Below are 72,089 nucleotides of genomic sequence, written 5' to 3'. Positions count from 1 at the left end.
GGTCTTTTTCAAAGTTTTTTTGCTGAGTTCGATTACAGCTCTTTCGAGGGATCCTTGTAGTTTACGCCGCGTGACGTATTAAGTCCGCATTTTCGAAAGTCTATTTTTGCTTTATTCGCAAGTTTCCTTTGAAATTGTCCTCGAAGTAGTTTCTGACTCATATAAACGGAACGCTTAATCTATCCATATTAAAAAAAAATTAGTTAGTTAACATCAGCTTCACTTAAAATCAAAAAATAAATAAAAATTTTAACAAAAAGAAAAACCGACTTCAAACAAAACACTATTTTAAAACAAATGAATATGCACGAAAAAGTAATAAAAATAATTGCGTATTCAACATATTTTTTAGAGTCTTCCTAAGTTAAATGAAATGAAAAATATTAGACTACTTAAAAGTCGATTAACGATTATATCATGTAGTTATAATTATTGTTATATTTGGAGTCGGTGTCAGCCAATAAAACCCTACATAACCCTACGTATATCTATCAAAAAACAATACGAGAATACTTTAACAAATATGTTTTTTACAAATTACCTTTTACACAATAATATACTGGATCAATCAAGGGGCTCGTATCGCTTCTTTCTTTTGATTGTTGGGGCAAGGGCACCGTGGCTGACACCGGCTCCAAATATACCAATAACTATAACTACATGATATAATCGTTAATCGACTTTTAAGTAGTCTAATATTTTTCATTTCATTTAACTTAGGAAGACTCTAAAAAATATGTTGAATACGCAATTATTTTTATTACTTTTTCGTGCATATTCATTTGTTTTAAAATAGTGTTTTGTTTGAAGTCGGTTTTTCTTTTTGTTAAAATTTTTATTTATACTGTAATGTGTATAATGTGTTTTTAATATGCTATTATTTGAATAACTGGCTAAGATTTTGAGTAATCGTTTATTTTTACATGAGATTTTTAATCCTTTGCCTAACCATACATTTGGTTTTTGTGTTTTTAATTTTATAGTTTTTAGAGGCATACAACGATTTATACTATTTTTTAATATTATAGTAAATAAAGTGTAATTTTTGTTTACATATGCATCTAATTTAATTATGTTTTCCCATTGTACGTTTTTTAATTCTAATTTAAATTTATTTATATTTTTGTCATTGTATATTCTTTTTTTTACTTCATATAATTTTTTCGTTTTGTTTTTATTTATGTAATTTAATTTTAAAATCACACTCTTATGGTCTGAGAAACCGAAATCATGTTCTAATGATTCAAATTTAGGATTTTTAAAGTTTGTAAATATTAAGTCTAAGCACGTAGAACTGTGATTAGTTATTTTTGTTGTTTCGTGAATGTTTTGAAGAAAGTTATATTCTAACATAAGGTCTAACAATTGTTTTGAACGGTAGTTTTTATCCAATAAATTTAAATTGAAATCTCCACCTATTACTATTTTCTTTGTGTTTTCTTTTTTGGTTAGATATTCTAAAAGTTCAGATAATTTGTGATAGAAACAATCGGCCTCTCTACCATTCCAATAAATAGTAATAATAATACATATATACAGGTATTTCTATGGCACATATTTCAATTACGTATTCTACTGACAAGTCCATAATGTCTTTTCGTTCAATATATTTAATTTCTGACCGCACTATTATACAAACGCCGCCACCGGAGTAGTTTCTTCGACAATAACATGTTGCGAGTTTATAATTACTGAAGAAAATAAGTTCTGATTTTGCTAGCGATAACCATGTTTCCGATACTGCTATGCTACGTGGAAAAAGTCTGATTGTTCATGTAAAAATGCTTCAATGATGTGACGTTTATTATAAATACTTTGCATGTTTTGGAAAAGAACATTAAAAGTTTCCTTATTTTTTACGAAATAAACTTTCATCGAGTTGTTCTGAACAGATAGTGTTTCGTTGCGTCGCGTTGACTTGTGAATGTTCGAGTGAGTTTGTAGTTCTTATTGATAGATTATTATGTTCTTCATACGGTGGACTAACAACTTTTCCGTCAGCAAATAGTTTATTGTTCTTTATTATGGCATGCTGACCACTTTGTCTTGCTATGCGTAGCATTTCATAAATTCGTTCGTTCGTTCGTTCTTTCAAAGTTTCTTTCGGTAAGTATTCAGATATTTGTGTATTTCTGAAGTAAGACGCATTTTCAAGAATATACTTGACCATTCTTTTTGACAATAATTCTATCACTATCGGTCTTCGGGAATTTTTTCTTCGTATTCTATGAACGTCTTCAATTTGATTATGTATATCTATATTTAGGATGTCATAAAATATATTTGAGATTTTACTACTTAATTCATATTCCGTTTCTTGATAGTATTCGTTAAGGTTATTGATTTGTTTTTATCCTGGGCTATTGGTGTATAAGTTTCTGATATATTTTTGTGTTGTCTTTGTAATGTTATTATATCATCTGCTAATTTTTTTTGTTCTCTTTCTAATTTTTCAATTTTTTTGTCGATAGACGTTTTATCACTTTTTTGTTTGTTTTGGCGATCATGTAATATATTTATATCTTTTTTATTTCTTATGTAAAAGTGATAATGGCTTTGTTGATTTCTACGTGAATTAAATCTTTAAGTTCAGAAAACAATGATTGATTGTTTTGATTAAGTTTTTGATCTAGTAGTGTACTCACATTTTCTATTATAATATCTTCATTTATAGTTAAAGACGGTTCTTTAATGTTAGTCGGGCTCTGTACGGTAGGGTAGTGGATTGGGTCGTCTATAGACATGATTGTGTCATTAATAGAGGATACATATTGAGATCTTACCGGTGTATTATCGTTTCTTTTACGTCTCATTATATTTTCACACGAAGGGCATTTCCATGTTTTGTCCAAATTATGTTTTTGATTTTTATATTGGTCGTTAGGTATGTTTATGCATGCATAGTGATAGATTTGTTTGCAATTAGTGCAAGTCATTATTTCATTTTTATTCACTTGTGTGTTGCAAGCTCCACAAACCATTTTAGGTCTTATGTATTATAACATTAAAGTTTATAGTAAATTTATTGTCTTTGCCTATATCCGTTGTTATCCAATCCTGGCGCTCGACGCTATTGCCGATAGTGTGGTAGGGGTCGGGTCAACGACCGTCCTTTACAATTTATGCACAGCTGATGTGTTCAAATAACTTTTTCTAAACGGTTTAATTTTATTTCTTTATTTTTTTAGATAAATACACTACTTATTTTAATTTATTTTTAGTCACTTATATTGTTTGCACAGTTAACTTTCCACTGGCACTATTCTAATTTTGCTATATTCAATTTAAATTATTTGAAACACATTCCAAACTATTACTTTTTAATGTTTTATTGCACTGCTCAATATAAGCAGTGGTCTGGTCAACCAAACAATTGGTTGGTTTGGTAAAAATATAATAATATAGCAGATTTGCTATTTGTCTTTTATAGAAATTTGATAGGTTATACCTCAACAACAACAGCCTGTAGATTCCCACTGCTGGGCTAAAGGCCTCCTCTCCCTTTAAGGAGAAGGTTTTTTTGAAACATATTCCACACACATGTGGCAGAATTTTTATGAAATTTGTCACATGCAGGATTTCTCACGATGTTTTCCTTCACCGCTGAGCACGAGATGAATTATAAAGACAAATTAAGCACATGAATCAGCGGTGCTTGCCTGGGTTTGAACCCGCAATCATCGGTTAAGATGCACGCGTTCTAACCACTGGGCCATCTCGACTCACAAATACATGATTTAAATTTCAATATATTATTTATGTCAATTAAATTAATTTTACAATTATTGTTTTCAATTTTTACATAATTAGTATGACACATTGTATACAATGAAATAATTAATTTATATCTAATAGTATTTTCCTGTGGCAATTGGTTTATATAAGGAAATGTAAAAAGTATTAACATAGTATTAATAAAAATACATCAAAAAAACGTAACTCTAATTACGATTATCTACTACATTTTTAATTAATTGTTTAAAATAATTTAGTGAGGTTACAAACAAGTCAACATTAGAAAAGTATTTGTTATAGTTCCTACAAGATTATATTTCTATAAGACTAATTGAGCTTTTTGATCTAAACGCTCCTCTTAGACCTATTAGACTGAAACATCTTCCTGCACCCTGGCTAACCGAGGAGATTAAAGTGGTCGTGAGAAAGCGAAATAACGTTAAATATATATATATATATATAAATCCACACCAACCGAGCATAGTCTCAGTAGATACAAGCGACTCCGTAATCAATGTAACAAGATGTGCAGAGATGCTCAAAAGAGATTTATTTATTTATTTTATTTATTTGGCAACATCAACAAGTAGTACAACAAAAATACACATTAAACAAAAGTCATAATACGTACATGGGTAATTGCCTACTTTTTTACAGGTGTTCTTAGTTTACTTTGAAATTATAATATAATTTAACATAGTAAAAAGTTAAGTGATAAAATAAAACATTATAGAATTAATAAAAATAAAGAGACAATCGGATACAGTCTTAATACAGTTTCATGTCAAATTTTAAAAATAAATTCAATTAATTAAATTAAGCAAAATTATTAATTGTGAGTTTAAATACATAGTAAGAGATTGTAAAATGTCATAATCAAAATAGAAAGTTTGAATTATACATAGGAATATTAATTTTCAGTTTGTATGTAACGTCTTAAAACTAGGATAACCGATTGGAGTTACTGAATTATTATAGTCTATAAATCATAATTTATGTACACTATTGTTTTTTTCTTAAAGCAAAGTATATTATCATTAAAAATGTCAATGTCTGGATAAACCGTTGGATTATTTTCGTTCTTTTTATTATTATGTAAGGAAGTTGCTATTTTATATATGCTATTGTATTTAATAATTAATCTGTTTATTGGGGATAGACGACCACAACGTGAGTGAGCAAAACTTTCGACAAAAGGTCTGTAAGTAGATGCTCTGAAGGATCTAGAAGGAGAGCGAAACATTATTTTCGACAACAGATAAGGTAATTCAATTGAACCATTAACCAATTTGAACATAAATGAGTTGTCTAAAACGCGTCTACGGTTTTGAAGCGAAATTAGTTTGAAAAATGATAACCTCTCTTCATAGCTTTGTAGTTTTTCAACCGACTTCAAAAAGGAGGAGGTTATCAATTCGTCTGTATTTTTTTTTTTTTTTTTTATGTTTGTTACCTCATAACTTTTTACTGGGTGGACCGATTTTGATAATTTTTTGTTTGAAAGGTAGTGCTTCCCGTGGGGTCCCATTTTTTTTTTATTTTTTTCCGCTAATGGTATCCGTATGAAAACGACATAAGTCTTAAATTTGCATTATGTATATGCGCGACAAATATGTGAATAACTCAAAATTGGTTTGCACCATTTTGATGATTCTTTTTTTATTATAAAGAATATACTTTAAGGGTAGTTTGGTGAAAGTTTGGTAAGGTTCTGAGCATAGGATCAATGACAAATTTAGGGAACGGGAGGGAACGGAACAATTCTGAGGAGCACGTTAGCAATACTCGGTCGAATCTTTTATTTATGGGTTACTTGGATATTTGAATCACCTTCCGGAACATGGTTATGTCCATGTAATTGTCATAATCGAATATTATAATCAACTAGCGACCTGCCCCGACTTCTCACGGGTGCAATACTGATACTAAATATACTAAAGAATTTGTTTATTTACGACATCACATTGCAAACTTCTAAAATTGTCAGTGTTTCTTTACTATATTGTTCATTTATTATATACACAAACCTTCCCCTTGAATTACACTATCTATTAAAAAAAACCGCATCAAAATCCGTTGCGTAGTTTTAAAGATATAGGGACAGAGAAAGCGACTTTGTTTTATACTATGTATTGACGGAACTCCTAAACGGCTTACAGTTAGGGTGCGATTTGGGGCAGAATTTCTTACTGTCTTTAATCAAATTTTGTGTATATGATGTGATGTCATATGATGTACGACATAGCATACGAATAACTCTTTTGCAAAGTTTTTTTACTGAGTTCGATTACAGCTCTTTCGATGGTGGTACCTTGTAGTTTATGCCGCATGACGTATTAAAGCCGCATTTTCGAAAGTCTATTTTTGCTTTATTCGAAAGTTTCTTTTGAAATTATTCCCGAAGTAGTTTCTGATTCATATAAACGGCAAGCTTAATCTATCCATATTAAGAAAAATTAGTAAGTCTACATCAGCTTCACTTAAAATCAAAAAATAAATAAAATTTTAACAAAAAGAAAAACCGACTTTCGGTTGACGGTTTTTCTTTTTGTTAAAATTTTATTTATTAGCTAAATTGAGACTGTAGGTTAAATGCCCGAGAAATCTTTTTTGTACATTTTCTAATCTATTTTTTTATATATCAAAGTAAGGGTTCCAAACTATACTCCCATACTCCAAAATGCTACGAACCAATACAGTAAAGAGCGATATTTTCGTCTCAGCGTTTTTGAAACTCTTACAGTTGCGCAATACAAATCCCAAGATCTTAAAAGACCTACTTACTATGTCATCAATATGTAAATTAAATCTCAATTTAGTATCCAATATGACACCTAGATCTCGAATCTGTATTCGAAATTCTATATTCTCCAAATACTTGGCATGTGATTCCTTTAATAATCTATCACAACGTTTTTTTAAAAGGCCATAATATCGCGAGGGTTACAGTATTTACGTATTTTCATTCTGCATTTATATTTTTCCTTAATGCAATTAATTAGACTTCTACTGAACCAGAATGGGTATTTGCTTTTTTTTGGTTTGGATAAGGGTACATATTTGCGAATAAGAATATGCATCTGATCATAAAATATAGCCACCATACCATTAACAGAACCATACTTACCGAGAAGGTCATCCCAGGGAGTGGTTTTTAACTCTTGTTGAATTTTCACGTAATCTGCTTTACCAAAACAGTATTTATTAGTGGATATATCAGGAAGCAGATCCGGCCTTTGTCCAGTTTCGAGAATAAATGTCAGAGGTGGATGTGATACGTCTACAGAAATTAAAGGGCACTCACATACATCAATTTGAGGTTTATTTGAAAGCACTAAGTCAAGAATTTTATTTTTATTGTTGACAATGAAGTTATATTGTTTTAAATCCTGAAGGGATGAAAAGTCCGACAATACGTTATGCAGTGCGCTATTGGAATTTCCTATATAGGTATGAGACGTCCTAGACCATATCATGTTGCCTGATTGCGCTCGAGCCGTCGTGTCGTGCGGTCGTGTCGGAATGATATTGTCTTATCAATGTTTCTCGGAAGTTTCTTATAATTACCCTCGCTTGTTTATTGGTTTCTGTTTTTCTGTCGCGTTATAATATTGAACTTGGCTTGTGAATGGATTTTGTTTTGCTTTGACGATTGGTTTTGTTGTTTGGTAATAGGTCTTTCATAGACCTATTTTCTCTTGTTGTTGTTGTTGTCGTTTTTGTCGTTGGTTATTGTTCCGAGTGTTGTTTTTTATTGTTTGTTGTTGGCGATGGACGTCGACACCGAATTGTCGTCCGACGCCTTAGTTGGCCGTAAACGGCCTTATAGGAGTCTCGCAATTTTTAACTCTGATTCGGAAACTGAGACAGAGACGGAGATACTGCGAAATGCACACCGGCAAGTCGTGGCAAAACGGCTTCGAGGGGTCGTGGTAGTGACCTCGCTTGGGCTAAGGCTGAGCTTAAGGCGAGGGTCGCCGAGGCCAGGGAGGAGGCTTTTGAACGCTCTTTGAGATGTAGAGCGTTCCGAAAGAATGTTTCGGAAGTTGTCTTGGGCTCCGAAGAATCCGCTTGGGATGCAAAAGAGACTCCTGCTAAGATGGGTACGGAGAAACTTCGCGCTGATGCTGGCCGCAGCGCAGCCCTCATCTTGGAGGTGGCGCAAAAATCCTCCGATCTAAAAGGAGGATACGCTAAAAAACTGAGGCATTCAGCAGCGGCACTTCAGGGAATTGTAGATGCCCTGGCATCGCGGACTGAGGCGGATGAGATGCGAAAACTCCGCGCCGATAATGGCCGGCTGCGTAAAGAGATCGATAGCCTCAAATCTGAGTTAAAGGCTCATCGCCGCGAGTTCGCGGAGATGCGGACCACGGTGGCAGTGGCAAATGAGACGTCCACCGGCTCTGCCCAGGATGCTTAGACGTTGGAGAAGTTTAAGACCTCCTTCATCTCATCGATCGGCGATATCTTCAAAGCCCAAATTACGAAATTGGAGGACCGGCTCCCGCCTGCGAAGATACAGCGCCCCCCGCTAACTGCGGATAAAAAGCGGGAGCTACTGCAGCAACACACACAATCGTCGCATGCACAGGCGGCCCATACGGCTCAGCAGCCGAAATCTGCTCCCACAGCTAAGCAGGCGCTACCACCTGCTCCAACGGCACCTATTGCTGGCCCCCTCAAGTGCTCTGATAGCGCCGGAGACGATTTCGCCACAGATGGCACAGGAGACGTCCTGGTCCACTGTGGTCAAAAAAGGGAAGAAGGGGAATAAGGCTTCCCTCTCTACTGAAAGAATCTCGACGTTTGCGTCTAAGGCACCTCAAGTGGCTAAGCCCAAGCTGGTCGCCCCACGTACAGCTGCAGTTGTGGTAACGTTGCAGCCGGAAGCGGAACATAAGGGTATCACGTATGCTCAGATCTTGGAGCGCGCCGAGCAGGGCGTGAAACTTCAGGATCTCGGGATAAGTGGTGGCCTCAAAGTCCGACGCTCGGTAACAGGGGCCAAAGTGTTGGAACTACCGAGAGCACAGTCGGAACAGGCAGAGAAACTGGCCGACAAACTCCGTACGGAGTTGGATGGGGTAGCCAACGTCGTCCGTCCCATTAAAAGGGTGGATATTAAGGTGACGGGGCTCGACGACTCCGTCACGAAGGAGAAAGTCATCGCCGCAGTCGCGCGCGAGGGGAGTTGCCCCATTGAGGCAGTTAAGTGTGGAGAGGTGTTACGTAGACCCGGATACATGGGTATGGTCCGCGTAACATGTCCAATAACTGTGGCGAAGAAACTATCTAACAATGGTCGACTCTTGGTCGGGTGGAGCTCGGCCAGGGTGTAGTGCTGGAGCAGCGCCCTCTGCGCTGTTTTAAGTGCATGGACCTTGGCCACACCAAGGCGCTCTGCCCATCTAGTATTGAATGAGGCAGCCTCTGCTACCGGTGTGGTGCCGAAGGGCACAAATCGGCCGAATGCACTGGGAAGTTACGCTGTGCGGTATGCGTAGACGCTGGCAAGCCCTCTAGGCACCTGATGGAATCGAGAGAGTGCAACCCTCCCATCACGAAGGGTAAGATAGCATTAAGCACCCAGACCGCTACCAACGCTGGACGGCGCCAAGCCGAGGAGGAAGCTGCAATGTCGACATGAGCACTGAATTCAGCTTTCTCCAAACGAATCTTAACCACTGTGCCGGGGCTCAGGACCTACTGCTGCAGTCCATGGCGGAGTGGGGGATCGATCTGGCTGTGGCCTGTGAGCCCTATTATGTCCCTCCCCTACCTCACTGGGTAGGAGACGTGGACGGCACCGTGGCGGTCCTCACGAAGAGCGCAACGGGGCCTCCTCTCTCATTCATCGAGAGGGGCTCGGGCTACGTGGTGGTGGGTTGGAGAGAGTACGTAATTGTTGGCACGTATTTCTCCCCTAACCGCAGCCTGGCGGAATTTGAAAATCATCTCGACTTTCTCAGAGCTGCGGTGGCCAGTCGTTCGCCAAGACAAGTAGTGGTTCTCGGCGACTTTAATGCAAAATCGCGGACCTGGGGAAATCTTGCTACGAATCCACGAGGGAGAGCTGTCTAAGTGTGGGCCCTGCTATCCAGCCTATCCCTACTCAACAGGGGGCAGGTTCACACCTGCGTGCGTCAGCAGGGCGGATCCGTTGTGGACCTTTCGTTTGCCACTCCAGTTGCAGCGCGCAGAGTGTTGAATTGGAGAGTAGAGGAAGAGGTGGAGACTCTGTCGGATCACAGGTACATCCGATTTGAGATCTCCACCTCTGACCGTTGGGGGCAGACTGAAGAACTCCCAAGGGTGCCTACGACGCTCCCAAGGTTCGTTGGCCAGTTGGATCGTGAGCTGATCAAAGAGGCTGCCATAGTGCAGCGGTGGGGCTCCACAGGAAAAAGGGAGGGCGCTAGCATTGATGAGCTAGCGGGCCGCATGCAAAGGGCTCTAAAGAAGATATGCGATGCGTCCATGCCGAGATCCCGGCGAATGGCACCGCGTCGTCAGGTTTACTGGTGGTCGATTGAAATTGCACAACTTCGATCGACATGCAATCGGGCGCGGAGGGCCTATGTCCGCTGTCGCAGGCGAAACGGCTTTGATGCGGACTTGGAGGGACAGCTTTTGGCCTCCTATCGTCGGCTGAAAAACGAGCTGCAGCTGACGATACGCCAGGCCAAAGAGCGAGCTAGGGAGGCACTGTTGGTGGCCCTGAACCGGGATCCATGGGGGCGTACATATCGTGGTGTGCGAGAAAAGATCCATACCTACGGCGCCCCTGTGACAGAGACGCTGCCGCTAGAACTTCTCTTGCGCTTTGTTTGAGAATTATTTCCCCACCCAGGGGAGCATGTCCCTCCGCAAATGGCGTATTGCTCCATGACTGAAGAGGAAATTGTGGCTCCACCACAAATCACGGAACAAGAGATGGAAATAGCACTCGACCGACTGAGGACCAGAACGACTGCGCCGGGTCCAGACGGTGTCCCAGGACGGGTCCTGCGCACGCCTTGGTGCACCTAGGTGGAAGGCTTCGGGAACTGTTTGACGAGTGTCTGTCCAGAGGGCAATTCCCGAAGTCATGGAAGGAGGGCAACTTCGTTCTGTTACCAAAGGAGACAGGTATTTATATTGATATTTAAGCTAACCCAAATATCCTCACAATCAGATTCATATCCTTGAATTCGACAAGATTCAATATGATTCGAAACGGCTATAAGGACCCCTCCACCTTCCTTTTTAAAATGAAACCCACTGCTCATGCGATCACGTCTATAAACTGTGTACCTATTACAGTCAAATAACTCAGAGTCAAAGATGCTATTATTCAGCCATGTCTCAGTCAATATAATGGATGTCATACGAATTACATACAATATTATTAAATAATTCGGTTTTCGTCCTCAGACCTCTTACATTTTGATAGAGTACAGATAAATCATTTAAAGTGCCTTTAAGTAATAAAAAAAACGTTATTCAACTTTAGCTATTTATGATAAATTATTAATACAATCATGATTACGTATCTGAATGTATTTTGCGTTTTCAGATTTTCTCATATAAATTTTACCGTCTCGCACCCACACAAACCTGTAATTTAGCTCCTTAGAATTCTGTCGAGCGGCGGCGAGTAGCGTTTTAGTTTCAGGCGACAAATGCTCCGACATAAATATGGGTACCTTTTTTGTATTTGCAATGCCTAAGTGACCGCTGTGTAACTTCTCGTCAACGTTGCTTCTGTTAAATTTGCTTGTAGCTGAAATAAGTCGCAAATTTTTTCAACGCTACACTTATTAAAAAGATGGAAAAACTTTTTATCTATTGAAACCAAAATAACACTTGCCAATACTCTTCTTCTTCCAATTTTGGTCTACGCGGACTCCTGTTATCCTGATTTAATAGAGGACCTGATTCATAAACTTGAACGACTACAGAACCTACGCATCCGTTTTATTTTTGGACTCAAAAAATACGATCATGTATCCCAGTATCGATCTGAACTCGGATGGCTCCGATTAAAGTATCGCCGCAACTTACACGTCCTTTCGCTCCTTTATTCCACACTATTTCATCCTTGCTCCCCCTACTATTTGAAAGAACGTTTTTCCTTCCTTGGTAACCCTACTCTTCACCTTAATCTTCGCTCTCAGAGTGATAATAAATTAAGCATACCTTCTTCTAACTCCAATTCCTACATGAATTCGTTCACGGCAAAGGCGGTTATATAGTGGAATGCACTACCAACTCAAGTCCGTCAGTCTCCAACACTTCAGTTATTTAAAACCCGTGTTAAATTGCATTACCTGTCAATAAATTAAACCTCCTCTAACTCTTTCACTACTAGCAGCTAAGTATGCTCACACCTATCTGTTGTATTGCCTATCGTATTTTGTATGTATGTATATTTACTTTATATTATATATTTACTTTTAAATTGTTAATGCACTAGCCCACTATGTTTTCTCTTGTAAGTCTCTTTCAGTAGGGTTGCTTGGAAGAGATCACTACTTAGTGATAAGGCCGCCCTTTGCATACTTTTGTAGTGATTTTGATTTTAAGCTTTTTTCTTGTATTTTGTTTATTTTCTGTGTGCAATAAAGCTGTTTATTATTATTATTATTAAAAAAAGATCGGAATATAAAACTGTTTTGTGTGAATTTGGTTCTTGAAGTAGGTACATCAAATAGACACTGGTGACGAGAACTTAGTCTGGGACATTTAAAATTTATATTGTATAAATGGTGTAATGTTGGGATATGGGGAGTAAATTAATAGCACGTCTGTCACTCTCGCATGTTGCTTTAATTCTGACTTTTCGCATACATAGTCGCATACATATACACTACATGCCTATCGGCGAAAATAAAAAACAAAAAAAGAGAACGAAGTTACACTTTTTTTTTTAATACAATTTGATATAAAAGTCAAGAACAGGTGAAATAATATATTATTTTTTAAATTGACATTCTTATATTATAACAGTATTACTAACAGCATAAAAAATGTAAAACACGTAATTTTAAATCATTATTTAAATTTTAAGAGAAAAATATAATAATACTAATAATATTTGTATAGATAAAAAAAATATTCTTTTATATATTTTCTAGTGCGATTCTTATGTACTAACTTACGTTTACCTTTATAATCTATTTTAACATTCGGTTCACAATTTTCAATTACTTTAAATGGTCCTAGATAAAGAGGATCGAATTTGTTTACACATTGTTCATTCTTAAGGAGTATCATATCACCGGCATCATATTTCACTGGATTTATACAATAATCATACTTTAGCTTTCTACTTTGTTTGCTTAATATTAAATTATTTCTTGCATCATATTGCGATTTTTGAAGTCTATATTTAAGTTGTTGTGGATAATCATATGTATTATATAAAGGGTCTATATCTAAAGTTAAATTAGTTGGTAAATGGCAAAGCTTCCCAAAAACAAGTTCAAATGGAGTATACTTGGTTTGTTATTATAACCGAAACACCAAAACGGTAACCAAGAACTCCAGTTATATGGTTCATTACCTGTTTGTATTCTAAGATATGACATCAGATTTCTGTGGCTATTTTCTAAGGAACCTATGGATTGGTGATGGTATGTCGTTGACGTTACCTGTTTAATGTTGAGGATACGGCACACATCTTTCATAACATTTGAAACAAATTCTGTTCCTTGATCGGATATTATTTGTCGAGGAACACCATGTCTTAAAATAAAATTGTTGACAAAAGCCGATGACACTGAAACAGTAACCTTATTTCTAAGTGGATAAGTTTCTACATACTTACTTAAATAACATTGTAGTGTGAGTATATAAACATTACTATCGCTATCCTTACATAAGAGCCTTACTAAATTTAAACAAATTCTATCAAAAGCGGCGTATCCCGTATCGGTTATAACCGTTGGTTCTTTTATATATTTATTTAAGTGCTTATTTCGCAACACTTATCACATCGATTTACGTAATCAGTAACATCTTTCTCTAATCCTAGCCAAAAAAATCTTTTCTTTATATTATTTATCATACGCCTTATACCGGCGTGCCCGGTAGTTGGCAACAAATGATAATCGTTTAGTATTATGCGTTTTGTCTCATGATCGTCGACTTTATGGACACCGTTTAAAATTAATTATAGAATAATAACACAATAAGTATTAAACTTTATATTTAATACTTCTATACACATATCCATAATCACATATATTCACATCACTTACATCGAAATCACATACTCACTTGAACACCTTTAGGTACTTAATTTATCAACGAAACTTTAGTGTTACTCTCTCTGAAACAGAAATGATATTGATCCCGCTTACGACACTTCATTGAGATTTATACTATTATCCCCACTGATAATAATGAACACCTGTGCGACTAACTTGTTAACAAGTGTGATCCTGATGCACACTTTGGTAAACAAACTAAATCACAAACAACTTATAATTCTTTGAATGCTATAATTATAATATTCTTTATACACTACATTAATAATCGCGGTCCGGACCTATTTGGTGTCTCATTTAAAATACGAGTTAACTCTTTTATCAATATATCTTGTGCTATCTTTTCATCCATCCGCTTTCTTTGCGCTCTCGTTAGTACAGATATGATTTTTTCATTAATTTCTTTCAAATCCTCACTCGAAATTTGGATACGTGACAAAGCACCTGCAGCTGCATTGTCCGCTCCCCTTACATACTCGATAACGAACTTATATTATTCAAGCAATAATCGAAACTTCATAAGTCTACTTGATGGATTTGCCATGTTAAGTAAATATACGAAAGGCTTATGGTCTGTTTCAGTAATAAATTCAACTAAAGTTACGCTTGCACAATCTCTCCTTCTACCGATTCTTGACTATGCCGACACCTGTTATACAAACTTAAGTGAGGAGCAATTAAATAAACTTGAGCGATTACAAAACCTATGTATACGGTTCATATTTGGTTTACGCAAATATGATCATGTTTCCGAATTTCGCCAAAAACTCAAGTGGCTCCCTATTCGCCTTCGCAGGAATACTCACATTTTATCTCTTCTTTATTCTATTCTTTTTAATCCAGCGACACCCTTCTATCTTAAAGAGCGTTTCACTCTCCTTAGGGAGACTCATAAGCGTTCTCTTCGCTCGAATGAAAATTTAATTCTCTCCATTCCTTCTCATTCTTCTTCTTACTATTCTAAGTCCTTCACTGTAGAAGCTTCTCGACTTTGGAATACATTACCCTTAGCTGTAAGGCGCGCACAGTCATTAGCCGTTTTTAAAAGTATGGTTAAGGACTTTTAGTTATCGCATTAGTTATTCTAAGCAGTCGTTGTTGTTGTTAATTTCTTGTTTAGTTAATATCTCCTATTTATTATATATATTTTATGTATTTATTTATGTATGTATGTATGTATTTAATATAGTATATATTTATATTATATATATTTATTGTTATTTGAGTATTGTATACTATTCTATTAAGAATTTATACTATATATATATGTAAAAGTTATTGTACCCTTCCCATTAATATCAATATCATGATCCTTTACCCAAAGGTTGCCTGGAAGAGATCACTGCTTAGCGATAAGACCGCCTGTTGCACCTCATGCAACTTTTATGTAACTAAAATGTAATTTTTTAGTTGTAAGATTGGGTGCAATAAAGAATAAATAAATAAATAAATTCTCGTCCATATAAATAAGGTCGAAAATACTTTACAGCCCATACTATCGACAATAATTCCTTTTCGATAGTAGGATAATTTTTATCGGCTTTGTTTAATGTGCGACTAGCATATGCAACCGGGCGTCTATCTTGATCACACGCGCGCGCCGAACAAACGTCTAGGTGTTTCACTCCGTTTACAAAAAAATATTTTCGCTATGAAACTTGTAAAAATTGGTGTCTGAAATTTAAAGTTTAGAAACAAGTGATAATTTTAAAGTAAAATAAAGATCTTTAAGTTTATTTAAAAGCGTTAAAAACAATGAAAAATATATAGTGGATGTGTTGATTAACAGCAGCAAATCACTTTTACCCACTTTGTAAAGTTTTGTTAGTTATTATTTTAACGGTGTAATATGAGCCGATACTGATAATTTAACTCGATGCTCAACTACTACTGTGGTCCAACGGTTTGAGGTCCAGTCTTAAGCGCTCGATGACAAGGATCGATCCCCGAGTGAATGTGTCTTTTTACAACATTTTATAATAAACAAAATGACAAATGAATGTTCAATCTGTAAAAATACTGTGTTAGTAACACAGAAAAGAATTAAATGTAACAAATGTCAATTACTACTTCATATGGAATGTATGTCTTTGAATAATAACAGCACAATATCACGAGCAAATTGGATATTTCCATCTTGTGTACTAAACACGCGTAAAGGAGGTAGCAACATAAATACGCCAATTAATAAACAAAGCAGTTCGGACAATAATATAGTTTCATTTGTACCATCGACAACTAAAATATCTCATTCCTTAACTGGATTGCAAGGTGATGCCTCCGTTAATAATGATGACTTCTTGTTAGCGATCAGAAACAAAGTTCAAACCATAATAACTCAAACAGTAAGTGCAGAATTAAAGAAAATTAGAGAGGAATTGAGTGGACTCCAAGCTATTAAAGAGTCCATGGAATTTTTTTCGAATTTGTATGATACAATGAGACAAGAACTAGAAGAGGCAAAACAGAAATTTGTACTCTCAAGAAATCTAATAATGAATTAAGAGAAATAATTGACTCTCATAACAGTACGATTAATTTACTAGAGAAAGAAGCAAGAGCAAGAAACGTTGAATTACATTGCATACCAGAATTTAAAAATGAAAATCTACTTAAAACAGTAAAACAAATAGGCCAGACGATAAATTTACCAATTAATGAGGGATCTATAACTAAATGCACAAGATTGGCTAAATTAAATAAAAGTTCTACCCGTCCTCGAACAGTACTAGTTAAATTTTCAACGCCTATTCTACGAGATCGTTTCTTAGCAGGTGTGATAAACTTCAATAGAAGTAATTGTAATAATAAATTAAATACTTCGCATTTAGGAATATCGGGAGAAAAATTACCAGTATATATTTCTGAAAATCTTACTACTACGTCCAAAGATATATATGCTGTGTCTCGAAAATTTGCAAAAGAAAAACACTATCGTTTTGTTTGGTCCCGAAACGGAAATATATTTTTGAGGAAATCTATTGCTAGTGACGTAATAGGCGTAAAATCAAAAGACTTTTTAAAAACATTAGATTAATTTTACACTAAACTATACATACATATTATTATTATATTGTTCTGTTTTTAACTCTTTTGTTAGTTTTAAGTTTTGTTCTTTTATGGTTTGTAATTTGAAAGTTTTTTATCAGAATGTAAGAGGTATTAGGACTAAAACAAGTGAAATTTACAGTGCTTTACTGAATACGGATTTTGATGTAATAGTCTTCACAGAGACATGGTTAAATAAAACTGTATATAATAGTGAATTTATAGACGACAGATATAATGTATATAGACGAGACAGAGAATCAAGTAATACATCTAAATTGGATGGTGGGGGTGTATTAATAGCAGTCACAAAAAAAATTAATAGCTACCGCATGACCACTTGGGAAACTAAAATTGAGGATCTATGGGTTAATATATTAATAGGAAATTGTACTATATCATTATGTGCAGTATATATTCCATCGCCCCTAAAATGTGAAACTCTAGATGTTTTCATTCAAAACGTAGAAAAAGTGGTTACTAAACAAAGTTTTACACTAATAATTGGTGTTTTTAATATTCCATCCATACAGTGGGCTTGTGAAGACAATTCAAACAAATTTACAGTATTAAGAACGAATTTTACGGCTAATGCTTTAGTTAAGGATTTCATGGATTTGACAAACCTATCCCAGGTTAACGGTATTAAAAATAAGTATGGAAAATTTTTGGATTTGGTTTTCACTAACATGACGAACATTAATGTTCAAGGCAGTGATACATATATGTGTTCTATTGACAAATATCACCCTCCCTTGGAATTTATTATTGAAATTGACGATTTGACTGAAATTTTAATAACACCCAAGAACAAAATTAAATATGCTTATTTTAATGCTGACTATGAAGTCATTAAAGAAAAACTAGGTCACATAAATTGGGAAAGAATATTTATTAATTGAAACAATATCGATGATAGGATCACAATATTCTATGAGGAATTAAGAAAAATTATAGAACTTTATGTTCCAAAAAAGGTTGTCAAAAATCAAACTAAATATCCAGTGTAGTATTCGCATCAACTTATAAGGAGACTAAAAGAAAAAAAACAAATATAGGCTATTAAGCAAAAAGTATGGTAACCCACTGGATGAAATTGAATTTAAATTACTTAGGGACAGGTGTAGGGATATTATTGATAGGGACTATAAGAGATATATTGAAAACATAGAAAACAACATTAAAATAAATCCAAAGTTCTTTTACTCTTATCAAAAGAATCTTCGAAACCAAAAATGTGACTACCCAGCCTTAATGACAATGGATAATTGTAATTATAGTGATGGGAAAAGTATTTGTGACAAATTTGCCAAATATTTTTCAAGTATTTATAGTAATTACGATTCTAGGCATTGCGAAACCTCAACTTTAATAAATAATTCAATAAAATATTCACAAATAACTAAAATAGTTATTAATAAGACCGAAATATTAAATAAACTAAAATCAGTAAATGTCAATAAAGGTACAGGTCCAGATAATGTTCCTCCAATTTTTGTTAAACAATGTGCATCAGCTTTGGATCGATAGATCCACTTTCAATAATTTATCAAAATTCAATAGATGAAGGTAAATTTCCAAGTTTGTGGAAAAAGGCACGGGTAGTCCCGATTTTTAAAGGTGGGGACAGAAAAGATATAAAAATCTATAGACCCGTGTCAATTCTATCTATATTTTCCAAAATATTTGAGTCATTACTATCTCCTTTTTTAACTTGGCCAATGACGGTTTTATTGAAAACAGGTCCACAATGTCTAATTTGGCCACATTTGTTAATAGTATTTCTAAATCTATGGATAATAATTATCAGGTTGACTGTATCTATACCGATTTGGCTAAAGCATTTGATGTCGTGGATCACAATATTTTAATGAACAAACTTCACATATATGGATTTAATGGAAACCTGCTTACACTTTTGCATAATTACCTACAACAAATGGAAATGAATGTGGTCATGGGTGGATATGAATCATATACGTTTTCGGCAACCTCTGGAGTTCTCCAAGGTTCTTGTCTGGGTCCCATATTATTTGGTATTTTTATAAACGACGTGGAAAATTGTTTTCATCACAGTAAAATTCAACTTTATGAAGATGATCTGAAAATTTATAGGAATATAAATATTTTACAGGATTCGAAATTGCTACAGTTAGACTTAGACAGATTTGCAAAGTGGTGTAGGGAAAACCATATGAATTTAAATCAAAGCAAATGTTACATTTTAACGTTCAGCAGAAAAACATCCAATATTGTTTATGACTACAAGATAAATGAATCTAATTTAAATAGAGTTAACCAAATAAAAGATTTAGGTATAACTGTTGACTCCAAAATGAGCTTTATCCCACATATAGACGAAGTGGCCAGTAAATCATTAAAAATATTAGGATTCATAAAAAGAAGTACAAAAACCTTTAAAAAACCAGATTCTATAATAACATTATTTAATTCGTTTGTAAGAAGTAAATTAGAATATTGCTCCGTAGCATGGAGTCCCTTTTATCAACTTCATATAGACAGGATAGAGAGAATTCAAAAGAAATTGCTAAAATTTGTTAGATTCAAAGATAGAAACATGATTATGCTTACTAATTATGATGCTTTATTAAAACATTACAATATGATAACGCTAAAAAATCGTAGAGATATGCTGGACTTATGCTTTTTACATAAAATTATATCAGGTAACATTGATTGTCCTCAATTATTAAACGAATTTAAAATAGTAGTACCGAGACCTAATGCGAGGTATACAAATACACCATCTTTCAAATGTCGGTTTGCGAGAACAAATTTAGGAATAACGGCATCTTTAAATAGGGCTTTTAGAACTTTAAATTTTTTATCTCTACTTATTTTTCAATTTGAAGCTTAGATTGGTTTAAACTTTATTAGATAAGCATAGTGTTGTTATTTTTTTTAAATTGTTTTTATTTAGCTTAAGTGAACGTTTTATTTTTTTATTTTTGAGTATATTTTTTTTATATTTACAAATTTTAATAATGATATTTTTATACATATAATAGTTTTTACTTAATTAACTCTTTTTTTTAACAATTTGTTGAGATTACGTTGCTTTATTATATTTTTTTTAATAAGATGTTTGGTATGAAGTTATTATTATTATTATTATTTTTAATATTTGCTGTTTAAAAACTTTTTTTAAATGTTTCTATATAACGCACATAGAATAATTTAAATTTATATATTTGTAAACATGGAGTGAGAGTGTGAGAAAAGTTTTTTTTTTTGTTTTTTGTTTTTATTACAGTGCATGCTGAGTTAGCCTATAATGGTAATGTACTTTGTAGCTACATATTCTATATTGTAAAACTTTTACTGTTAAAAAAAAAAATTAGATCATTGTACGTTATGTTGGCTTCCTATGAAATAAATAAATAAATTACATAGTACTGAGCGTATAGCAAAACCAGAAGCGTCAGTTTTTAAAATAAATTTATGATTTTGGTCAAAATTTGGATACTGAAGTATAGGAGGAGTTGTTAAAGCGTTTTTGAGCATACAAGAGGATTTTTTACAATTGTCATCCCAATGAAATTTTACATTTTTACGACATACATTGTTTAAGAGTAAAGCGATTTTAGAGAAATTTGGAATAAATCTTCGATAGTAATTTGCAAACGCTACTAGTCTTTTTACATCGTTGGTATTTTGAGGAGTTGGGTAATTTTGTAATACAAATACCTTTTTCGGGGCAGGTTTAATACCTTCGGAAGAAACAACGTGGCCTAGATAAAGTAGTTCTTTCTTTAGGAAAATACATTTATTGGGGTTTAACTTTAAATTTACTTTTCTTAAGCGAGATAATATTTCTATTAAATTTTTATTATGTCTGTCCAAATTTCATCCAAAACAAACGAGGTCATCTAAATAACTAAGCGCTTTTTCGTAATTTAAACCAGCCATAGCTACTGTAATAGCACGAGAAAAGGAACTTGAACTTGTTTTTAAACCCATTGGCATTCTGGTCATCTGATATTGACCAGAGGGTGTAGTGAAAGCCGTATACTTTCTACTAGATGGATTAAGGCTTAATTGATAAAAAGCTTGATTGAGATCAAGATGATAAAATACATAGCTCCTGATAAAGAATCTAATATGTCTGTTATATTAGGTAACGGAAATTTGTCATCTACTATACGGTCATTCAATTTTCGAAAATCGATAACTAGGCGCCATCTCTTGCCCTCGTCATTTTCTGATTTTTTGGGAACAAGGAGAACAGGATTTGACCATTCACTACAGGCAGGTTCAATAATTCCGTCTTTTAACACACTTTTAACTTGTTTTTCTATTTCATTTCTCTGAGAATAAGGTAATCGATACTGTTTTACATAAACTGGGTCACTATTTGGTTTTTATTGTATATTATTTTTGTATAGATTACAAGTTGTTAATTGATCTCCTGGCAATAAAAATACGTCGGAAAATTTAGCGCAAATGTTTATAGTAGAAGTCTTTTCCTCTTTATTTAAATGTTCTAAATTTAACAATTTATGAACGCGTTTAGGATTAATAAGACTTTTATCAAAATTACAAATTGAATAATTAAATAAACTATCTGTTTCGGGCCTAAAATAACTAAGATTGACCTGATCCTCTCGTGTATTTAATATTTGTATTGGTATTTTTCCGTTATTTATTTTGACAATTCCACCAGACAGAAAAACTCCCTCACATAACTCTCTCGGAAAGACGACACAATCTTCTTTTATATTCGAGTTGATATAAAATATTTATAGTTGATATAATACTTTCGCATCTCGGAGGTATACTCAAATAACTATTACTTCCTAAAATACCCATATGCAATGGTAAAGTAATCGAATCATTCGTATTACGCAGTGTAATATTATTAAATTCAAAGTTTATGCTACAATTAATCTTACGTAAAAAATCTATACCAAGAATCCCAGCGGTTTCAGGTGGCAACTCCTTTATAACATGAAACTTATGATTAAATTCCAATCCGTTAACAGACAATGCTACATAAATATATCCCACGGTTCGTAATTTACCTCCGATTCCGTTAATGGTAATCGGCTCCTTTTGTAACGATACGTTCAGATTACTTAACGTGTCATATTTAATTGCACATACCGATGCACCGGTATCTACAAGCCATTTATATTTAATACTATCTATTTCTAATTCAACGGAATTACTATATTCGCTACCTAATATACTATTAGCCTCGAAAAAATTCCAAGTTATTTTCATTGTTATGGTAATTAGAGTTATTTTGACTATTTTGAGAAGTTTGGATGTTTTCTGTTGGAGTCATAAAATTAATTCGCTGCTTATTGTGACCACGACAAGATCCGCGACTTTGGTATGAGTACTTACCTCTATGGAAGTGATTCCCACGGTGTTGTTGCTTTCCACGCGAAAACTGCTGAGGTATCGGCTTCCTCCCGTTCAGGTTTCTTGTTTGAGTAGGCAAAGGGTATGATGTTTGATGCGATACATTATTGTATGTATACCTACCGCGTAAGTTTTTTCGCGTACTTGGACCACCTCGATTCCCGAAATAAATCGATGGTTCGGAGTATTCATTGGGTGGCATACAGGACGACTCCTCATCTTTTGCTGCTCTAATCATGTCTTTTAATGTGCTATAATTACGTGCCGACAAAATAGTACTGAGTTGACGATTTCGCAAGCCGTTTGTGAAGCTTTTAATAGCAATTTTTTCGTTTATGGGATGTAAAATGCCATAATTATCAATAGAACTGCTATTTTGTTTTATTTGCATTAATTCATTATGAATGGAAGTGCTAGATTTTTTAGCTAAAAGATGATTTCTCATATCTTTTATAAGTGCCTCGCATGACTCATATGTGTCACATAAGCGTAATTTAGCGCTTTCATTCAAACGTGTTTTTAAAACAAATTTAATTACCATAGACTTACCTTCTTCTTTAAGCGAAGAGCTATATAACTCTATCGAGTCCATCAAGTTTTTGGTGATCGATTCCTCCCCCGTCATCACTGGTAGGAGTGACACCGCTGTTTTAAAGTCGAAATTTTCCATGATTATTTCGCTTTGAATAGTACCCTCGGATGTTGATTGGGAACTATAATCCTTATTACAAAAATCTCTATTTCTAAAAATAAATCTTTAATTAAATCGCAATATGATTGTATTTCACTTAATGCCTTAGTCTTAATATGCTTACTTTTTATCTCATTACTTAAAATTATTAAACATTTATCAAATTCCTTCCGTATTTCTAACGATTCTTTAAGTTTCTCTTGTAAAATACTTTTAGTTCGCCCAGCATAACTCAATTTAACCAAATTGGTTTTTATATTTTTTAATTTTTCATATATTTTACTTAATTCACTAGACATTAAAATGTAGTTTAAAAAAAATACAAATGTTAAAAAAATAAAATAAAAAAAATGTTACATTATTCACATAGTCACATATTCACATATTTGGTGTCTCCTGGCGCTTTTCGTGGCGGCACTCGTAGCATACCCGAGGTACACGAGGTCCGGAGTCCGGTGACCGCATGAAAGACCGACGCAAATTATGCATCATCATTTCATTTCTCATCCATGTTGTGTGGCATTTCTTGTATATTTTGTATAGTCCATAAATAAGAGCCAAGCCCAAAATGGTGCAGATGATAATCAACACGACGGATATCCCAGTCAGATGACTTTTTAATTCATCTACCTGGGCGGAGTTCGAGCCTCCTGAGGCGCTTTGTGTAATGAACACTTCGTCTTTTCGTATATCGGAACGACACATGTTACTTAAATATATATTCAATTGTTTTTTAAATTTTAATTTTCACACATTTTAAACGCTGCCACGACAAATCCCAAGCAGACCGCCGATAAACTGGCAGGGTCGCCATGTAATGTTGGGATATGGGGAGTAAATTAATAGCACGTCTGTCACTCTCGCATGTTGCTTTAATTCTGACTTTTCGCATACATAGTCGCATACATATACACTACAGTACATTCTATTGAATATTGTCGCAAATTGCAAGAAGAACGAAATGCCTTATCAGATACTATGCTAAAAACAGAATAGTAGTTAATATAAAAAAAATGTCACTATATAACTTTGACTCGTAAAAGACTACAACTATAAAATAAATAACACAAACATTTCAAAGATTAATACTATAGTATTAGAGACCTAGGTATAAAAATTGATTCCAAGTTATCTATGATTGAACATATCGAATTTGCCGTAAATAGGGCATTTAAACAACTAGGCTTTATCAAGCGAGCGACTAGTTCTTTCAGTCACATCGAATGTATTAAGACACTGTACTATGTGTACGTTAGGAGTATACTGGAATATGCGGATAATATCTGGTCGCCCTTATATTCCAACCACATTAAAAGACTCGAATCCATACAGAAACAGTTCCTCAAGTACTTAGCATTTAAAGATTTTAAAAAAATTAACAGTTATGAGGATGCCTGTGTCTATTATGGAATGGAATCTCTCAAACAAAGAAGAAACTTGAGTGATATGCTTTTACTACAGGCTATTTTGACTGGTAAAACTGATTGTCCTAGCTTAGTATCGTATTTTCACTCAATGTTTCTCCGTTTAGATCACGAAATGTAAACCAACTTTCTGTGCCTAAATGTAACACAAATTACGCCTAACATTCTATTACTTTGCGTCTTGCGCGAACGTACAATAAAACACACACACACACACACACACACACACACACACACACACACACACACACGCACATACGCATGCACGAACTCACGCAAGCACACACGCACTTATTGTTTAAAATATGCTCATTTTAAATAGAAAATAAAAAAATGATTAAAAAGTAAAATGTGTATTAATAATTGATAATCGAACAACAAAACTCTGATTGCCTTCATGGACTGTCAGTCTGTATATCCTCTACATTATTTAATGCTTCCTCTTCAACTATTATGCTATCTTGCCTAAGCAGTGCAATATTATGAAGCACTGCACATGCCACAATAATTGGTGGAAAATTTTTGACATTTATTTATTTATTTATTCACTTTATTGCACAACTATTTCACAAAAAATAAATTGAGCAAAAGGCGGGCTTAAAGCTATATAGCCTTATCTACCAGCCAACCTTAGCACGTGCAGTTTGTATATCCTCTACATTATTTAATGCTTCCTCTTCAACTATTATGCTATCTTGCCTAAGCAGTGCAATATTATGAAGCACTGCACATGCCACAATAATTGGTGGAAAATTTTTGATATTTCTTTATTTATTTATTCACTTTATTGCACAACTATTTCACAAAAAATAAATTGAGCAAAAGGCGGGCTTAAAGCTATATAGCCTTATCTACCAGCCAACCTTAGCACGTGCAAGAAAGAGCGTACAGTAGATGCATAAAGCCATCCTTATATCGAATTACATTATACAAATACACACATACATACATATATATACACACACATATATATATATTTATGTAAGTGTATATATATATATATATATTACATAAATATATATTATAAATATATACATATAATATACTAATGATAAAGTAACAAAAAGTTAACAATAATACTAAATGTACAGTGTAATAATAATAGCTTAAATAAAAGGGAACGAAACCAAAAAAGGCGATAAAAGCTAAGACTTATATTTCTTTAAGAGAAATTGTTTTACCCTACTTTTGAACAAATCTCTAGAGGACGTTTCTCTGATGACGACTGGTAATTCATTCCAAAGTCGTATAGCGTTGACAGTGAAAGAATTAGATACAAAACCAGATGTGTGAGGAGGAATAGAAAGAAGAAGGTTATGAGAAGAACGAAGATGCCTAACATGAGTATCGGAAAGAAAATTAAATTTGAACTTAAGATAACAAGGAGCAAGTGGATTATAAACAAGAGAATACATAGTATTCTTAAATGCCTACGATCTTTAATAGGTAGCGAATTAAGCATTAACCGATATGAAGAAATGTGCTCAAATTTACGGAGGCCATATATAAATCGTATGCAGGTGTTATGCAATCTTTCGAGTTTACTTAAAAGTGTTACATTAAGATCGGGGTAACATGCATCACCATAATCTATAATTGGTAACAACAGACAATTTACCAGTTGGATTTTTGATTTAATAGGCAAAAAGTTTTTAAAGCGCATGATGGAGTGTAGCGTGGCATAAAACTTACGCGAAACCTCATTGACTTGGTCAGACCATTTCAACGAGTTATCGATTAAAACACCCAAATCTTTAACCTTAGATGAAATAGGTATAACAGTGTTATTAAATAATAAATCAGGTAAGGGTGGTAGGCTTTGAATTAAAGCTAACTGCCTAGGGCTCCCAATAATAATAGCTTGGCATTTTGATGGGTTAACACTAATTCCATAATTTTTTGACCAAGAGGCAATACAAGAGAGATCGTTATTAAGGGCGGAAATAGTGTCAACCAGGTGGTTTACGCTGCACTGTTTATAAAGCTGCAAGTCGTCGGCATAAAGATGGTACTGGCATGAAAGAATTGAGGAAATAGAGTTAATAAATAATGAAAATAGTAGTGGAGAAAGAAAACCGCCTTGAGGAACACCAGCAGCAACATCGCACCAGTCCGATCTATCGGTTCCAATACAAGTTGCTTGCTTGCGTCCCCGAAGATAAGAAGAAAACCACTGGAGAGCGATGTCTGAGATGTTTATGCGAGATATAAGAGAGAGTAATAAGTCATGATCGACTGCATTAAACGCGTTACTAAAATCGATGAGTATGAGAATCGTCACAGTCTTGTTTTCCATACCCTCTCTAATATCCTCGGTAACTTTAATTAGTGCAGTAGTAGTGTTATGGCAATGGCGAAAACCAGACTGAAGTGGATTTAATAGGTCACAGGACAACAGATATTCGGATAATTGAAAGTGGACAATGGATTCCAAAATTTTTGAGAGAAAAGGAAGGATGGAAATAGGACGATAATGGGAAGGCGTAGAGGGATTTGGAATCTTAGCTAGTGGTAGAACTAAGGCTTTTCGCCACAGTTCGGGAAAAGTACCAGTGCGTAAGGAAAAATTAATAATGTGGGTTATTAAAGGCAATAATGTTTCTAAAATGTGTAAAATCATCGTGCGACCTATCTCATCACATCCAATCGCTTTTGATTTAATTGCCATAATACGTTTCCGAACGTCAGCATCACTCACCATGGTGAAAGAAAATGAAGTGTCCTTACATATTGGCAGGCAATGAATCTTTGAAAGAGTATCGAGTTTAATATTGTCATCGAAAACAGGAGGAGACTGGAAGTGGCGATTAAGACTATTAATGTCAATAGAAATATTGTTGGAAGAGTTGGAATTTTTGCCGATGCCAATAGACTTCAGAAATTTTAATGTGTCTGAAGGAGACGAGTTACAAATTTTATCAGAGATGTATCGGCGTTTATAAGTTCTGCACATCTGGTTACACCTATTTCTTGCAGCCTTATAGACAGACCAGTTAAGTTATGTACGGTCAGACTTAAATTTACGAAATGCACGATCCCTTTTTGCCATGGCATTCCGGATATCACTGTTTATCCAAGGCGCAGACCCTCGGTTTTTAATTTTTACTAAACGCAAGGGAGCATGCATGTCGTATAGATTATTTATTTATTTTATTTAATACTTTATTGCACACACAATGAAAGGACATACAAATAAAGAGAATAATTACAACAAAGAAAAGAAAATAAGAGCGTGCAAAGGCGGTCTTATTGCTAAAGCAATCTCTAACAGACAACCTTTGGTGAAAGGATTTGCAAAAGCAGAAACAGGATAGTGCAAAAATAAAAATAAAATAATTTTCATGATAAACGAAAATAATGACTTATAATATACATACTAATATAAAATATATATAACCTACATACGTTACATATAAATATATGTATATACTTACATACATAGATACATAAAAATAAATATAAATACACACATATAACATTTTTATATATAATACATATTCAATAAACGTTCATACATTACTTATTGTAAGGAAAGATAGTGAGTTTTCACGCGACGTTTAAATATATAAATAGAATTAGAGCGACGGATTTCCAGGGGAAGCATATTCCATAGCTTCACAGCTTTAACAGTAAAAGATTCACTGTAAAAACGAGTATGAGCTGTTGGCATCTTTAAGCGATTGTCACTTCGTGACCGCAGATCAAGATGACAATCAGAGTCAGTGCCTAAAAAAGAGAAACGAGTTTTTAAGTAATTAGGAGATAGAGGATTATAAAGGATAGAATAGAGAAGGGAGAGTATATGCAAGTTGCGGCGATGTCTAATTGTAAGCCACTTCAGTTGGTTACGGTATTCGCTGACGTGATCGAATTTACGTAGCGCAAAAATAAATTTGATACAGACGTTTTGTAATCGTTCAAGCTTGTTTAGCTGTTCTTCTGTTAGGTCTGTATAACTACAGTCAGCGTAGTCCAGTATTGGGAGCAGTAGTGATTGAGCCAGGCAAATTTTTGTTTTAACCGGTAATAGGTGCTTCAGACGTTTGAAAGAGCTTATAGTGGCAAAAATCTTTCTACTTACTTCTGCAACTTGCACGGACCAGGAGAGGTTAGTATCTATAAGGAGACCAAGGTTTTTAACAGAGGGTTAAGGAAACATTGTCGTAAAGAATAGCGGGTAATTTACTATAATTAAGTTTGGAGAGTTGAAAGGTGCTACCAATTATAATGGCTTGGGACTTGGCAGGATTAACATAGAGTCCATACGCCTTGCACCAATTGCAGATGTTAAGCAGGTCCTGATTGAGTCTTGCGATGGCATCATCAATATCGTGTGCTGTACAAGTAACATAGACCTGCAGATCGTCGGCATAGAGATGGAAAGACGATGAAAGGATTTTTGGGATGGTATTAATGAAAATAGAAAACAGGCGAGGTGAAAGGACACTACCTTGCGGTACACAAGCTGTGAGAGGGAGATAGGAAGAAGAGAGGCTGTTAATGTGTACACTTTGCCGACGACCAAACAAGTAACTACGAAACCAGTCAGTTACGTCCGTAGCAACATTGATGGACTGGAGGACAGCCAACAGGAGCTCGAAATCAACAGTATTGAATGCATTGCTAAAGTCCAGCAATGTAAAGATTAATTAAATTAGAGCAAAGAAAGTCCAGCTTATCGTCGATCGTATCCAATTCGTATATCTGATTATTTTTTAGTAGCAGCTGTCTCTAATTTATTAAGATTAAGGTTAGAAAAATTTCTTAAGGATGCAGTTTGTACTGTAGGCTTAGGACTTTTAATGCTATAGAATAACTAAGTCGTGTTGAGAAAAAGCAGGAGCAGAAAGTTGGCCATATTTAACAACACGTTTAACGTCAGAACAGAGTATAAGATCTAAGAGAGAATCTGAAGTTAAGGTGTGATGTGTTGAAGATAGCTGTAGAATTTCAATGTTCACTGAATTAACTATGGAGCGCAATTTAGTCGCTCGAGTGTCATTCTTCATCAAACACGTGTTGAAGTCACCCATAATTAAAAGTTCATTGAAGTTGGATAAAAGATTCTCGAAAATGTCTTCTAGTGTTGAGAAATAGTCAATAGTGGGAGGGCAATATACTACACCCAGGACTATTTTCCTTCCACAAGCAATTTCCAAAAAAAGAAATTCAGGGGAAGGCTTAGAAGAAGAAGAAGACTGGCAGATGATTTTATAGCTAAATTGACTTTTTAAATAAATGGCGACACCACCTCCTCTCCTCCCAACACGATCGTTTCTTACTAATACAAAACCAGGAATGGGAAAACACGCTGAAGAAAGTGAAGGTTTTAACCATGTTTCAGAAATTAAGAGAGCATGAATACAGTTAAGATTAAAAGAACTTAATAGGTCCGTGTAATGACTAGGCACACTTTGAGCATTAATATGGCAAACATTAAATTTTTTATCTAAACCACAAAATTCGGCGGTTAGATTATCCCCTAAAGTTATTAAACTGTAATTGTTATTACTATGAGAGCTATTAAACGATTCATCCCCAGAATCAGCTGAGTAATAAGAGTCGTCGCTTGACATCATATTATGTTGTGTATTTGTATTTACTTTAAAAATATATGTATAAATAATAAATAATAAAACATTATATAACATATATTTATTTTTTTGTTTAATTTATATATATATATATATATATATATATATATATATATATATATATATATATAGCAACAAAAATATAATATAAAACTAAAACAAAGCGCAGGAATAAAATCTCTTTTTTGCACTAACTGCTGGACTTGGCACTTCAACAAAAGCATTACAGCAAAAGCATATAATCTTATACAAACTATAACTAATGAATTCTACAACTATTGTCTAAAGACAAAAAAAAAGCAAACAACACAAACGTAGTAAAATTAAAAAAAAAAAATAATAAAGCCATGCAACTAAACTATTCACAATTTACAAGTAAAAAACATTACAAAAAACAAGGAATAAAAACAGGACAATACGTGAATGGCTGTACTACAAAAATCAGAAAAATTCTAAAGATATACGTATGTATCTATTATTATGTAAGAAAAAAGGAATTTATATCTAAATATATACGTAAATATCTAATAGATAATGGTCAAAATATGTTTGAGTTGTCAGTGTTGTTACTCAAATGTAGATATATAACAAGGATGGCTCAAAAGACCAGAATCCAAGTTAAGGTTGTCATATTGACGTACGCTTGTCAAACTAATTTTAAATCAAATTGAAATATTTATCTACTAACAACAATAACAGGATTGTGAATTAATAGGTAGTTTGTAAAAAAAAAAAACATATATAGTAAAAGATATACATATAAGCATATATAAAAGTGAAACGTTAAGCATTACAAACACGCAAAATCATATAAAGTACGTAATTGGTTGTTGTAGAATCATCTACAACTAACATTAATAAGCACAATAACAAACAAAAAGGTTAACCCTTACAGCTTTTTTGCTACATTTCTACGAGTGACAATACCCGAAGTAGGACTGACCTTCTTGGAGCGTTCAGGTGGCCTATCTGATGGAGCTTTGTTGCTAGAACCACTGTCTGATGCCGTCATTTTTTTATTAACAGTTCCCTTCTCAGGAACTGATGAGTTACCACATTTAGGGAACTTTTTGATTAAATCGTCCAAGGTTTCTCTGTTAAAGAGTCGTTTCCTATCATTGTTGGGAAGTTTAACATAAACAATGCCGTTATGAGTCCAACTGCTAGAGATACCGAAGTGTTTTCTGGCTGCACTGAAAATAGCTTGACGTGACTTTGTCAAAAACTCACTAATTGACACACTAGACGATTTAAGTTTTTTCTTACTGCTCCATATTAACGACTTAGTATGAATATCACCAAATCTAACTAGAACAGGCCGCATTTTGTTTCCGGATTTCACTCCTAAGCGATGACAGTATTGGATTGATGAAGACTGAATTTCAGGGAGACCAATTGTATTATGAACAATATCTATTATGGAGGAAACAAGATTTTCACTATCGGATTCTTGAATTCCGTTAAACAATAAGGCATTCCTTCGAGTGTGGTTGTCAATATCATCAATCTGAGTAGCGAGATTCAGTGTGAGGGATTTTAATAAGTCAAGAATATTAAACACTGAAAGTTTGAAATCCCTGAACTCACTTTCTAACTTCTCTAAATTTGGTTTCACTGGCTCACTACTAGAGGAACTGGAACTCTTCAGTTGGTTCTCAAATTCTGTCATCCGTTGTCCAAGAGAATCAGCAATGCTTCTATGAACTTCCAGGATATCTTCAAGTTTCGCCATTATGTTAGAAATAATCGAGTAGTTGAAAATTAAAACAGTGTGGAGAACATCAAGTGTACAGTGCCAGCAGTAGTGCAGACGGTTTCAAACTATAGTATAAATACCATAGTTTTTGTTAAATTTTCACTATTATATTTTGCTATTTGTGAGGAATTGCACAATTAATGTAAGTTATTACTACTTTTATTATTTTAAAAATTAAAAAAAGAACAGAACAATTTGAAAACAGTGTTTACTTTTCGACATCTACCCGAAAAAAAAGGCCTAGGCCTTTACGTAAACATCTACGTTTTAGGACTCCAAAAAGCCTTTCAATAGGGTTCCTGGATGATGTTTGAGCTCTATTATATGCTTCTTCAGCAATTGTGTTTGGATTTAACAGAGGAGTAAGCAAATAATGTCGTCATGGGCAAACTGTCTCCTAAAAGCACATAATTTGCATAATCACCACCCTCAAATTGTGCACATAAAGGCGAGTCGTTAAAAATAGTACTATCATGAACAGAGCCCGGCCATCTTGCTACCACATTGCGGATGCATAATTTCGCATCACAAACTATTTGAACATTTAAAGAGAAAAACCCTTTACTGTTGCAAAAGGTTTCAGCTTGATATCCCCCTGTGAACAAAATTAAAAAATATAATGGAGTTCCCATTTATACGACATATATTACTACTTCAGGTAATAATGTAAGTAGGTATTATAGGCCTGGTGAATTGATTTTAATGTATGTACAATCAATAGCTCCTAATATCCTCGGAAATCTTGCAATGGAGTAAAAGTCGTTTGCCAATTCTAACCGTTCTTGAGATTCCGACATTTTAATGAAATTGCAACTGAGTTTTGTTATTGCAGCTGATACTTTATGTACCACACGGTGAACAGTTGCTTGTTCGACGTGGAATATGTCTCCTATAACTTTTTGTTAACAACCATTTATCCATAACAGTACTTAAATATCGTATACTATTCACAATATAACACTAATGTTAGCACGAACAAGGACTTAATTGTTAGTGTATCTAAGTCAGAATGATAAGAATAGAATGAAATTGAAACCTTATATATCTAAGAAAGCAGTAAAAGGGGAAACTAATAGGCCACCAGACAATCGGGGAATCCCTAAATTACGTATTAATTGCTATATCTACCGAAATATCGATGGCAGCAAAGTAAATACGGACATCTCAAAATCGTCATTTTACAGGAGAGCATATTTAGTTAAAAGTTATTTTAAATTTATTGTAAGTTATCATGAAATTTTCTTATATTGCAGTAAAATAACCTTCTTTTTAATTGGCGAGCAAGATTTTTTTTGAAATATGCGGTTGTATTTTTTTAGTCTGGAAAAGCTTGGACGCTAAAAAAGATATGTGCCTGTTATCAGTTTATGCGTCGTTATCAAAAACACGCTCATGACTAATAAATTAAGTGAATAACAATAATGCTTCAAATACATATTAAAGAAAATAGAATTAAAATTTAAACAGAATCTCCTCAATTTAAGAAAATCCTGCTTTTATCGAACTCCATATGTAAATTGACTCCATCTAAATTCACTGATTGTAGATCACTTAGTAGAATTCATTAATTTTCAGCATCTAAACTAAGAAACTAATGTTTGTAATAGTATAGTCTACGAAAAAAAAACGATGAATTTCTATAGAAAAACGAGAAATAATTCATTCATAGACTTGGACATATGCAAAACATACGACGTTAAAATGGACAAGTGGCAGATATCCGTGTTTAGAGGGGAAGGTCCCTTCTCCTCCAACCTCAAAATATTTTTATTAACTACACAAAAATGTAATTACTAGCACTAATATTTAAAATAACAACATTATAATAATAACATAACTGTCAACTATACGAAACCTCGTAGACTTTTTGCATTGTTTCCTTTAAGTTTGTTATATCCGAAATTTTATTAATTTCTTTTTGGACACCTTTTGAGCCATATTTATGAGTAATTTATTCCTGTAGACACTCATTGTTAAAGTATGACATATATTTTACTAATTTATGAAAGTAGAATGCGATACACAATTACATATTAATTTAAAAATTACGATAACAACGCATGTACACACAAGAACGTAATAAGATTAATAAGTGACTAAAGGCTTTGTTTACGTTTCAATAATCACTTGAACCTACGAAGTAAAAGCAGACAAATTTAAATGTCCGTTTTTATTGTGATTACTTTTAAAATTCAAGATGTTTTCATTTACGTGCCAGATTTTCCACATTATTTTGAAAATTAAAATTAAATACATTTGTAGATAAGGCTAATTCAAGCAAATTTACGAAAAAAAAACGTATTTTTGCCAAAATGCAGATGTCCGCATTTACTTTTCTGCCATCGATATGGTATCGGAATATCGGACGGGAGCTGTGATTGGTTCTCCAGTCGTTCCCTGCCTCTCACTCACACCGTCGTCCCGCTTACTTCATAAGTACAGTCGCGGTGTTACGTGTTTCGTTATTAAATTATTGTTTTTGTTTGGATTTTTTGTTGTATGATTTCGTTGAATTGTATAAGGTTTTAAAGTTAAAATTAAGGTTGATAAAAATACCTACACATAATAAAATGTTAAAAAGACAAGCACGAAAAATTATATAAAAGTGCATTCTGACCTTAAAATGTATACTGATGGATTTATTGACTCTCTAAGTCATCTCAGATTCATCCTCTGATTGGACAAACCTAACTGCCGGTGTTCCTCAAGGTGGCGTTCTCTCACCTCTGCTCTTCTCTATTTTTATTAATAATATATCGCGTGTTATTTCTTCTCCCTATCATCTGTATGCAGATGATTTACAATTGTATCGTCATTTTGAGTTGAGTGAGCTGTCTAACACTGTTAATTGCCTTAATGAAGATCTTTCGGCTGTTCAGTCCTGGGCTAAATCCTTTGGTTTATTGGTTAACCCCGACAAATCTCAGGCCATGATTGTTGGTAGCAGTAGATTAAGATGTAAAATAGACTGGTCGTCTGTACCCTGTGTCATGTATGCTGGGGTTCCAATAGCATACCATGACAAAGTAAAAAATTTGGGCCTGATCATAGACTGCAACATGTCTTGGACTGCTCACCTCAACGATATCAGTAAGCGTTTTCATTACACTTTTCACTCTCTCAAACGTCTCCAATATTTTCTGCCCTTTAATACCAAAATTATGCTCGCTCAATCACTTCTTCTCCCAATTATTGACTACGCCGATGCCTGCTTTCTAGATGTGACGGAGGAGCAACTTAATAAGTTAGAGCGCCTACAAAACCTCGCTATTCGTTTCATTTTCGGCCTACGTAAGTATGACCATGTTTCTCATCTCCGCTCTCAACTTAAATGGCTCCCTATCCGATTTCGCCGAGATATGCACATCCTTTCTGTCCTTTTCAACATACTCAATAACCCGCATACTCCTTCGTACCTTAGCTCCCGGATCAACCTCCTACCCACTCCCATACGCTCCAGGCGTTCTTGCATCACTTCGATGCTTGATGTGCCTAGGAGTAACACAAAATTTCAACTGCAATCGTTTACAGTACGAGCTCCGATACTGTGGAATAACCTGCCGAAATCCATCCAAAACAGTGGTAGTATTGAGTTATTTAGAAGCCGCTTGAAACATTATTTTCTCTCACAAGCTAACCCTTCATCTTAACCTTACTTCTCCCCATGTCTTATCTGTTTTATTTTATATACTAAATTAACATCGATCTGTAAATATGTATGTATATGTATTTATATAGTATATATAAATAATATACGTAGTATATGTATTTTGTGCACTGTATTTTTATGTATGTTTATGTATTATATTTTTATTTATGTATGTATTTATATTTTCATATTTTTCTATATATTTTCTATACTAGTCTGCACTATCTTGCCCGCTACAACACTCCGTCACTCACCTCCATAGGTTGACTGGAAGAAATCTCTTTTAGAGATAAGTCCACCTTTGCCTGTACTTATTTTACTGTACAATCATTGTATACAGATATTTTAGTGCAATAAAGAATATAATAAATAAGTCAAATAAAAAGCAAAGTTGATGGTGGCATTGCCACAAAATTAAACACTTATTTACATATTTGAGAAAAATCCATTGCATCCATTATTAGCAGCCGAATATTTTTTTTTTGATTTAATAGAACTATTATTTACTTTTCAATTAAAGCAAATTAAACATTATTTACTTGTTTTAATTTATTACATAATAAATAATATTTTATCAAGTACCAGTTATCATAAGGGTCATATCTATTGAATAAAACAAAATAATTTAATAATAAAATACTAATGATTTTTTACAGATATACCGTACTATAAAATTGAATAATTATAACTAAAATGTTTAATGATTTAGAGATAACACATGAATGCGCGATTGTACACATTTACGTGTCGGGAGTCCGGGACTTATACTAGTTTATTTTTCGGGGATTTCCAGCCAGAACGTTTATTTTTCGTCAGCCGGCGTGGGTTAAAGCCCATTATTGTCAAAGGAGCAGTGTGGCTGGCATGCTTAATGTGACACTCAAGAAAGACAGTTTTATTAAGTAATTACTTAGATATAAATAATCATTACTCTATTCACTAAGAATAGCAGAAAACAGACTTTACAATTTCTGTTACTTTGTGGAAGTGGAACTTTGAAAAACATCAAAAATTGAAAATAAAAAAAATCCACCGAGCATGTAAGTTTATGGTTATGTTATAATTACTATGATTATTGTTTTTTTTTTCTTTTTCATCGAGTTATACATTTCTAAAGAACGTCTAACTTTTTTCTGTTCAATTTATTCTCAATTCTGTAAGATCAATCTAGCAGACATCTGACTATTTATGATTATAAATCTAGCAGACATTAATTATTTTTTTATAATTAAAAAAATATACAAATACTTAAAAATAATGGATTTAAAAAAAATGCACTTAAAGATTTTAAAATTTTCTAAAGATGCATTTTTTTAAATTCATTTATTCTATCATTTATGTTTTTTTTTATTTAATTCCAAAAAATGACTAAATATCTGCTAGATTTAAAGTCATGACTATTTTGAAGTTTGCTTAAAAAATAAATTAGTACTTTATGAAGTATTTGTTTTTAAAATTGCATTCATAATTTGATAAAATTTCTACCAGTAGACTTACGTGAAAAAAATTATTTATACTAATGTATTGCTTCAAAGTGCAGTTTTAATCATTAGATCATTAAAAAGGTGATTTAGTATTCTTAAATTTTTATTATCAAATATTTATGCAATATATCTACCTAAATAGATATTATTGAACAGTAAATTAAATTAAAGTTATTAATTAAGAACTTTCTCAATTTTTTTTATATTCTAAAAACAAAATTAATTCTTAATGCATTACAGAAGCATTTATATCAGTCTATCGTGGCATTTATTTTCAATATTTCGCTTTATCTCATTATTGATGTAATTGATGATTTTTCTTTCATTGATTTTAATAATATTTGAAATTAAAAATTTTCAATTATGACTTTTTTTTAGGAAGAAATAGAAGATAACAAATTACTCCAAGCAATAGTGTAGCAGTGTTAATCCTGTATTAATCATACGAGGTAAACATAATTTATTTGAAGTATTGTATAAGTATTATTGATATTTTTTTCTCACAACAAGAGAAAAAAAATTAGTTATAGTATTGGTTTATTTTTTTTAGGCAAAAACTTACACGATTCTTTCAATTTGTATGACGTAATTATTGAAAAAATTACTATTCGTGTGAGTTCATTCCTCGAGGGAATCTTGGTATCTTTACTATGTTGCTACATTTTTGGATACGTATATCCTCCACAAATTGAAGGGACTCTGGAATCTATTCAACGGTGAGTGTAAAATAAATATCATTCATTCCACTTTTTATACAAATAATCAACAATTTTATAAAAAAATCAGAAAAATATTCTTCTTTTTAATTAAGAAGTTTTTTTTGTAATTCTTAAAAGTCACTGATTTTACAGTATTAAAATTTTAATTCTGAGAATTTCCATAAAAATAATTTTAAAATTTTAAAATTCAATTTTGCATTTATTTCAGATTATTTTTGAAAATTGATCCACAAAAAGGCAATAAGCGAGGCGGTAAAAGAAAGGCCTCTGTCCAACACCCAAAGCTGACTAAATTTATCGAAGAACTTAGCCAGCACATGTTAGAAAGTAAAAATTTTAACAAAAAGAAAAACCGACTTCAAACAAAACACTATTTTAAAAAAAATAAAAATGCACTAAAAAGTAATAAAAATAATTGCATATTTAACATATTTTTGAGAGTCCTCCTAGGTAAAATGAAATGAAAAATATTAGACTACTTAGAAGTCGATTTGCGATTATATAACGTAGTTATAATTATTGCTATATTTGGAGTCGGTGTTTCTAAATTTTATTTATTTTTTTATTTTAAGTGAAGACTTGATGGTAGGGCTTTGTGCAAACCCGTCTGGGTAGGTACCACCCACTCATCAGTTATTCTACCGCCAAATAACAGTATTTATTGTGTTCCGGTTTGAAGGGTGAGTGAGCCAGTGTAACTACAGGCACAAGGGACATGGCATCTTTCAAGGTTGGTGGCACATTGACGATGTAAGGAATAGTTAATATTTCTTACATTTCCATCAGGTGGCCCATATGCTCGTCAGCCTACCTATAACTGATGTAGACTAACTAATTTTTCTTAATATGGATAAATTAAGCGTGCCGTTTATATGAATCAGAAACTACTTCGGGGACAATTTCAAAAGAAACTTCGAATAAAGCAAAAATAGACTTTCGAAAATGCGGCTTTAATACGTCATGCGGCATAAACTACAAGGATCCCTCGAAAGAGCTGTAATCGACCTCTTAAACTTTGCAAAAGAGCTAATATCTAAATAGTTTTCAAATCGATTATGTGTTATTTCTCGAACTAAATAAACAATTAAAGTGAATCAATTAAAACGGTACATGTAAAATAAAGTGAAGTGACTGTATCTCCCAGAAAAAAAAACAAGACCTCTTCAACTTTGTTACAAATTCATTGTATATTGTCATCACAATTTTCGAATAAGTTATTAACTTGGCATTAGTCAAACGGTGCTAGGAAACGACTTCAAGACACGGATGCGACAAGTCCTGGGTTCGCGTCTCGTCGAAACCGTCATCCATAATTTATGTTTTTTCATCATTTCTTTCAATTTAAAATTATTTGATTAGAAATACCAACCAGAATAGTGTCTGAACTGCAAATACACATTTAAAACAATTCTAACAGATACTCGATTAAATGGGTGATTCAAACAAAGTACCAACAGGCAAGATTAGGTTTGAGTGTTGTAACAGTTCACAAACATCGAGTGAATTGTTAACTTGCAAATCATGTAACAAGAAATATCACGTCGCTTGTGTCATTTCGAGCAAAACGGAATATTCGGACCTTTCCAAAGAATTTAAATCATCGTGGTTTTGCCCTGCATGCAACCGTCCTCAAGCAGGAAAAGATAACTCAAACACACCGGTACGAGTTCTTTCCAATGTAAACAAACAGGAAGCAAAAATGAACGTCACTATTCGGAATAAACAGAAGTAATCTATTACTCCAGAGAATGATTCAAACGATCTGACACGGGCCGAGGTTCGCAAGGTCGTCAGAGAGGAGCTCATGAACCTACTAGACGTTTTTAAATCAAGTATTATTTCTCAGTTCGAATTTAAATTATAAGAAATATCCAACCAACTAACCGAAGTAACCACCTCAATTTCCTTTATGGAACAGCAACATGAAAAAATTAAGACTGAAATGCAAAATAAGATTAAATCTATTAATCAGCTAGAAGCGGATAACAAAATCTTGCGCACTGATCTAAATGTTCTTAATGCTAGACTTTCTCAAATAGAGCAACAATCCCGGGCAAGCAACTTAGAAATTCAGTGTCTTCCGAGCATAGAATTGAAAACTTAATCACCGTGGTTAAACAGATTTCAAATGTAATTAAATTCAACTTAGATGAATCTAATATCCATCTCTGCACCCGTATCGCTAAAATAGAAAAAACTAGCACAAGACCAAGATCTATCTTAGTAAAATTCAGTTGTCCTAGAATTCGTGACGAGTTCTTAGCGGCTACAATAAAATTTAATAAAAATGCAGTTAAAAATGATAAACTAAACTCAAGTCATGCAGGATTGGGGGGCGATCATAAGCCAATTTATGTAGTAGAACATCTCTCCCCAAACCAGAAAGCTTTACATGCCGCAGCTCGACTTAAAGCGAAGACACTTAATTACAGATTTGTTTGGGTTAAACGAGGACAAGTATTTATGCGAAAGAATGAAACCTCGGAATATAAGTTTATTAGAAATCTGGATAGTTTAAATAACTTAGATTAAATTTTACATCTAGTCATTATTTACAATTACTTATTTTGATAATTATTAATTATATATTATTATTTGCATGTCTTTTTATATTAATTTTATTAAAAATTCGATTCAATCAATTGTTACTATCAAAATGTAAGAGGATTAAGATCTAGCACGAACGAAATACGTCAACAAATTCTAAACAATGATTTTGATATTATATTTTTAACTGAGACTTGGCTTAATGATGACATTTTTAATTCAGAAATTATAGACGACAGGTATCTTGTTTACAGACGTGACCGATATTCTTCTTTACTATATAATCATAAAAAGACTGGTGGAGGCGTACTTATAGCCGTTTCGAAAAAACTTCCCTCACATCGTGAAACTGACTGGGAAAGCAACTGTGAGGATTTGTGGGTAACTATAAACATAAATACTGCAAAGTCTCTGCATTTCTGCGCTGTTTATTTGCCCTCTCCAATCAGCACTACAGTACTGGAATTTTTTATTGAAAACGCTAATAATATAATGGCCATGAATAATAACTTCACTTTAATTGTTGGCGACTTCAATCTCAGCGACATAATTTGGTCTCCTTCTGTTGGTACAGTAGGCGCAACTGCTTCTAATTATAACAATTGCGTTTTGAAAAGTTCTCTCATTGATTTTATATCGCTTAATAATTTAAAACAATTTAATTTAATCCATAATTTTAAAAACAAAATTTTAGATTTAACTCTTTGTAACAATGAAATAATAGTCAATGAATGTAATAACCCTATTAAGAAAATTGACAAATTCCATCCTCCACTAGAAATTTTAGGACCTGTCTCTAAATCAGTGAAATTTAAAAATGAATCCAAAAATAAATACAATTTCTTCAAGGCTGACTATGAATCAATAATTAGTGAGCTCGGCAAAATTCAATGGCTAGACGTATTCTCAGACTGCAATCACAATATTAATGAAATGGTAAATAAATTTTATCTCATTGTACGTGATATTATTCATAAATTTGTACCGATGAAGAGCCTTAAACATCGAAACTATCCGGCCTGGTTTTCACCACAGTTAATTTCTCTGCTTAAATTAAAGCACAAATGCCACATTAAAATTAAAAAATACCGCAATCCACTAGACATATTAGAATTTCAGTATTCACGCAAAGATAGTGAAAAATTAATTTTATATTGCTATAATAAATATATCAATGAGATCGAAAACGAAATTGGAAAAAATCCGAAATATTTCTGGACCCACCTCAAAAACACTCGAAAAAATTCAAACTCTTACCCTCCTGTGATGTTGCTTAACGATAATAAGGCTGCACAAGTGGAAACCATCTTTGAATTATTTGCGAATCACTTTTCCTCGGTGTACACTGTCGACGATAATGTATCTCAGTCTTTTAATTTCAACATAACTCATTCATCCGATAAAATTAATAATTTTGTATTTTCGCGCTAGGAAGTTTATAAAAAGTTGAAAAGACTTGATAAGTCCAAAGGCCCGGGCCCTGATAATATTCCACCAATATTTTTAGTTCAAAGTGCAGTGGCTATATCATGGCCGTTGTCGTTAATTTACAATAGATCCTTAGAAACTAGTAAATTCCCGGATATTTGGAAAGAGACACGTATCGTTCCTATCTTTAAATCTGGTAAACAAGAGCTAATTACAAATTATCGCCCCATATCAATTCTTTCGTCCATGGCCAAAGTTTTTGAATCACTCGTCTATTCGCATTTATACAACCATATCAAAAAGTACATTAACGACAACCAGCATGGTTTCATAAGTAAACGCTCTACGGTAACTAATCTATCACTGCATGTTTCCAATCTGGCTGATTGTATTGATAAAGGTCTACAGGTCGATGCCATATACACTGACTTTTCTAAAGCCTTTGACAAGGTTAACCACAGCATCCTTTTACGTAAATTGGAGTCACATGGAATTTCTGATCACCTACTTGAATGGTGCAAAACTTATCTTACTGGTGTCATCAATCAACACCATTTATAGCCTCTTCAGGTGTACCACAGTGATCTAACCTAGGGCCACTATTTTTCAATATATTTATCAATGATATTGTAACTATATTTAAAAATTCTTACGCGAGTTTATTTGCTGATGATTTAAAACTAAGTAAAACAATTACCAATGACTCTGATGTAGTGTTACTACAAGAAGATCTGCATAAACTAGTCGATTGGTGTGATAAAAATAAAATGGTCTTGAATATCAACAAATGTCATCATATAAAGTTTACCCGTAAAAAGAGCATTATACCTTCAAAATATTATATATATGGTGAGGAACTGAATGAAGTTAAAGAAATTCGGGACTTAGGGATTATATTGGACTCAAAATTAAATTTTAAGGAGCATATAGACAAAACTCTTGATCTAGCGAACAGATCTCTCGGCTTTGTTCTGAGATGCTCCAAAGACTTCAAACGTTCTACAACTGTATTAACGCTATTTAATTGTTTCGTTCGTAGCAGATTAGACTATTGTTGTTCAATCTGGTCCCCATTTACAAAATTTCAAATAAACAGAATAGAAAAAGAACAAAAAAAGTTTCTTCGTCAATTGTCATATAGGTTTAGAATAAATTTGAATACTTATAATGAAAGATGCAAATATTTCAACATCCATAGCCTGGAAAACAGTCGAAAACTCTTAGCAATGAAATTTTTATTTAATTTATTCAATAACGATATAGACTGTCCAGAACTCTTATCAAGATTTTACTTAAACGTCCCACGCAATAATTCTCGTAGTCTTACTAATTTCTTCTATACGCGACCACATAGAACGCAATTTGGTAAAAATTCTATTATTCCGAGGTTATCATTATTATATATTAGTATTTGTAAGCAAATTAAGGATTTAGACATCTGCTATGATACGCGCTCTCTGTTTATTAAAAAAAGCCACGGGCACACGCCTCAACAATCAAAAGAAAGAAGTGATACAAGCCCCTTGATTGACCCAGTATATTATCGTATAAAAGGTAATTTGTAAAAAACATATTTGTTAAAGTATTCTCGTATTGTTTTTTGATAGATATAATGTAGGGTTTTATTGGCTGACACCGACTCCAAATATAGCAATAATTATAACTACATTATATAATCGTAAATCGACTTTTAAGTAGTCTAATATTTTTCATTTCATTTTACCTAGGAGGACTCTAAAAAATATGTTAAATATGCATCATCATCATCATCATCAGCCTATTTTTGTCCACTGCTGGACATAGGCCTCTCCCAGTGCACGCCACTGTGGTCTTTCTCCGGCTACTCGCATCCAGCTCCTGCCTGCCGCCTTGCGTATATCGTCACTCCACCGTGCCTGAGGACGTCCTACACTACGTTTGCCGAGACGCGGTCTCCACTCTAGAACACGTTTTCCCCAACGGTTGTCGGTTCTACGACAAATATGACCAGCCCACTGCCACTTACTAATCCGGTGGGCTATGTCGATGACTTTGGTTCTTTGACGGATCACCTCATTTCTGATGCGATCCCTCAAAGAAACGCCGAGCATAGCCCTTTCCATAGCACGCTGAGCGACTTTAAGCTGGTGGACCAGCCTTGTCGTGAGTGTCCACGTTTCGGCTCCGTATGTCATGACGGGTAGGACGCACTGATTGAAGACTTTCGTCTTAAGGCACTGTGGGATCGACGATGTTAAGATTCGACGTAACTTCCCAAACGCTGCCCAACCCAGCTGAATTCTTCTATTCACCTCGTCCTCAAGGTTGTTTCTACCTAATCGCAGAGTCTGCCCGAGGTAGACATATTTTTGAACAACTTCGAGGACGGTACCGTGTATCGTAGTCGGTTCCGGTAGATCATGTTCATTGAACATGACCTTGGTTTTATCCAAGTTCATCCGTAGGCCGATACGCATAGAAGAATCAGCCAGCTCGTTCAGCATTTGTTGTAGGTCCTGCAGCGTTTCTGCCACGATGACGATGTCGTCTGCGAATCTCAAGTGAGAGATGTATTCGCCATTGATGTTAATGCCACGTCCTTTCCAGTTCAGCGTCTTGAACATATCCTCCATTGCATTAGTGAACAATTTGGGGGAAATAACGTCCCCTTGTCTCACTCCTCGATGCAATGGTATGGGATTTGTTTGCTGATTCTGTACTAGGACGGACATGGTGGCAGCTTCGTAGATACATCTCATCACTTGGATGTATCGCCAATCAACTTGGCAACGCTGCAGGGACTCCAGAATAGCCCAGATTTCAACCGAGTTAAAGGCCTTCTCATAGTCCACGAATGCAAGACACAGGGGCCGATTATACTCATGGGACTTCTGTATAATCTGCCGCACTGTATGGATGTGGTCTATGGTGCCGTATCCGGTCCGACCCCGGCCTGCTCCGGGGGTTGTAATTCGTCGAATCTTCGCGCAAGACGGTTCGTGATCACTCTTGAAAACAGCTTATAGACGTGGCTCAGTAGGGATATGGGACGATAGTTCTTCAGCAGGGTTTTGTCTCCCTTTTTGAAGAACAGGACAACCACACTCCTACTCCACGCCTCCGAAGTTCTCCCTTCGAAGAGGACAGAGTTAAAAAGCGTCTGAAGTTCCCCAAGTACCGGTTTACCTCCCGCTTTTAATAGCTCTGTGGTAACGCCGTCCTCTCCAGGGGCTTTTCCATTTTTAAGCTGTCCAAGAGCAGTCTCGATTTCGCCAATACTGACTTCAGGCAGGTCTTCGGAGAAATGGCGTGTTAATGTAGCTCTAGGATCCTCATTTTCGGGATCAGGTCGAGATGCATGCGATGCGTATAACCGGCCGTAGAAGTCCTCTACTTCCGAAAGTACTGCCGGCTTAGAAGAAACGACTTCTCCACTTGCTGTGGTCAACTTCGTCAGGTGGCTCCTTCCAAGAGATAGTACGAACACCTTAGACCCCCGATTCTGCTCAATAGCTCTTTCTATTGCAAGAGTATTGGAGCACCGGAGGTCGTGTCGTACGCGCCTGCTGATCTCTTGGTTTAATTGCCGTTTCTCTGACGAAGTGACAGGTGGGTTTTCACGTCGTTTCTTCATGAGCCCCAAAGTCTCTTCCGAAAGGTTGGACTTCCTGCCCTTACGCTGCATGCCACAATATCTCGTGCCTTCTTCCCTGAGAATTCGAACTACATTTTCAAGGGGCCCTCGATATGTCATCGAATAATTCTTCCACTTCATCGTCCGAGTGTGTCGAGGTCGGTGCATACGCTTGCACCACCTTGAGGCTGTACCTCTCGGTGAGCTTTATAATGAGGTACGCTACCCTGTTCGACACACTGGAGATTTCCACAACGTTGTCAATTAGGGACTTATTTACCAGAAACCCAACGCCACCTTGGGATTGTTAGTCACCCTCTGGGAAGTACATTAGGTGGCCCGATTCGAGGGTTACGGTGTCCTCTCCCTCTCTACGGACTTCACATAGCCCTAATATGTGCCACCTAATTTTCCCAAGTTCTACCTCAAGTTGCGCTAGATGCGAGTCAAGCCGTAGCGTGCGTCCGTTGTACGTCGCAAGGGTCAGTCGGTTGTGGTGGCCTCCCGTAGCCCGGTGATTCTTAGCACCCCCCGTCCCGCCGTTACCGTCGTCGCCACCATGACGAGGAATAGCGGGGCTGCCGGGAACTGGGGGCCGTGGCTTGCGTGTGTGCAGCATGTGGAGGTTATTGCCCATAATCGCCACGCTGGGCAGGCGGGTTGGCGATCGCAGGGCGTAGCTTCTCGCACCGGTGACGCTGCTGCCCGTCACCGGCCTGTGGTATTTAGCTACGCCTATTTTATTTGATGGCTATACCGCCATCAGTCGGTCGCCAGAGCCTCGTTAGCTGGTCGGCAGGATGTACCACGGGCAGGTGAGGTTGGCTTGGGGCACTAAGGTGTAGTTTGCGCCCCCTTACATCCTATATTAAATATGCAATTATTTTTATTACTTTTTATTGCGTTTTTATTTGTTTTAAAATAGTGTTTTGTTTGAAGTCGGTTTTTCTTTTTGTTAAAATTTTATTTATTTTTTGATTTTAAGTGAAGCTTATGTTGACTAACTAAGTTTTCTTAATATGGATTGATTAAGCGTGCCGTTTGTATGAATCAAAAACTACTTTGGGGACAATTTCAAAAGAAACTTTCGAATGAAGCAAAATTAGACTTTCGAAAATGCGGCTTTAATATGTCAAGCGGCATAAACTACGAGGTACCACCCTCGAAAGAGCTGTAATGGACCTCAGTAAAAAAAACTTTGCAAAAGAGCTAATATAAGTCGTACATCATATGGCATCACATCATATACACAAAATTTGACTAAAGACAGTAAGTGATACTGCCCCATAATAAATAAATAAATAAAAAGCCTTTATTAATCCAAGACATAGGTTACAGTAAAAAAAGTAAATTAAGTTAATAAATACTACAAGCTAACTATGTCATGGCCCCTTTCGGGTATAGGCCTCCTCCAGTTGCCTCCATTTTATCCTGTCGGTAGCTGTTTTCATCCAGTCTCTTCCTGCTACTTCTGGTATGTCGTCTACCCAGCGAGCTGTTGGTCTGCCCTTTTTCCTTTTTGCTCCAGGACCTCCGGGGCCCTTCCAATTGGTTGCTCGCTTGACCCATCTGTCAGCAGAGGAGCAGGCAATGTGTCCTGCCTATTTCCATTTTAAGCGTAGTGCGTGTTTCAGTGCGTCAATCACTTGGGTCTTTTGTCTAATTTTTTCGCTTTCCTGTTTATCTAAAATTTTTATACCGAGGATGCTCCTCTCCATAGCCCGCTGACACGCACGTATTTTTAACATATTTTTTTTGTTAAAGATCCAGGTTTGGGCACCGTATGTTAAGCAGGGCAGGAGGCATGAATCCATCACTTTTTTCTTTAGTTTTATCGGGAGTTTTGATTTTAATATTTCCTTGTTACTCCAATATTTTTTCCACGTCATGTTAATACGCCTTTCTATTTCATCTAGGTGTCTTGTGTTCTTACTGCCCCATATCGCACCCTAACTGTAAGTCGTTTAGGACTTCCATCACTACATAGTATAAAACAAAGTCGCTTTCTCTGTCCCTATATCTTTAAATCTACGCAACGGATTTTGATGCGGTTTTCTTTAATAGATAGTGTAATTCAAGGGGAAGGTTTGTGTATATAATACATGAACAATATAGTAAAGAAACACTGATCATTTTAGAAGTTTGCAATGTGATGTCGAAAATAAACAAATTCTATAGTATATTTAGTATCAGTATTGCACCCGTGCGAAGCCGGGATGGGTAGCTAGTTGATTATAATATTCGACTATGATAATCACATAAACATAACCACATTACGGAAGGTGACTCAAATATCCAAATAACCTATAAATAAAAGATTCGACCGAGTATCGCTAACGTGCTCCTCAGAATTGTTCCGTTCACTTCCGTTCCGTTACTTTGTCATGGATCCTATGCTGTGAACCTTACCAAACTTTTACCAAACTACCTTTGAAGTATATATTTTATAAAAAAAAAAGAATCATCAAAATTGGTTGACGTGATTTTCAGTTATTCACCTATTTGTCGCGCATATACATAATGCAAATTTAAGACTTATGTCGTTTTCATACGGATACCATCATCAGAAAAAAATAAAATTAAAATGGGACCCCACGGAAAGCACTACCTTTCAAACAAAAAAAATTATGAAAATCGGTCCACCCAGTGAAAAGTTATGAGGTAACAAACATATAAAAAAAAAATACAGACGAATTGATAACCTCCTCCTTTTTGGAGTCGGTTGAAAAGATCGTAGTATGATTAGTAATTTCACAAATTAACACTGAACTGAAATTACATGTAAAATTACAAAACAGTTTTTAGAAGTTGCTCAACTTATAGAACCTCATATGTTTGATAAAATTACAAAATAGTTGTATAAAATCGTAAAAATAGGCGGATCTCAAATGTTTTGTAAAATTATAAAACGATCTTGCAAAATTATTAAACTAAAAGAACTTCATATATTTAGTAAAATTACAAAACAATTCTACGAAATTCATAAACTGGTAGAACCTTAAATGTTTTGTAAAATTACAAAAAAGTTCTACAAAATTATTAAGCTAGTATGATCTCAAATGTTTTGTAAAATTACAAAACAGCCTTACAAAACTATTAAGCTAGTAGAACTATGTAGTTTTGTAAAATAAAATTTTAACAAAAAGAAAAACCGGCTTCAAACAAAACACTATTTTAAAACAAATAAAAATGTACTAAAAAGTAATAAAAATAATTGCATATTTTACATATTTTTGAGAGTCCTCCTAGGTTAAATGAAATGAAAAATATTGGACTACTTAAAAGTCGATTTACGATTATATAACGTAGTTATAGTTATTGTTATATTTGGAGCCAGTGTCCTCAGTAAAAAACTTTGCAAAAGAGCTATTCGTATGCTATGTCGTACATCATATGACATCTCATCATATACACAAAATTAGATTAAAGACAGTAAGAAATTCTGCCCCAAATCGCACCCTAACTGTAAGCCGTTTAGGAGTTCCGTCAATACATAGTATAAAACAAAGTCGCTTTTTCTGTCCCTATATCTTTAAAACTACGTAACGGATTTTGATGCGGTTTTTTTTAATATATAGTGTAATTCAAGGGGAATGTTTGTGTATATAATAAATGAACAATATAGTAAAGAAACACTGACAATTTTAGAAGTTTGCAATGTGATGTCGTAAATAAACAAATTCTTTAGTATATTTAGTATCAGTATTGCACCCGTGAGAAATCGGGGCGGGTCGCTAGTTGATTATAATATTCGATTATGACAATTACATGAACATAACCATGTTCCGGAAGGTGATTCAAATATCCAAGTAACCCATAAATAAAAGATTCGACCGAGTACTGCTAACGTGCTCCTCAGAATTGTCCGTTCCCTCCCGTTCCCTTAATTTGTCATGGATCCTATGCTCAGAACCTTACCAAACTTTCACCAAACTACCCTTAAAGTATATCCTTTATAATAAAAAAAGAATCATCAAAATTGTGCCAACCAATTTTGAGTTATTCACCTATTTATCGCGCACATACATACTGCAAATTTAAGACTTATGTATGATACCACCATCGGAGAAAAATAAAATTAAAATAGGACCCCACGAGAAGCACTACCTTTCAAACAAAAAAAATTATCAAAATCGGTCCACCCAGTAAAAAGTTATGAGGTAACAAACATAAAAAAAAAACATACAGACGAATTGATAACCTCCTCCTTTTTGAAGTCTGTTGATTACAAAACCGATTAACGAAATTGTGAAACTATTACAACTCATATGTTTGTAAATTTATCGTAATTCGTTGTTATAGCACTGAACATTATTCAAAAAATTGTATTGTAAATTCACAAAGCTTGCATGAAAATTTAGCACTCTCAAAGTTATCTAATTACAAAAAAATGTTTAGTAATATTGCTATATCCATTTTGTAATATTAAATAACTTGTAAGAATCAAAAATTCATTTTTACTAAGCCTCATTTGAATATCGAAAAAATGTTTTGCGTATTAGTTTCCAATGCATTTTTTTGTAATATTACCACAGAAATTTTAATTCGTTTACGTTTTGTATTACAGTTGTTTCTTTGTTACAAAATTTTTGTTTCCTAAAAGTAAAAAAAAGTTTTCATTATATTTAATTGTTAATTGTTTAGTAATTAGTTGGTAATTTGTAATTGTCTTTTCTAATTTGCATTTGATATTGTATTATTATTGGTAATATATTTTTTTCCCTCTTGTATAATAGAAGTAGAAAAAAAAGTTGTGTTGCATGAGTTATAGTGCAGTAACCCCGCACATACCGCTGACGATGGAATATAGAACACAATCAAACTGCTTACACGCACATTCCATTTTGTTTTCGTAAATAATTAATATTAGAATTTAAAATCAGTCTTGTAATAGCATTAGATAGATAAGTCAAATGTAATTTATTAATAAAATATATAATTTTGTTAATTTTAAATAAATAAATACTTTTTAAAAAGTCTTTCTCCGAACACCGTAACATAAGTGGCGCAGTCGGTAGGATAGCGGCACTATAGTCTTTTTGGAGAATAAAATCTTCTCGATAAGACTTTAGCGAACGATTCCAATCGTTAGTTACCGCTAGACAAGAAGAAGCTAGGGCTCAGTATAGTAGTCGTACTCATAATAATAATATGCCATCAACAGCTCCTAACAAGTCGAAGGTTGATCCACCTAAATCTCATGCTTTGCCTAATCACCCACAGATGCCGATGTTTAACCCTAACACTTATGTTCCCCAACGCAACAATATTTCCCCTGTGCAACGACAACAATTAGTTAATTCAGTTTTACCCTGGCGAAATAAACCTGCTTTTAACCCTAATAGGAATTCAGGCAATTTCCCAAATATTCCACAAACTAATAAACAAAATAATACCGATGTAACAATGCGTTCAGTAAATAAGCAAGCCAAACCACAATATGCTTTTGAAGAGTTGTTTTATACACCTCATGTTAGTACACACCCATATATTTATCCATGTTATCCTATGCCATATTACTATCCCATGTCCCAGGACCAGGTAAGTAATTACGATGCTACAGAAGAACCTATTGATAGTGATAATGAAGAGGTAAGTCAACAACAGGATTTTCAGTTAGAAGAGATCCAAGAAGAAAAGAAATAGTGAAGCTGAATCATCAGGACAAAGATCACCTTCCGTACATAGAGCTTCCGGAATTTAAAGGTAAGTTTCTTATCGATACAGGTGCATCTCGATCTATGATATCCCCTGAAGTTATTTTCAATTCGGGTTTTCAAAATTTTGTGGAGTATGAACCGTTCGAAGTTAAGACAGCTCATGCAATTACACAACATAATCATGTAGTATATTTACCTCTTCCTCCTGCATTTAATACTAACATTATCCATAAATTTCTCATTTTCGATTTTGACCCTAAGTATAAAGGATTAATTGGATTAGATTTATTAAAAGTGCTTTCAAGTAATATAGATTTAAAAAATAAAACTTTATATACAGCTACGGCAGAACTTCCTATTTACTTTGATTTCCCTATAAAAAAAATTAGCATTGATCCTAAATATGAAAAGTTAATTACAGTAAGAACCAATTATACGGATGGACAATACATTTATGATGACTACTTATGGTCAAGCGGTCTTAAATCACCTGCTGCTATTGTTAATGTTATAGATGGTAAATTTAAAATGTCTATTATTAATTTTAATTCACATAAGAAAATCATATCTAATATTGCACCATTTCGCTTACAGCCTTATATAGTAAACTCTAAAACTAATGAAAGTTTCGAACTTAACTCAGTACAAGTAAATAGTATAGATGTAGACAAAGACCTTAGGGAAAACTTAAAGAAAATTCGTACTGACCATATGAATGAAGAAGAGAAAAGAGAAATCAATAGACTCTGCTTTCAGTACCGTGACTTATTTTATTCAGAAAATATACCTCTGACTTTTATTCATGCTGTTAAACACCAGTTAAGACTGACTACGATACCCCTATTTACGTTAGAAGCTACAGACACGCACCCCAACAACGCGAGGAAATCAAAAAACAGGTTGACAATTTATTAAGTCAAGGAATAATTAGGCATAGTGTAAAAACATGTAAATTTCTTAAGACATAAGTTGACTGACGAAGGACTGAAACCCAATAAGGATAAAATTAAAGCAGTTTTAAATTTTCCACTTCCTAAATCACAAAAAGACATAAAAGCTTTCTTAGGTCTAGTCGGGTATTATAGAAAATTTATAAAGGACTTCGCGAAACTGACGAAGCCAATGACAGTTTGCTTAAAAAAGAATGCTAAAGTTATTCATTCACCTCAATTTTTAGATTGCTTTAGTAAATGTAAAGAAATATTAACGAACGATCCAATCTTACAGTTTCCTGACTTTGACAAACCATTTATTCTGACAACAGATGCTTCAGACGTAGCTCTAGGTGCAGTTCTGTCACAAGGACGAGTAGGTTCTGACAAACCAGTAGCATATGCTTCTAGGACACTTTCAGATACTGAAACAAAATATTCGACCATAGAAAAGGAACTGTTAGCTATTGTATGGGCAGTTAAATACTTTCGACCTTATCTTTATGGAAGACGCTTCACCATTTACACCGACCATCGACCGTTAACTTGGCTAATGTCATTAAAAGATCCAAACTCAAAATTAACTAGATGGAAACTTAAGTTAGCTGAATATGACTATGATATAGTTTATAAAAAAGGAAAACAGAACTCTAATGCTGACGCCCTTTCTCGAGCTAAAATATTCCATAATAGCATAGAATAGAATCCCTTATGGTTAACTTTGATGATAATGAAAACATTCATTGATGACATTATTAACGACATCTTTGAAAATGTTCGAATTAATAACGCGAGAAACGTTGACGCAGACACTGACCAAATTGACGCAGACACCGACCACATTGACGATAACAATTATCAACAGACAGAGAAACCTATGAGTACCAACCCATCTAATTTAGATAACGAGGACGACTTAGCTCCTACTACACATACTCAGTTAGATAATGAAAATAGAGGAATCCCAATATTGTCAGACGCTATAGACCGACAGCTTAAACAATTTCACATTAGATCCACACCAGGGTCAACATACCGAGTAGAAAATAGATCGACTAATTCCAAAACTGTTATTAACCCTTATCGTGGCAAAAAAATTTTTTTAAAGAAAAGCAAAAACAAATTATTTCGGTAGTTTCTTTGGGTTATAAAAAACATCAAAAAAATAAATAAAAAAATCATGATATGGAAATTTTGGAAAAACAATATGTATACTATAATATACATTGCTACGTTTACTGTAATTAGCGCCTTTTTGGGACTGTATATTATACTATACATTGCTTCATTTAGGCAGGGTTTGAATTAAACTGCTTTTAACGTTTACAAAAAAATAAACGGCATAATTTTAAATAAAAATACAAATATTACTGATAATAAAAATATTTAATCAAAAAGAAATATTTTTTGAATAAAACTTTACCTAATTAAAACCCTAAAAAATGTTTTTATTATAAAAACAGGGTCTATGTTTGGCTTTATTGCTCGTGGTGACTGTAAAAAACAATTTAGTTTTTTCACATAACAAAGGTGAACCTTACACACCCCTTCAATTGCCTATAATGATAATAAACGCCAAAAAATCTAGTATTTCTTCTCTTGTAACTTTTATGGATCTTCCACTTCCTTGTATGCTATTTAAATTAGTGTGAGTTATAATGATATCTACTAAGTCTTCTGTAAAAAATCTATAAAATTTAACTAAAGGAGACCAATTAGATGGAATATTTTCCAGAAACATAGGTTTTGCTATTTTTGCATTGTTTTTGAACTGTGCTTTTGGCGAACTAAAGGTAAATTGATTTTTCTAGTAGAGGTTAGAAAGAGGGTAAGGATGAAATTGAAGATACTGCGTCATAATTACTCTCTGATGGATTACGAAACACCTGAGTAAGAATGAGGAACTTTAGTTGTTTCGGCATAAATGTCATCTGTATGCGTTCCGTCGTCATCAGAACTCTGTAGGAGGTTTAACCTTTCGTAGTTGGAAATTATCGAGGCTGCTTCGGAACTTTCTGCCGGTCCAATCATTCCAGCTTCATCACCGCTATTTGCCCCATCACTTGAGTCAGAGTTTGCATTCTGTTCAGGCACTAAGGATAAAATCCGCCTAGCTTTTTCACTCATAGCAGTCTAAAACCAAAGCAAAAGAAACATGCAAAACAACCATCCCAACCATTATGTTAGTAAAGCAATAGTGTGTTATAAGTAGGTAAATACTTTGTTATTGGTCCCATAATGAAGAAAATTATTCATGCAGTATTAATAAATAATAGATAAAACAAAATAAAAATATAAGTAACAGTATTTTTATGGGAATCGAGCCCACAACCTCGTGAGTGTCTCAGCAGACGATTTCTAAAAACACCTGGGTAGTAGATTCTCTTTAAATTATAATAAAATTGATTCAGTAGTTCAAATAGAAAAGAAGATTGGAAGTATCTTAATTTTTTTTAAAGTTTAATTGGTTTAGAGTAAAACAATATTGATCCCATGAAGTTAGCAATGTATATTATTCTATACACATCAAATGAAAGGTAAATTACTCCTATTGTGGCATTGTATAGTATAATATACGTTAGTAAAAAATACGACAAAATCATGCTAATTCGTGTAGTGAAAACAGCAATTTTATAAAAATATGTAAGTACAGACATTAGAGAATGTTTATTTTATAAAATACATACACATTAAGGCGCTTAATAATAAAAATAAAATAAAACTTACCTTGGATAAAAAGTAACGGTTCATCTTGACAGTTATTTTTCAAATTTGATTTAACATTACTACAGATATAATAATATTTTTATTTTTTAAGTGTAAATAAACGTCTAGAAATGCCAATGGTTCAATAAAACTATGTTAAAATATATTTGTTGTAATTGTATATTTTTGTGAAGTTATACGTATAGTATACTATACAAAATAAAGATAAGGGTTAAGGACGTATTTATACCAATTAACAATACCGAACAAGAAATAATTAAATTCTTAAAAGAGCATACGATAGCCGATCGTGTTTTCCATTGTTATTTTTATAACGATGAACTTTATCCCGCTTTTTCTAGAGTTTACACAACTGTTTTCATAATAGAGGCCCCAAGCTTTTTAAATGTACTTCTCGTGTAACCTTAGTTGAAAACAAATCAGAACAGCAGGAACTTATAAAGAAATATCATGAAGGTAAGACGACTCACCGAGGTATACAGGAAACTTATAAACAGTTACACCGCAATTACCATTGGCCTAATATGCTGCCAGTTATCCAAAAATATATCAACCAATGCGATACTTGTATTAAGGCCAAATATGAAAGGAACCCTTTGCGACCCCTTTAGCACTTACTGAAACACCAACAAAACCAATGCAACATCTTTTTATGGACTTATACTCAACTGGAGGTACCACCTTTTTGACATTAATAGACGATTTCTCTAAATTCGCACAAGCTATTCCCTTGACCGCAACGAGTTGTATTCATATTGCAGAGGCTCTACTTCAAGTATTTTCAGTTTTAGGATTACCACATAAAATAACTACAGACTCTGACAGTAAATTTGACAATGACGTAATAAAAGAAATCTTTGCATCCCATAACATCGAAATTCATTTCACCACACCTTACAACCCTAACTTAAACTCACCAGTGGAACGACTTCATTCTACTTTAGGTGAAATTATAAGAATTAATAGAATGACAAATAAAGATGACCCAATGCAACTTCTAATGCGATATGCTATCATAGCTTATAACAATTCAATTCACTCTACAACAGGATATACACCTTACGAACTACTGTACGGACATACGACGGCTAGGAATCCTCTAGAACTACATTATCCTAGGGAATTTTATCAGGAGTATGTTATAAAACATAGGCGTAATGCAGAAGCTATACAAGAATGTGTAGCAGCATTAACATCGAAGAATAAAGAACAGGTAATAGCTAAAAGAAATCAAGCAGCAGAAGACATCGCATTCAAGGTAGGTGAAGAAGTATATAAACGGGTAGCCAAAACAGCTAGGAATGACAAGACGAAACCGGTATTTAAAGGACCCTATAAAATAATCCATTTGCACCCAAATAACATAGCCGAAATAATAGGCAACCATCCTAATTCTAAGTCTATTAGAGTCCACTTTAAGTTATTACGAAGACCTCACCTTGTTCCAGGGTCATCATCGCAGGAGCCTTCGTGCTCTACACAACAGCCACAATAAATATAAATCCAGTTGATAATAACAATGGTATCCTGTTACTAAAACAAGGACGGATCTTAAGACAAATCGATTTCATTAGACTAGTTAGTGTTTATAACATAACTGAACTAAAATCAGCATCCATTAAATTAATACCGTTATATAACAGCGCTAAGGAAGCAGAAGAACATTCAGAATCTGGTCATTTGCATGCAACATATAAAGATCAAATAAGTTATAATTTAGATTTAATAAATAAGAAACTAACATTTATTGCACCTCGAATAAGAGCCAAACGTGGTCTTATCGACGGGTTAGGATCAGTAGTTAAGGCCGTTACTGGTAATTTAGATAATAATGATGCAATTAAATTCGAACAACAAATAACAGAATTAAAGAATCGTATGAACTATGTTCAGAATTCACAAAAAATCTTCCCTTATTTTAGCAAAAAACGCAATTGAAGATTTCAGTAATCAAGTAAAAAAAATTAACAATAATCAATTAAAAATTTCTAAATTTCTACTCAATGTTACCAGTAACTCTAATTTAGTTAAAAATCAATTAAACTTTTTAGAAATTTATATAGAAATAGACACAGTATACAAATATTATAAGTTAGATTAATGTTTTTAGAAGATGCTATTACATTTGCTCAATTGGGAATTATGCACCCCACTATTTTAAGCCCTCAACATTTAATATTAGAAATTATAGAAATAAAAAATCATATTCCTTTTAATGCCGTAGCACCGATAAGTTTAAGTTACATACACGAAATTGTAAGATCTATCGAAGTTAAAGCTTACAGCACAGAGCATACTTTGAATTTTATTCTAGAAATTCCCTCTGTTGAACCCAATATATATGATTTGATCCATCTATATTCCATTCCTGATATCCACAACTTCACTATTATTCCAACGTCCAATCTCCTAGCACTTGGAAGTGAAGACTACTCTTACATAGAAGAAGACTGTAGAACAATTACAGAAGAACAACATCTCTGTAGGCAGTTGGATACTAAGCCGATAGCATCGTCTGACCACTGTATCATCTCTATCATCTCGCCACGAGAAGGCAAACTGCACGCTAGCCAGAACAAATATGAAGGAAAGCAAGATCCAGAGAGTTAATGATAACACTTGGTTACTTATCACAAACAGAGAAGAAGTTGTCCGCTCAATGTGTAATGGGAGAACAACATACAAGAAAATAGACGGAGTTCAGTTGGTCACCATCGAAGAAGGCTGCAAACTACAGTTCCTGAACAGGACTTTGCAAACTAACAGTCAAATAGTTTTGCTGAATGAAATCATCCCATTACCAAAGGAAAAGAACATCCATACTGAAAACATTAAGTATGAAGTAGAACTTCAAGATGTATCTCTAGATAATATTCATCAACTTCTTAATAAGATAGAGAATATTGCCGAAGATAACACGTCATATGATTGGTCTCTCGATATGGCGATTCCTAGTTGGACTACAATCCTGTTATACATAATCGGAAGCGCGATTCTGGTATGGAAGATATATAAATGCAGAAGTAAAAAACATACTCATCCAGAAGATACCCAGCCGGAGAACAGTGAAAGCCTTGAGATGCCAGGCTTCCATCTAAAGAGGGGAGGAGTTATAGTGCAGTAGGAGTTATAGTATATGTGCGGGGTGCACATACCGCTGACGATGGAATATAGAACACAATCAAACTGCTTACACGCACATTCCATATTGTTTTCGTAAATAATTAATATTAGAATTTAAAATCAGTCTTGTAATAGCATTAGATAGATAAGTCAAATGTAATTAATTAATAAAATATATAATTTTGTTAATTTTAAATAAATAAATACTTTTTAAAAAGTCTTTCTCCGAACACCGTAACATAAGTCATGCCGTGATAAATTTTTAATTGAAACAACACTTAGCTAAAAATTACCTTTATTTTAAAACCTATTGTTCGGTCTATTTATGTTAAAAATGTATTGTAAAGAATTAGTCGTAATAAAGCAGTGCAGAAGTACGTGTGTGTTTTAGTTGATCTAATATTTTAAAAATAAATACAGTCCATTTTAAGCTTTATAACTATCATAGTATGGTCCTTCGAGCCGGATAGTGCGGTGCATCATTTCTCTCGGAAGCCGGCCGGCGAGCGATAAGGATTGGCGTAAACAACTTTTTTCATATGGACTTCGATGCATTAGCAAAAAACACTTTGAACCGAAGAAGTTTTTTTATATAGACTTGTGTGCATCGGTGACTAGCAATAGTTATTCAACGAGGATCATAAATCAACTAAAATTTTAATACTACATATTTCCTACGATGGCTTTGGTGGAAAATATAATTGCAACGACGGAAAATTTATACGAATTATTGGAAAAAGCTGGAATTAATCATAAGAAAAGTCCTAAAGCAAGACTGACCGGTGGATATTTACAAACGAGAATTAAGTGCATAGAAGAATATTGGGATTCTTTTCAAGAAGCTCATAAAGAGTTGGTAAAGAATACGAATAAAGATCAACGATCAAAGTTGTTATATTTCACGGAAGATAAACACAGCCAGTTTGAATACCTATATTTGGAGTTAAGGGGCGAGTTGTTAGATATGTTGTAGTCCGGTCAATCCGCAAGCAGTTCCAGCAAGACTGATCACGTGGCATCGGAGATGGCGTCATCGGGGTCGATGAACGCAGAAGTTCATCTACCATATGGGTGCATATGAGGAGTGACAGTCGTTTGAGGATGTGTTTGTGTCGCTTATCCATAATAACAAAAGGCTTAGTGATGTGCAAAATTTGCATTATTAGAAGTCGTGTGTGGTTGGTGAAGCGAAAAATACCATTAAAATCTTTCAAGTGATCGAGAAGAATTACAGTGTAGCTTATGAGACTTTAAGAAATAGATATTCACATAAAAGAATTATTGTCGATGCTATTTTGAAACAAATATTTGATATTAAAAAAATAAATACTAAATCTGCAAATCATTTAAAATATTTAGTTGATAGCATACAAGAATGTTTAAGTGGTTTACAAAATTTAAATACATCTATTATTAATTGGGATCCGATATTAATATTTTTAATCGCACAGAAATTAGATTTGGAGACGCACAAAGAATGGGAAAAATTTGTAAGTACTGAATACCAGGGGAGCATGGGGTCGTACGTTGTTCCGCTCTGCTTTAGCAGACTGGAACTTCGCCCCATTATACGTAACCTTAATCCTAAGGTCTAGCGTGCCGAGAGGATGAATGGCCGGAGGTATCCGGTCGCTAGCGCTAAACAAGGCAATATGGAAAGTACTTCAAAAGGTGTAACTCCTCAGGTGGTCAACGGCGATAGTCGTCAATTCCATCCGGAGCAGGTCTCCGGCAAGCACCCTGACTCGAAATCTGGGGGGGGGGTGCTCACATATCGCCTATCCACACGCTGAGAGCGTCAAGAGTCGAGGAGGCTCCACTCGTTTTTGCAACCTGGAGTCGATGGCTGTGAGAACCGACAACGTCAAGGCGAGGCCCGATGGCCGAAAACGCCTGTATGTCAGAAAGGAGGAAGGATCGCAGGGGTCAGAGTCGACCAGTGACGTCCTGCCACCCCCGAAGGTGCCTAAGGCACGGTCGAGGACAGGTAAGTCGCGGGCCGACAGGGCCAGACCGGCAATCAGGAACCAATTGAGGGATAGGAAAGCATCGGCAAGAGACAGACGTGGGCGATTTTCCCGCCCGGACACGCCTGTCTCCAACGCTGCCGGCGCTGGGAAGGAGAGAAGCGGCTGCGACTCGGAAATGAGCTGTTCGAGTCTCAACCTCTCCTCTTGTGCTGGGCCTAGTAAGGCCACCGACGGGGACACCGGGGACGAGCGTCCAAACCCCCACGCGGCTCCTGCTGCCGCCAGAGTTGGGGAAAGCATCCCTGAACCGAACCCGAGGTACTGCGGGCGGAGATGCAGGCACGTCCCCCGGATGAGCTGGGCGCCTGCATTTTCAACAGCTTAACAGCCATTGAAAAGGTCGCAGATCGCTCCCGTAAGATGAAAGGGAGCCTCGTCTGCGAACTACGCGAGGCCACGCGCAATTTGGCGGCGGCTGTCACTGAGCTCCTGCGGCGTCACTCCGAGTGCGCCGACGTGGAGAGGCTCGAAAAGGAGAATTCTTAGCTTCGAGCCGATCTTGGGACCGTCACTCAGCGGTTGGAGCAGCTGACGGCACAGTTTAACGTCTTCCAGGCGAAACAGGATCTTACTGTGTCGTCGGCTCCTTCCAGCGCTGTGGCGAAATCTAAGGGCACGGCGCCGACAGCAACTACTGTTGCGGCGCCTGCAGCGCTAGGCCCTGTCGCGTCCAGGAAGCGTAACCCTGCCGCTCAGGCTGGCCGCGCTCATACGGGGGCTACGGCAACTCAGAGGGCTTCTGTTGCTCCACGCGCTCCTGCTTCTCTAGTGAGCAGGTAAACTTGCCGCCTTCAGGGCGGAGCTCTTCCCCGATAGGGCGTATAGGCCCGCGTTGGCAGGGAGAACTGCGCCGATCCGGCCATTGGAGGCCCCCTCGCCAGAGCCTCCTCCGTCCGAAAAACGGAAAAACAGGGGGAGGAAGAGGAGGGCGGGACCGGCTCCTCCGCCGGTCACCGTTTTACCACCGGTGCTAGCCCCCTCTCCCCCCTCCTCTCGTCCGATGGCTTCAGCCGCGAATTGGGCGACGGTGGCGGCCAGGAAAGCGCAACCTGGATCGCGGCTGAAGGCACCTTCCCAGCCTGTGGCCAAGAAGGCGCCTAAGAGGGGACTTCCAAAGGTGCCGACGACTGCGGCAGTCGCCATAACGGTCGTCGAAGGTGCGACGATGACCTATACTGAGGTCATGTGTGCTGCTCGTACACATACTCAGCTCCGTGACCTCGGTATCGAGACGGTCGAGTTTAAAAAGGCCATCACTGGCGGGGTACTGTTGAAACTCAGCGACCCCGACAGTGGTGAGAAAGCCGACTGTCTCGCGGCGCAGATGCGTGAGGTCCTCAGGAACCTCGCCCGTGGCTCGCCCAATAAAAATGGGCGAGTTACGGGTGCTCGACTTGGAAGACGTTGTACCTGAACGGACTGGCGGACTACGTTCGCAGATGCCTACCCCGTCCGCTGATCGTCCTAGGGGACTTCAATACCCATGCCAGGGTTTGGGGTTACTCAAGAGACGATCCGAGGGGAGTGACGCTTCTCGACTGGGCTGCTGGTTTGGACCTCCGAATCGTAAACGTTGGGTCGGAGAGCACATGCGTGCGGTGACAGGGTGAGTCGGTCGTGGACCTTACATGGGCGACTCCTCCTGCTACTCGCATGCTTTCGGGATGGCGTGTCGCTGAGGAGATGGTCACGCTATCTGATCACCGCCACATCGCTTTCAATGTAGCTATCCGCCGTCCCGACCGCTCCAGCCGTCATCAGGGGGACGATGGGACACCCCGTCGCGACGATGGGCCCTCAAGCGGCTGAATCGAGATTATCTCGAAGCCACCGCCATCGTCGCGGCTTGCCCACAAATCGCTGAGGAGGTTTTGCCCGACCCCGAGGGTGAGACGGTCTGGTTCAGGGACACGATGACGTCGATCTGCGACGTATCGATGCCCCGGGCAGGCCGCTTGGCGCAAGCGCCGGGCGATGCCCTTGTGGTCGATGGAGATCGCGCAGCTGCGAACCGCATGCTTGCGTGCCAACCGTCCAGCAGAACCCGGAGGAGAAGGCGAGCAACTCCAGAGGAGAAAGACGAAGCCTATAGGGCGTTCCAGGCGACCAAGCAGGCGTTGCGAGATGCTATCTCGGACGCCAGCGCTCGGTCCTGGGACGAGCTCCTCGAGGGACTTGTGCCGTATATGCACATTGGTATTAAAGTATACAGTTAGTAAAGTTACATATTCTATGACTAAAATATTTAAAATCTGTGTATCTCATATTCTTTGGCATATATCATGTATAAAAGTCGAAACATTGCATATGTAAAACAGAGTGTCTATCAAGTGCGTCATAGTCCGTATAATTGTACCGTCTCGTTGATATATCGTGAACCAATTAGTGACTTTCATTATCCTCAACATCATCCAGCAACAATTGATGACCCCGACATCTAAATAAATACTAGAAAATGAAACGCACGCAACGCACGACTAAACAATGAAGAGGAAAAACAGGCAAGTTGAATTTCATACTAACTTTCATAAAACCATTTAAAAATCCAAAAGATGCTAGAGAAACTTATTTAAATCGCTATCGTGAAAAATTATAACAAGAACAATATTGAAATCAGAAATCAGAAAAGAAACAAAAAGTAAGTTATTTGGAGCCGAAATGAAAAACGTAACTTCGATGTGCAGAAAGAAAACAATTAAGGAGAAATTGGAAGAAATAAAAAAGAAAATCTTAACAAATATAATTGCCGAATTGCAAGTATCTCATATACTGCGAAGTGTCAAATGATATAGCACGACCTTAATTGCCGAAAGAATTTCGCGTTTCAGCTTACAAAGCACAACACGAAATATGATTCGGAGTAGATATAGGTATATGGAAGTCGTTGAATAAGGACGCTACTGCATGGGCATTCCTTAAATGTCAACAGTCTAAAGTCCAGCGGCATACGATATCGGCACACGGAAAATTTGTGAATAGCAAGAGATTCGAGCATTTACACATGGACATAAGTCGGTCCATTAAGCATATGCGATGGCTATAGGTACGTAGTTACTATGATGGACAAAAACACTGGCTGACACGACAAGTAATCAAACGGACAGACGAATATTTTATAAAAATTTTAACAAAAAGAAAAACCGACTTCAATCAAAACACTATTTTAAAACAAATGAATATGCACGAAAAAGTAATAAAAATAATTGCGGCCAGCCACGGTGCCCTTGCCCCAACAATCAAAAGAAAAAAGCGATACGAGCCCCTTGATTGATCCAGTATATTATTGTGTAAAAGGTAATTTGTAAAAAATATATTTGTTAAAGTACTCTCGTATTGTTTTTTGATAGATATTCGTAGGGTTATGTAGGGTTTTATTGGCTGACACCGACTCCAAATATAACAATAACTATAACTATATTATATAATCGTAAATCGACTTTTAAGTAGTCTAATATTTTTCATTTCATTTAACTTAGGAAGACTCTAAAAAATATGTTGAATACGCAATTATTTTTATTACTTTTTCGTGCATATTCATTTGTTTTAAAATAGTGTTTTGATTGAAGTCGGTTTTTCTTTTTGTTAAAATTTTTATTTATTTTTTGATTTTAAGTGAAACTGATGTTGACTAACTAATTTTTTTTAATATGGATAGATTAAGCGTTCCGTTTATATGAGTTAGAAACTACTTCGAGGACAATTTCAAAGGAAACTTGCGAATAAAAAAAAATAGACTTTCGAAAATGCGGATTTAATACGTCACGCGGCGTAAACTACAAGGATCCTTCGAAAGAGCTGTAATCGAACTCAGCAAAAAAACTTTGAAAAAGACCAACTATATTTCGTACATCATATGACATCACATCACATACACAAAATTTGATTAAAGATAGTAAGAAATTCTGCCCCATATCGCACCCTAACTGCGAGCCGTATAGGAGTTCCATCACTACATAGTATAAAACAAAGTCGCTTTCTCTGTCCCTATATCTTTAAATCTACGCAACGGATTTTGATGCGGTTTTTTTTAAAAGATAGTATGATTCAAGGGGAAGGTTTGTGTATATAATACATGAACAATATAGTAAAGAAACACTGATAATTTTAGAAGTTTGCGATGTGATGTCGTAAATAAACAAATTCTGTAGTATATTTAGTATCAGTATTGCACCCGTGCGAAGCCGGGGTGGGCAGCTAGTTGATTATAATATTCGACTATGATAATTACATAAACGTTACGGAAGGTGACTCAAATATCCAAATAACCTATAAATAAAAGATTCGACTGAGTATCGCTAACGTGCTCCTCAGAATTGTTCCGTTCCCTTCCATTCCGTTACTTTGTCATGGATCCTGTGCTCAGAACCTTACCAAACTTTCACCAAATTACCCTTGAAGTATAATATTTTATAATAAAAAAAGAATTATCAAAATTGGTTAACGTGATTTTCATTTATTCACCTATTTGTCGCGCATATACATAATGCAAATTTAAGACTTATGTCGTTTTCATATGGATACAATCATCGAAAAAAAATAAAAAAAAAATGGGACCCCACGGGAAGCACTACCTTTCAAACAAAAAAAAAATTATCAAAATCGGTCCACCCAGTGAAAAGTTATGAGGTAACAAACATAAGCACATCATCCCCATTGGCACTTGTTAAATATGTAAAAAATATGGGAAAAGCAAAGGCAAGAGCAAAGAAGAGCAAATTATAATATCGCAAAATAGTGCCGATAATAGCGCTTCTGCTACTTCAATGCTGATGGAAACTATTCAGAGTAGAAATTTATCTAATTTTTGTCACTTTATTTATTTTTGCATTATCATTATCATTAAATATTTGATGTGGAAACATTGCAAAATGAATTATGGAATATATCATAGAATACGCATAGAATTACAGGGTTGCACCACGGTAGCATGCTGCAGGGGCGAACCGGGTCTAAACGGCCCGACCACCCAACAAATCATTGTGTGAAAATAAAGTGAATAAGTGAAACATAAAATTAAAATGTGTTATTTTTTGTGATCAATTTTCAACTTACATTTGTAATAGTTAAGGTTCATTGTATATGTTTTAAAAATTTGTAGAGATGTCAAATTTACATATACATACATAGTTATATCGACAATCTTATTACTTATTTGTTAACATATATTCTAGTTTATTTTGTTTTTTTATGTTTTCTATATAATCAGTCTCTTTTATTCGTATATTTTGTAATGTGTAATTGTATTCGATAGGTATAATTCATCATGAAATTCCTTAAAAATTTTAAATGTTTCTTATTTTTGTTAAATGGAAGTAATGTGCCGTATATGCACATAGGTATTAAAGTAAACAGTCAGTAAAGTTACATATTCTATGACTAAAATATTTCACATCTGTGTACCTATCTCATATTCTTTGTACCGTCTCGTTGATAAATCGTGAACCAGTTAGTGACTTTCATTATCCTCAACACAAACCCAACGACAGACTCAACAGGGATCCGTGGGGGAGCCCCTACCGTATGGTGCTGGGCAAGTTACGTCCATGGATGCCTCCGTTGACGGAGACCCTAGATCCGGATCTACTGAGGAGAGTGATAGATTCGCTCTTCCCGGTGATCCGGTCAAGTCCCCTGTATGCCTCGCTACCGCCGGTCGCTTGGACTGACGAGTTGAGGGTTACAGAGCAGGAGTTTGAGCATTTGGTCGACTGAGTTTTATTCAGTTTACATTGTAATTATCTCGTCTGTTTAAATGGCCAACAAATGCAATCAATGCGACAAGTTCTTGTCGCTTACAGATGGCGCAAAATGCAATAAGTGCAATGCAGTATTCCATCGGTCATGCGTCAACAACAGCCCTGACTCCCGCCTCGCTGCATAAAATACGACTCAATGCCACCTACATTAGCCCTCCGCAGCACTTCGGTATGACGTACGCGGTCAGACCATCGGATGCGAAGTATTTTCCGTAAGCACTTGAGGTGGAATCGGTCTAGCATACGGATGTGACGGCGATACACTGTCCACGTTTCGGCAGAGTATAAGATGTTGGGCAGCACGACTGCCATGTAGACAGCAATCTTGGTTGACAACTTAAGGTCGTGTGAATTAAAGACCTTAGCGTCCAGTTTGCCAAAGGCCGCCGCAGCAGCGCAGATTCTGCTGTTGATCTCTGCATCATGATCACACTTAAATGATATTATGCTCCCCAGGTAGCGAAACTTGTCCACTTGCTTCAGCTCATCCCCTCCGAATGTAATATTTAGTGTCTCGCGACCATGAATGTCCAAAGACATCACCTCCGTCTTTTTGACACTGATTTTTAAACCAAATTTTTGGCACGACTGGTGGAAATCGGACATTAGCTGTTGCAGGCCCCTGGGGATTCTGCTACGAAGCACAGGTCATCGGCGTATATCAACTCAGTGAGCACGGCATGCAACACTTTGGTTCAGTCTGGCAAGATTAAAAATCCAAAAAGATCAAACAGCACAGAAACAAGACATGAAGAATATGGAAGAAAACATAAAAAAATCAATTAAAAGACATTTGGATGAAAAGTTTGGACAAATTGAAGAAAAAACCTCAGAATTAGAAAAAAAAATTGTTGAGCAACAAAAATTTTTAGAAAATATAGATAAACAGTTAAGAAAGAAGAATATAATTATTTTTGGTATAGAAGAAAACGAACACAGCTACGATACTCTTCAAATTAATATTATTAAGATTTTAAATAACGTTATGGGTAGTAGCTGTCAAAAGGAAGAAATAGAAATGGTTAGAAGACTAGGGAAGAAGAATAACAAACCAAGACCCGTTGTAGTGACATTCACAACCATGGGAAGAAAAATTGAAACCATGAAAAAGAAGCGTATACTTATAAACACTGGAATTTCTATCAAAGAAGATTTCCCACAATATGTGTTACAAAAACGAAAATAACTCCAAGAAGAAGTAAATCATCTACGGGAACAAGGGATTAAGGCTGTTTTACGTTACGATAAAATAGTAATATTAAATAAAAAATATGTTAGCAGGGATATGTCTTACGAACAACGCTCAAATAAAAGACTACTGTCTGAATCTCCAGATCTATCTGAATTTCCAAACCAATCAAAAATAACTGATAATATTAAATATAAGCAATCTTCTAAAAAAATAAATAAATCTAATAACATTGTAACCTATTTGCGTAAACCTAACTCAAATTCAAATATAGAATCCGAGCAAAACAAACATGTTATACTTTCAAAAAACGATTAAGTAGTAGTCCCTCCCCACCTCCTCCAGTCCGGCCGGTCCCCGTGGAGGCAATAGACCAACACCCCCCAAAAATAACCACTATAGGCCTTCATAACAACCATATTTTAAAAAACAAAAATAAAATAGACAATTACTTTCATATAGCAAGCCTAAATGTTAGAACCATGCTTCAAAACGAAAGGATTACGGAACTTATAATTTCTCTTAAGGTTATTAAATGGGATATTGTTGGGCTAAGCGAAGTACGAAGAAAAACAGAATTAATAGAAGAATACGAAACATTTATCTTATACCACTCCTATAGTGACAAAGGAAGGAACGGCGTGGGTTTTTTAATTAAAAAATCTTTGAAAAATAACATTCAAAGTTTGAAAACCTACTCAGAACGAGTGATAGCCCTCGAAATAAAATTAAATAAGGGCAGTACTTGGGTCATCATTCAAGTATATGCCCTACAGAGAGTTGCAGTGAAGAAGAACTAGATTCTTTTTATAATTCAATGGATGAAGCCATCAATTCAGCAAGCACAACAAATATAATTTTAATGGGCGATTTTAATGCCAAAATTAGGAAAAGACAACAGGGTGAAGAAGGAATCTTAGGAAACTACTCGTCAGGAAAAAGAAATGATCGAGGCCAAAAGTTAGCAGAGTATGCACTGGAAAAAAACTTCAAAATAGTAAACAGCATGTTTAATAGAAAACCTCACAAAAAATGGACATGGCGATCACCAAATAGTCTTTTTTAATGAAATAGATTACATACTTACAAACAGGCCAAAACAAATGCAAAACTTTGATATAATAAGTAAATTAAACTTCGAAACAGACCATCGTATGATAAGATGTGTTTTAAATGTAAACATTAAAAATGACAGGAAATTTATTAAAACCAACAACCACCTTACAAATAAATTACAAATTTGTTCCAGTGAAACTGCTGAATATTCGCAAAAGCAATTAATAAAAGCCATAAGTGAATCATCAGAAGTCCAGCACCAATACAATAACTTTATGTTGAATCTAAAGAAATTGATGCAAGAATTACCAAAAACAGAAAAAATACCTACACATAAGATCAGCAGAACAACCTTTAATTTATTAAGAGAACGTAAAGAACTATACAGTTTGAAAAGAACGCAACTCATACGTACGAAAATCACACAAATAAGTAAGGAAATAAACAGAAGCCTTCGAAGAGATGACAAGTTATTTAGACAGCACATTTTCGAAACTTACATACAGAAAACAGGGGCAATCAAGAAAGCTTACAAAGACATAAGAAATAAATCAGAATGGACACCAAACTTAAAAGATGAAAATGGGAAACAAGTAACAAAAAGACCCGACATACTAAAAGTAGCGACAGATTTCTTTAGAGCCCTGTACACATCTAATGAATCAGTATCAACGACTCTGGAAACTAGTAATAACACTTCGACGTCATATCTTGGGGTGCTACAATCCGAGATTAGATATGCTATAGAGTCTCAGAAAAACAATAAAACACCAGGCGAAGATGGTATTACAAATGAACTTCTAAAATATTTGTGTGAACCTTTACAGCCCGTCCTGACAACACTTTTTGACAATATATTAAAGACTGAATCAACACCAGAACAGTGGTCTGATTCAATAACAATACTTCTGCACAAAAAGGGTGACCGTAACGATCTTAACAATTACCGACCTATCAGTCTGATGACTAACGTCTACAAGGTATTTTCCAAAGTGATACTAAATAGAATAACGAAAACATTAGATGAGAATCAACCTTGCGAACAAGCGGGATTTCGGAAAAACTACTCGACCATAGATCACATACAGGTAGTAACACAAGTAATAGAAAAGGCTAAGGAGTATAATAAAATCATTTTTATGTGTTTGTGGACTACAAAAAAGCTTTCGATTCATTAAATCATAGCTCAATATGGCAAACTCTACAGCAACAAGGAGTCGATAAGAAATATATAACGATTTTACAACAAATATATAGAAGAAGCTACGCCAAGATTAGACTAGAATGTGATGATGAGAAGTTCCCCATTCAAAAAGGCGTTCGGCAGGGCGACCCAGTATCTCCAAAAATATTTACAGCAGTTCTAGAAAATATTTTTAGGAAACTCAACTGGGAAAATAAAGGATTGAAGGTCAACGGTGAATATCTAAGCCACCTCCGTTTCGCTGACGATGTAGTTATTTTCGCAGAATATTCAACAGACCTGGCGACAATGCTAAATGACTTATCAGAAGAGAGTAAAAAAAAAGACCTATTTATCAACATCACAAAAACTAAAATATTAACGAACAGTGAAGAAAACATCCCAATAACTATTGAAGATCAAAACGTAGAAATATGTTAAACAATATATTTATTTAGGTCAAATGGTCTCTTTCGAAAATCAAACCATAAATGACATAAATAGAAGAATTGCTATAGCGTGGAAGAGATACTGGGGTCTAAAAGAAATTATGAAAAACAATTCTATTCACATCAATATCAAGAAAAAACTTTTCGATATAGCAATATTACCTTGTTTAACCTACGGTTGTCAGAGCTGGTCATTGAGGAAAAAGGAAGAGAATAAACTGGCGGTATGTCAACGTAAAATGGAAAGGAGTATGTTAGGAATAAAACTATTACATAAAATAACAAATCAGGCTATCAGAAAGAAGACACAAGTTACAGATGTTGTAGAAAGAGTAAAAACTCTAAAATGGAACTGGGCAGGACACATATGTCGGATGCCAAACGACAGATGGACTAAGAAAATTATTGAATGGATCCCAAGGGAAAATAAAAGGTCACGTGGACGTCATAGGAAAAGGTGGGCAGACATTTTCATACAAAGGGTAGGACCGGACTGGATGGCAAAAGCTCGTGACAGGAAGTACTGGAAGGAGATGGGGGAGGCCTACGCCAAAGAGGCGACTACTACTTAAATCAAATAACAAAGTAACTTGTAGAGTAATATACACGAAATTAAAATTTAAAGAAAACAGTGATAAAATATTGTATCATATATGTATATAAATTGTTGATAAAAGGAAACACGGACTTTTTTTTTTAATTTCTTAAACTTAGATTCTTAAAATTAATTTTGGAATTAATCAAATGTAAAAAAAAAAAGTATTTATTGTTACTTAGTATAATAAATCATTTAATTATAGTATTAAGGTATTAAAATAAATTTATATTGATTCATATCATAATTATATATATCAATTAAAATATTACTAGATCAAAAATTATAAACATGTTAATTTTATGTTGGATTTTTGTTTAGTATTAATTTGTTTAAAAAAAAAAAATTTGTAAATTTGTCCAAAAAAAAAGTATATTAGGTAATATTAGTTGTAAATATAGTAGTAATTACCTAGACAATTTATTATTTCTACTTTCTAATAATCAATTGGCTATTTGACAAGTCACAAAATAAATTGTGAATTATTGTAATCAGTGTATATTATGACTTTAAAAATGGTTATTTACTAACGAAACTTGAAAATAATACTTAATTCATTCAAAAATCAATAAATAAAAATGAATTTATTCAAACGTTTGTCACGTGACCCAAAACTCTCCTGATTGGCCGGGCTTATGATGACGTCACTTTCTTGTAAACCTTGCTTTTCTACTATATATACCACAGATTAAAATACAGCAAAGTGACGTCACCGACCCCATTGCAGCGCCTATTGTCCAAGTAGCGTATTCGCGCGTTATTTAAATATGGAATTTTTAATATGATATTTTTCGGCAAATATGTACTAGAAATAAAAAAAACGTCTTTTACTGGGTTCCTTACCCTGTACTGAATAATATAAAATGGATTTTAAAAACCAGTCAAATAGCCTATTGTCATACGCGTATCAATGAAATAATCATGAAATTGTATAATGCAAATAAGTTTTTTGTAAAAAATGATTACGACAATGATTAGTAAATATTTATATTTCCAAAATATGTAAATAATTATTTATTTATTTTTAATTACACTGATCAACAGTGGTCATGCCACACGAACTCTTGTAGGTAATCCTATTTTAACTACCTACCCTCATTACGAAAGTGCACTTATTTTATTTCAATCACCCTCAGTGTTCTTGTGATAAGTCAAGTTCATTATTGGCTTTAAAGCGATAAATGCATGTGAACGTTCGTAAGAAAACAGTGATAATTCCATTCATTTTCTTTATTAATTTAAATTGCGTTGTTCTAGTCAAATACTGTGCTTGTGTGAATATGTCTAGAAAGTGTATTAACAATCCTAACTCTTTTTGTTATGTTTGTGGTGAAATGACTTTCAAACAACAAATAATAATATTGCAGTGTTATCACGAGTATTTTTCCTTTTCGGTTGCTCATCAAGATAAACCTTGGGCACCACATATTTGTTGTATAACATGTGTAAAAAATTTATTAGATTGGAAGAAAGGATTACGTCATATGCCGTTTGCTATTCCTATGATATGGACTGAGCCTAGAGATCATGGGTCGGATTGCTATTTCTGTGTTACTAAAATCAAAGGTATAAACCCGAAAGCAAAACACACAGTTCAATACCCGAATTTACCTTCAGCAATAAGACCTATCCCACATGACGTCAATTTGTCAATACCAGTATCATCTACATCGTTCAATATCGATGATCCACAACCCTCCACTTCAAGCCAATTTAATGTTGTTGTCGATGATGATACTGATTCAGACTTTGAACAAGTTCAAGATAAGCCTCATTTATTAACTCAAGGAGACCTAAATGACCTAGTAGTAAAATCGGTAATCGGTAAAGTAGTAGAAAAATCGGCATGGCAATGCTTCAAGAACGTAGTTGCAAATTTTTTGGGGAATCATAAAACTGAAAACTACAAAGAGTTAATTGACGAGCTCATATTGGCATACAAAGCTTTAAATTGTAATATGTCACTTAAAATTCATTTTCTAGATTCACATTTGGATTTTTTCCCTGAGAATTTAGGGGCTGTAAGTGATGAGCACGGGGAAAGGTTCCATCAGGACATT

General features: G+C 35.1%; 2 protein-coding genes and 1 long non-coding RNA gene across 5 annotated transcripts; 2 read left to right on the top strand and 1 right to left on the bottom strand.

The window, feature by feature from the left end:
* Window positions 1–30,873: 30,873 nt before the first annotated feature.
* On the bottom strand, window positions 30,874–32,887 carry LOC124542669. Of its 2 annotated transcripts, none has more exons than XM_047120595.1 (2): window positions 32,602–32,887; window positions 30,874–32,484 (listed from the first exon to the last, which is right to left on the bottom strand). In XM_047120595.1, exon 2 carries the CDS (start codon window positions 31,863–31,865, stop codon window positions 31,023–31,025), a length of 843 nt encoding a protein of 280 aa, XP_046976551.1. In that variant the 5' UTR covers window positions 31,866–32,484; window positions 32,602–32,887; the 3' UTR covers window positions 30,874–31,022. The 2 variants fall into 2 exon arrangements, with proteins under 2 accessions (XP_046976551.1, XP_046976552.1); XM_047120596.1 differs by having other exon boundaries at window positions 32,667–32,887.
* Window positions 32,888–36,399: 3,512 nt separating this feature from the next.
* On the top strand, window positions 36,400–58,148 carry LOC124542382. 2 transcript variants are annotated; one of them, XR_006967328.1, is made up of 5 exons: window positions 36,400–36,578; window positions 37,401–37,471; window positions 37,573–37,738; window positions 37,950–38,060; window positions 56,097–58,148. It is a non-coding gene; the product is annotated as an uncharacterized LOC124542382 (long non-coding RNA). The 2 variants fall into 2 exon arrangements; XR_006967327.1 differs by lacking the exon at window positions 56,097–58,148 and having other exon boundaries at window positions 37,950–38,141.
* A 1,926-nt stretch (window positions 58,149–60,074) lies between these two features.
* On the top strand, window positions 60,075–61,215 carry LOC124542419 (caveolae-associated protein 3-like). Its single transcript, XM_047120371.1, has 3 exons — window positions 60,075–60,265; window positions 60,395–60,577; window positions 60,627–61,215. Exons 1-3 carry the CDS (start codon window positions 60,075–60,077, stop codon window positions 61,213–61,215), a joined length of 963 nt encoding a protein of 320 aa, XP_046976327.1.
* The last annotated feature ends 10,874 nt before the right edge of the window (window positions 61,216–72,089 follow it).

This window comes from Vanessa cardui, chromosome W (genome assembly GCF_905220365.1).
Source record: "Vanessa cardui chromosome W, ilVanCard2.1, whole genome shotgun sequence".
Lineage (NCBI taxonomy): Eukaryota > Metazoa > Arthropoda > Insecta > Lepidoptera > Nymphalidae > Vanessa > Vanessa cardui.
Note: the sequence above shows the minus strand (reverse complement) of the source record. Positions and strands in the feature narration are given on the sequence as shown.

What these genes read in the sequence shown, in the direction of transcription:
- LOC124542419 (XM_047120371.1), top strand. Translation starts at nt 60,075, where the DNA reads ATGCAGGCACGTCCCCCGGATGAGCTGGGCGCCTGCATTTTCAACAGC. An exon ending in GAGTGCGCCGACGTGGAGAG is followed by an intron (nt 60,266 to 60,394) that starts GCTCGAAAAGGA and finishes GGCTCCTTCCAG; the next exon opens with CGCTGTGGCGAAATCTAAGG. An exon ending in CCTGCTTCTCTAGTGAGCAG is followed by an intron (nt 60,578 to 60,626) that starts GTAAACTTGCCG and finishes TAGGGCGTATAG; the next exon opens with GCCCGCGTTGGCAGGGAGAA.
- LOC124542669 (XM_047120595.1), bottom strand. Translation starts at nt 31,865, where the DNA reads ATGGCGAAACTTGAAGATATCCTGGAAGTTCATAGAAGCATTGCTGAT.